Source organism: Petromyzon marinus, unplaced genomic scaffold (genome assembly GCF_048934315.1).
Source record: "Petromyzon marinus isolate PM22_M1 ecotype Great Lakes invasive population unplaced genomic scaffold, UKy_Petmar_22M1.pri1.0 PM_Scaffold_61, whole genome shotgun sequence".
In the NCBI taxonomy this organism is placed as follows: Eukaryota; Metazoa; Chordata; class Hyperoartia; order Petromyzontiformes; family Petromyzontidae; genus Petromyzon; species Petromyzon marinus.
The window spans coordinates 231,982-304,070 of record NW_027423624.1 but is presented as its reverse complement, the minus strand read 5'-3'; the positions used below and the strand labels follow the sequence as shown (position 1 = coordinate 304,070).

The 72,089-nt window shown below is 50.6% G+C and overlaps 2 protein-coding genes across 4 annotated transcripts in view; one reads left to right on the top strand and one right to left on the bottom strand.

Annotated features, from left to right (window-relative positions):
• Nucleotides 1-23,039, bottom strand: part of UFD1 (ubiquitin recognition factor in ER associated degradation 1) — a 55,467-nt gene extending 32,428 nt beyond the window's left edge. The window contains 6 exon segments of the mRNA XM_076064701.1: nt 318-421; nt 423-449; nt 12,829-12,950; nt 15,321-15,353; nt 20,482-20,605; nt 22,697-23,039. Of these exon segments, the coding sequence (XP_075920816.1) occupies nt 318-421; nt 423-449; nt 12,829-12,950; nt 15,321-15,353; nt 20,482-20,605; nt 22,697-22,699 (413 nt within the window). The 5' untranslated portion in view covers nt 22,700-23,039.
• Nucleotides 23,040-42,126: 19,087 nt separating this feature from the next.
• LOC142923723 (claudin-4-like) lies at nt 42,127-63,374 on the top strand. 3 transcript variants are annotated; one of them, XM_076064704.1, is made up of 2 exons: nt 42,127-42,309; nt 62,687-63,374. In XM_076064704.1, the coding sequence occupies exon 2, from the start codon at nt 62,690-62,692 to the stop codon at nt 63,347-63,349; it is 660 nt and encodes a 219-aa protein (XP_075920819.1). In that variant the 5' UTR covers nt 42,127-42,309; nt 62,687-62,689; the 3' UTR covers nt 63,350-63,374. The 3 variants fall into 3 exon arrangements, with proteins under 3 accessions (XP_075920819.1, XP_075920818.1, XP_075920817.1); XM_076064703.1 differs by having other exon boundaries at nt 42,130-42,292; nt 62,687-63,372; XM_076064702.1 differs by lacking the exon at nt 62,687-63,374 and adding an exon at nt 42,499-48,192 and having other exon boundaries at nt 42,176-42,309.
• The last annotated feature ends 8,715 nt before the right edge of the window (nt 63,375-72,089 follow it).

The following is a 72,089-nucleotide window of genomic DNA, read 5'->3' as shown; positions in this document are numbered from 1 at the left end:
GTGAGTGAGTGGGTGAGTGAGTAGGTCAGTGAGTGGGTGAGTGAGTGAGTGAGTGGGTGAGTGAGTAGGTGAGTGAGTAGGTGAGTGAGTGGGTGAGTGAGTGGGTGAGTGAGTGAGTGAGTAGGTGAGTGAGTAGGTGAGTGAGTGGGTGAGTGAGTAGGTCAGTGAGTGAGTGGGTGAGTGAGTGAGTGGGTGAGTGAGTGAGTGAGTGGATGAGTGAGTGAGTGAGTAGGTGAGTGAGTAGGTGAGTGAGTGGGTGAGTGAGTAGGTGAGTGAGTGAGTGAGTGTGTGAGTGAGTGAGTGAGCAGTAGGGATACACGGCCTTGGGGTTGGTGATGTCCAGGAAGTCGACGGACTGGGGCTGGAACTTGGAGTAGGTGGCTACGTGAAGGTTCACACTCTCCACCTGCAGCAGCTCACCCCTCGTCCACAAACAGATTACGCATCATCTACACACAGACACACACACAGTGACACACACACAGACACAGTGACACACACAGTGACACACACACAGTGACACACACACAGTGACACACACACAGTGACACACACACAGTGACACACACAGTGACACACACACACTGACACACACACAGTGACACACACACACAGTGACACACACACACAGTGACACACACACAGTGACACACACACAGACACACACAGACACACACACAGTGACACACACACAGTGACACACACACAGACACACACACACAGTGACACACACAGTGACACACACACAGTGACACACACACACAGTGACACACACACACAGTGACACACACAGTGACACACACACAGTGACACACACACACAGACACACATACACACAGTGACACACACACACAGACACACATACACAGACACACACACAGTGACACACACACAGTGACACACACACACAGACACACACACAGTGACACACACACAGTGACACACACACAGTGACACACACACACACAGACACACACACACAGTGACACACACACACAGACACACATACACACAGTGACACACACACAGACACACACACAGTGACACACACACACAGACACGCAGACACAGACACACCCAGTGACACACACAGACACACCCACACAACAACAACCGCCATTTGCCACTAAGTGGCGGTGACGTCACCACGACGCTTGTACCAGGCTATGTGCACCCTGAGGCCACGTGAAGTGTCGAACGCCCGCTGGCAGGAGGTCACGGGGCAGACCCAGCAGGTGCCACGGGTTGACTGACTGAGGTGACTGGCTGATGCACCACCTGTGCCCCCTACTGTGCCAACCTTGCTGTGCTTTAGCCACCCGGCGCTCCGCTCATTGTTGTGAGCGTCGCTCCTCCGCCCTCCGTTGTTGTTGGAGGGCGACTGCCTCCAACTGCCCAGTAGCGTCCTTCACGAGCCCTCCTCCACAGAGGCCGATCTTGACACCGCTGGTACCAGTCATCGGCAAGTCCACTCAGCTCCACGTCCTCCTGTACCACATCACTCCATCTCTTCTCTAGCCCGTGCCGCGCCCGCTTAGCCCCCTCGATCCGGCCGAACAAAAGCTGTTTCGGCATGCGGTGGCTGGGCATGCGGGCTACATGACCCAGCCAACGCAGCCTTGCCCGCCGGAGAAGCTCACCGATGGGACCTTGCCCAGATCTTTCAAGGATTTGTGAGCTCCTCACACAATCCAGTCTGGTTAAACCCAGGATGGATCGTAGGCAGGCCAGCCTAAATGTTTCTAACCGGCGAAGATGTTCCATTAGGGGGGTCCACGTTTCGCAAGCGTAGAGAAGGGAGGGAATGACCGTGGCCGAGAAGACCTGAAGCTTAGTGCGGAGCGACAGACCAGGTAGCTTCCACACAGCGTTACGCAACCGATGAAAAGATATTGCCGCTCGACTGATTCGGAGTGAAACCTCTGCTGTTAAACTGGAGCCGGCCATAAGCACACTGCCCAGGTATGGGAAACTCTCCACTCTCTCCACAACTGCCCCATCACCGATTGGGAGTTGTGGGGGTGGAGTGTCCGATGGTACAAAATACCCAGGCAGGTGCTTAGTTTTGGTGGGGCTGATGGTAAGGCCCCACCTCTTAGTGGCACGCTCCAGTCTCAGCAGCAGCGTCTCCAACTCCTCCTCTGACTGAGCAGCAATTACCAAATCATCAGCATACATAACGTGGTTGACCAATAGGGAGCCATCCCTTGACCGCACCCGGGCATCGATCAGCCTCCCATTGTATCTGTACCATATGGAGATTCCCCCGGTACAGCTGTTGAAGGCTTCACGAACTACGTGGTCAAAATAGATGTTAAATAATGTGGGAGCCAGAGGACATCCCTGTCGCACCCCAAGGTGTACAGGGAATGGCTCTGACTCCCGGCCACGTAGTTATACCCGGGCCCGCTCACCATCATGAAGGTCCTTAATGATTGTGAGCAGAGGGTCAGGTACTCCAAAAGCACGAAGAACAACCCAGAGCACAGGCCTACTGATGGTATCATAGGCCTTGACCAGGTCAATAAAGCAGAGATGTAGGTCTTGTTGGAATTCCCTACACCTCTGCTGTAGGAGACGGACAGAAAATATGGCATCTGTGCAGGACCGCCCTTTCCTGAAACCGCATTGGGGCTCCGCAAGCCTCTCACACACAGACACACACACACGCCGACACACACACACAGACACACACACACACACGCAGACACACACACACGCAGACACACACACACCCAAGCAGACACACACACACGCACGTAGCTGAGTGTGTAGGTGAGTGTGTAGGTGAGTGAGTAGGTGAGTGAGTAGGTGTGTAGGTGAGAGAGTAGGTGAGTGAGTAGGTGAGTAGGTGAGTGACTAGGTGAGTGAGTAGGTGAGTGAGTAGGTGTGTAGGTGAGTGAGTAGGTGAGTAGGTGAGTGACTAGGTGAGTGTGTAGGTGAGTGAGTAGGTGAATGAGTAAGTGTGTAGGTGAGTGAGTAGGTGAGTAAGTGAGTGACTAGGTGAGTGAGTAGGTGAGTGTGTAGGTGAGTGAGTAGGTGAGTGAGTAGGTGAGAGAGTAGGTGAGTAGGTGAGTGAGTAGGTGAGTAGGTGAGTAGGTGAGTGAGTAGGTGAGTGAGTAGGTGAGTAGGTGAGTGAGTAGGTGAGTGAGTAGGTGAGTGAGTAGGTGAGTAGGTGAGTGAGTAGGTGAGTGTGTAGGTGAGTAGGTGAGTGAGTAGGTGAGTGAGTAAGTGAGTGAGTAGGTGAGTGAGTAGGTGAGTGTGTGAGTGTGTAGGTGAGTGAGTAGGTGAGTAGGTGAGTGAGTAGGTGAGTGAGTAGGTGAGTAGGTGAGTGAGTAGGTGATTGAGTAGGTGAGTAGGTGAGTGACTAGGTGAGTGAGTAGGTGAGTGAGTAGGTGAGTGAGTAGGTGAGTGTGTAGGTGAGTGAGTAGGTGAGTGTGTAGGTGAGTGTGTAGGTGAGTGAGTAGGTGAGTGAGTAGGTGAGTGAGTAGGTGAGTAGATGAGTGTGTAGGTGAGTGTGTGAGTGTGTAGGTGAGTGAGTAGGTGAGTGAGTAGGTGAGTAAGTGAGTGAGTAGGTGAGTAGGTGAGTGTGTAGGCGAGTGTGTAGGTGAGTGAGTAGGTGAGTGAGTAGGTGAGTGAGTAGGTGAGTAGGTGAGTGAGTAGGTGAGTAGGTGAGTAGGTGAGTGAGTAGGTGAGTGAGTAGGTGAGTAGGTGAGTGAGTAGGTGAGTGAGTAGGTGAGTGAGTAGGTGAGTGAGTAGGTGAGTAGGTGAGTGAGTAGGTGAGTGTGTAGGTGAGTAGGTGAGTGAGTAGGTGAGTGAGTAAGTGAGTGAGTAGGTGAGTGAGTAGGTGAGTGTGTGAGTGTGTAGGTGAGTGAGTAGGTGAGTAGGTGAGTGAGTAGGTGAGTGAGTAGGTGAGTAGGTGAGTGAGTAGGTGATTGAGTAGGTGAGTAGGTGAGTGACTAGGTGAGTGAGTAGGTGAGTGAGTAGGTGAGTGAGTAGGTGAGTGTGTAGGTGAGTGAGTAGGTGAGTGTGTAGGTGAGTGTGTAGGTGTGTGAGTAGGTGAGTGAGTAGGTGAGTGAGTAGGTGAGTAGATGAGTGTGTAGGTGAGTGTGTGAGTGTGTAGGTGAGTGAGTAGGTGAGTGAGTAGGTGAGTAAGTGAGTGAGTAGGTGAGTAGGTGAGTGTGTAGGCGAGTGTGTGAGTGTGTAGGTGAGTAGGTGAGTGTGTGAGTGTGTAGGTGAGCAGGTGAGTGTGTAGGTGAGCGTGTAGGTGAGTAGGTGAGTGAGTAGGTGAGTGAGTAGGTGAGTAGGTGAGTGAGTAGGTGAGTGAGTAGGTGAGTGAGTAGGTGAGTAGGTGAGTGAGGTAGGTGAGTAGGTGAGTGAGTAGGTGAGTAGGTGAGTAGGTGAGTGAGTAGGTGAGTAGGTGAGTAGGTGAGTGTGTAGGTGAGTGAGTAGGTGAGTAGGTGAGTGAGTAGGTGAGTAGGTGATTGTGTAGGTGAGTAGGTGAGTAGGTGAGTGAGTAGGTGAGTGAGTAGGTGAGTAGGTGAGTGAGTAGGTGAGTAGGTGAGTGTGTAGGTGAGTGTGTAGGTGAGTGAGTAGGTGAGTGTGTAGGTGAGTGAGTAGGTGAGTGTGTAGGTGAGTGTGTAGGTGAGTAGGTGAGTAGGTGAGTGAGTAGGTGAGTGTGTAGGTGAGTAGGTGAGTGAGTGAGTAGGTGAGTAGGTGAGTGAGTGAGTAGGTGAGTGTGTAGGTGAGTAGGTGAGTGAGTAGGTGAGTAGGTGAGTAGGTGAGTGAGTAGGTGAGTAGGTGAGTGAGTAGGTGAGTGAGTGAGTAGGTGAGTAGGTGAGTGAGTAGGTGAGTGAGTAGGTGAGTGAGTAGGTGAGTAAGTGAGTGAGTAGGTGAGTAGGTGAGTGAGTAGGTGAGTGAGTTGAGTGTGTAGGTGAGTAGGTGAGTGAGTAGGTGGTGAGTGAGTAGGTGAGTGAGTAGGTGAGTGTGTAGGTGAGTGAGTAGGTGAGTGTGTAGGTGAGTGTGTAGGTGAGTAGGTGAGTAGGTGAGTGAGTAGGTGAGTGTGTAGGTGAGTAGGTGAGTGAGTGAGTAGGTGAGTGTGTAGGTGAGTAGGTGAGTGAGTAGGTGAGTAGGTGAGTAGGTGAGTGAGTAGGTGAGTGAGTAGGTGAGTGAGTAGGTGAGTGAGTAGGTGAGTAGGTGAGTGAGTAGGTGAGTGAGTAGGTGAGTAGGTGAGTGAGTAGGTGAGTAGGTGAGTAGGTGAGTGAGTAGGTGAGTGAGTAGGTGAGTAGGTGAGTGAGTAGGTGAGTGAGTAGGTGAGTGAGTGAGTAGGTGAGTAGGTGAGTGAGTAGGTGAGTGAGTAGGTGAGTAGGTGAGTGAGTAGGTGAGTAGGTGAGTAGGTGAGTGAGTAGGTGAGTGAGTAGGTGAGTAGGTGAGTGAGTAGGTGAGTGAGTAGGTGAGTGAGTGAGTAGGTGAGTAGGTGAGTGAGTAGGTGAGTGAGTAGGTGAGTAGGTGAGTGGGTAGGTGAGTAGGTGAGTAGGTGAGTGAGTAGGTGAGTGAGTAGGTGAGTAGGTGAGTGAGTAGGTGAGTGAGTAGGTGAGTGAGTGAGTAGGTGAGTAGGTGAGTGAGTAGGTGAGTGAGTAGGTGAGTAGGTGAGTGAGTAGGTGAGTAGGTGAGTAGGTGAGTGAGTAGGTGAGTGAGTAGGTGAGTAGGTGAGTGAGTAGGTGAGTGTGTAGGTGAGTGAGTAGGTGAGTGAGTAGGTGAGTGTGTAGGTGAGTGAGTAGGTGAGTGAGTAGGTGAGTGTGTAGGTGAGTAGGTGAGTAGGTGAGTGAGTAGGTGAGTGTGTAGGTGAGTAGGTGAGTGAGTGAGTAGGTGAGTAGGTGAGTGAGTAGGTGAGTGTGTAGGTGAGTAGGTGAGTGAGTAGGTGAGTAGGTGAGTAGGTGAGTGAGTAGGTGAGTGAGTAGGTGAGTGAGTAGGTGAGTGAGTGAGTAGGTGAGTAGGTGAGTGAGTAGGTGAGTGAGTAGGTGAGTAGGTGAGTGAGTAGGTGAGTAGGTGAGTGAGTAGGTGAGTGAGTAGGTGAGTAGGTGAGTGAGTAGGTGAGTGAGTAGGTGAGTGAGTGAGTAGGTGAGTAGGTGAGTGAGTAGGTGAGTGAGTAGGTGAGTAGGTGAGTGAGAAGGTGAGTAGGTGAGTAGGTGAGTGAGTAGGTGAGTGAGTAGGTGAGTAGGTGAGTGAGTAGGTGAGTGTGTAGGTGAGTGAGTAGGTGAGTGAGTAGGTGAGTGTGTAGGTGAGTAGGTGAGTAGGTGAATGTGTAGGTGAGTGTGTAGGTGAGTAGGTGAGTAGGTGAGTGAGTAGGTGAGTGTGTAGGTGAGTAGGTGAGTGAGTGAGTAGGTGAGTAGGTGAGTGAGTAGGTGAGTGTGTAGGTGAGTAGGTGAGTGAGTAGGTGAGTAGGTGAGTGAGTAGGTGAGTGAGTAGGTGAGTAGGTGAGTGAGTAGGTGAGTGAGTGAGTAGGTGAGTAGGTGAGTGAGTAGGTGAGTGAGTAGGTGAGTAGGTGAGTGAGTAGGTGAGTAGGTGAGTAGGTGAGTAGGTGAGTGAGTAGGTGAGCAGGTGACTAGGTGAGTAGGTGAGTGAGTAGGTGAGTGAGTAGTTGAGTGAGTAGGTGAGTGTGTAGGTGAGTGAGTAGGTGAGTGAGTAGGTGAGTGAGTAGGTGAGTGTGTAGGTGAGTGAGTAGGTGAGTGAGTAGGTGAGTGAGTAGGTGAGTGTGTAGGTGAGTGAGTAGGTGAGTGTGTAGGTGAGTGAGTAGGTGAGTGAGTAGGTGAGTGAGTAGGTGAGTGTGTAGGTGAGTGAGTAGGTGAGTGAGTAGGTGAGTGAGTAGGTGAGTGTGTAGGTGAGTGAGTAGGTGAGTGTGTAGGTGAGTGAGTAGGTGAGTGAGTAGGTGAGTAGGTGAGTGAGTAGGTGAGTGAGTAGGTGAGTGTGTAGGTGAGTGAGTAGGTGAGTGAGTAGGTGAGTGTGTAGGTGAGTGTGTAGGTGAGTGAGTAGGTGAGTGAGTAGGTGAGTGAGTAGGTGAGTGAGTAGGTGAGTAGGTGAGTGAGTGAGTAGGTGAGTAGGTGAGTGTGTAGGTGAGTGAGTAGGTGAGTGAGTAGGTGAGTGAGTAGGTGAGTAGGTGAGTGAGTAGGTGAGTGAGTAGGTGAGTAGGTGAGTGAGTAGGTGAGTGTGTAGGTGAGTGTGTAGGTGAGTGAGTAGGTGAGTGAGTAGGTGAGTAGGTGAGTGAGTAGGTGAGTGAGTAGGTGAGTGAGTAGGTGAGTAGGTGAGTGAGTGAGTAGGTGAGTAGGTGAGTGTGTAGGTGAGTGAGTAGGTGAGTGAGTAGGTGAGTAGGTGAGTGAGTAGGTGAGTAGGTGAGTGTGTAGGTGAGTGTGTAGGTGAGCGAGTAGGTGAGTGAGTAGGTGAGTGTGTAGGTGAGTGTGTAGGTGAGTAGGTGAGTGAGTAGGTGAGTGTGTAGGTGAGTGAGTAGGTGAGTGTGTAGGTGAGTGTGTAGGTGAGTGAGTAGGTGAGTGAGTAGGTGAGTGAGTAGGTGAGTAGGTGAGTGAGTAGGTGAGTAGGTGAGTGAGTAGGTGAGTGTGTAGGTGAGTGAGTAGGTGAGTGAGTAGGTGAGTGAGTAGGTGAGTAGGTGAGTGAGTAGGTGAGTGAGTAGGTGAGTGAGTAGGTGAGTGAGTAGGTGAGTGGGTGAGTGGGTGAGTGAGTAGGTGAGTAGGTGAGTAGGTGAGTGAGTAGGTGAGTGTGTAGGTGAGTGAGTAGGTGAGTGAGTAGGTGAGTGAGTAGGTGAGTAGGTGAGTGAGTAGGTGAGTGAGTAGGTGAGTGAGTAGGTGAGTGAGTAGATGAGTGAGTGAGTTGGTGAGTGTGTAGGTGAGTGAGTAGGTGAGTAGGTGAGTAGGTGAGTGAGTAGGTGAGTGAGTTGGTGAGTACACACCCAGTAAGGGAGGTAACATTTTCCCTCGTCGGCGATGAACTCCAGCACGCCGCTGTGAGTGAGTAGGTGAGTAGGTGAGTAGGTGAGTAGGTGAGTGAGTAGGTGAGTAGGTGAGTAGGTGAGTGAGTAGGTGAGTACACACCCAGTAAGGGAGGTAACATTTTCCCTCGTCGGCGATGAACTCCAGCACGCCGCTGTGAGTGAGTAGGTGAGTAGGTGAGTAGGTGAGTGAGTAGGTGAGTGAGTAGGTGAGTGTATAGGTGAGTAGGTGAGTAGGTGAGTAGGTGAGTGAGTAGGTGAGTGAGTAGGTGAGTAGGTGAGTAGGTGAGTGAGTAGGTGAGTGAGTAGGTGAGTGAGTAGGTGAGTGAGTAGGTGAGTGAGTAGGTGAGTGAGTTGGTGAGTGCCCACCCAGTAAGGGAGGTAACATTTTCCCTCGTCGGCGATGAACTCCAGCACGCCGCTGTGAGTGAGTAGGTGAGTGAGTAGGTGAGTAGGTGAGTAGGTGAGTGAGTAGGTGAGTGAGTAGGTGAGTAGGTGAGTGAGTAGGTGAGTGAGTAGGTGAGTGAGTAGGTGAGTGAGTAGGTGAGTGTGTAGGTGAGTGAGTAGGTGAGTGTGTAGGTGAGTGTGTAGGTGAGTAGGTGAGTGAGTAGGTGAGTGTGTAGGTGAGTGAGTAGGTGAGTGTGTAGGTGAGTGTGTAGGTGAGTGAGTAGGTGAGTGAGTAGGTGAGTGAGTAGGTGAGTAGGTGAGTGAGTAGGTGAGTAGGTGAGTGAGTAGGTGAGTGTGTAGGTGAGTGAGTAGGTGAGTGAGTAGGTGAGTGAGTAGGTGAGTAGGTGAGTGAGTAGGTGAGTGAGTAGGTGAGTGAGTAGGTGAGTGAGTAGGTGAGTGGGTGAGTGGGTGAGTGAGTAGGTGAGTAGGTGAGTAGGTGAGTGAGTAGGTGAGTGTGTAGGTGAGTGTGTAGGTGAGTAGGTGAGTAGGTGAGTGAGTAGGTGAGTGAGTAGGTGAGTGAGTAGGTGAGTGGGTGAGTGGGTGAGTGAGTAGGTGAGTAGGTGAGTAGGTGAGTGAGTAGGTGAGTGTGTAGGTGAGTGTGTAGGTGAGTAGGTGTGTAGGTGAGTGAGTAGGTGAGTAGGTGAGTGAGTAGGTGAGTAGGTGAGTAGGTGAGTGAGTAGGTGAGTGAGTAGGTGAGTGAGTAGGTGAGTGCCCACCCAGTAAGGGAGGTAACATTTTCCCTCGTCGGCGATGAACTCCAGCACGCCGCTGTGAGTGAGTAGGTGAGTAGGTGAGTAGGTGAGTAGGTGAGTGAGTAGATGAGTAGGTGAGTGAGTAGGTAGGTGAGTAGGTGAGTGAGTAGGTGAGTGAGTAGGTGAGTGAGTAGGTGAGTAGGTGAGTGAGTAGGTAGGTGAGTAGGTGAGTGAGTAGGTGAGTGAGTAGGTGAGTGAGTAGGTGAGTAGGTGAGTGAGTAGGTGAGTGTGTAGGTGAGTGAGTGAGTAGGTGAGTGAGTAGGTGAGTGAGTAGGTGAGTAGGTGAGTGAGTAGGTGAGTGTGTAGGTGAGTGAGTGAGTAGGTGAGTAGGTGAGTGAGTAGGTGAGTGAGTAGGTGAGTGAGTAGGTGAGTAGGTGAGTGAGTAGGTGTGTAGGTGAGTGAGTAGGTGAGTGAGTAGGTGAGTGAGTAGGTGAGTACACACCCAGTAAGGGAGGTAACATTTTCCCTCGTCGGCGATGAACTCCAGCACGCCGCTGTGAGTGAGTAGGTGAGTAGGTGAGTAGGTGAGTGTGTAGGTGAGTGAGTAGGTGAGTGAGTAGGTGAGTGAGTAGGTGAGTGAGTAGGTGAGTAGGTGAGTGAGTAGGTGAGTGAGTAGGTGAGTGAGTAGGTGAGTAGGTGAGTGAGTAGGTGAGTAGGTGAGTAGGTGAGTGAGTAGGTGAGTGAGTAGGTGAGTGCCCACCCAGTAAGGGAGGTAACATTTTCCCTCGTCGGCGATGAACTCCAGCACGCCGCTGTGAGTGAGTAGGTGAGTGAGTAGGTGAGTAGGTGAGTGAGTAGGTGAGTAGGTGAGTAGGTGAGTGAGTAGGTGAGTGTGTAGGTGAGTAGGTGAGTGAGTAGGTGAGTGTGTAGGTGAGTAGGTGAGTAGGTGAGTGAGTAGGTGAGTGAGTAGGTGAGTAGGTGAGTAGGTGAGTGAGTAGGTGAGTAGGTGAGTAGGTGAGTAGGTGAGTGAGTAGGTGAGTGAGTAGGTGAGTGAGTAGGTGAGTACACACCCAGTAAGGGAGGTAACATTTTCCCTCGTCGGCGATGAACTCCAGCACGCCGCTGTGAGTGAGTAGGTGAGTGAGTAGGTGAGTAGGTGAGTGAGTAGGTGAGTAGGTGAGTGAGTAGGTGAGTAGGTGAGTAGGTGAGTGAGTAGGTGAGTGAGTAGGTGAGTGTGTAGGTGAGTAGGTGAGTAGGTGAGTAGGTGAGTAGGTGAGTGAGTAGGTGAGTGAGTTGGTGAGTACACACCCAGTAGGGGAGGTAACATTTTCCCTCGTCGGCGATGAACTCCAGCACGCCGCTGTGAGTGAGTAGGTGAGTGAGTAGGTGAGTGAGTAGGTGAGTGAGTAGGTGAGTGAGTAGGTGAGTGAGTAGGTGAGTGAGTAGGTGAGTGAGTAGGTGAGTGAGTAGGTGAGTGAGTAGGTGAGTGAGTAGGTGAGTGAGTGAGTAGGTGAGTGAGTAGGTGAGTGAGTAGGTGAGTGAGTAGGTGAGTAGGTGAGTGCCCACCCAGTAAGGGAGGTAACATTTTCCCTCGTCGGCGATGAACTCCAGCACACCGCTGTGAGTGAGTAGGTGAGTGAGTAGGTGAGTGAGTAGGTGAGTAGGTGAGTGAGTAGGTGAGTAGGTGAGTAGGTGAGTGAGTAGGTGAGTGTGTAGGTGAGTAGGTGAGTGAGTAGGTGAGTGTGTAGGTGAGTAGGTGAGTAGGTGAGTGAGTAGGTGAGTGAGTAGGTGAGTAGGTGAGTAGGTGAGTGAGTAGGTGAGTAGGTGAGTAGGTGAGTAGGTGAGTGAGTAGGTGAGTACACACCCAGTAAGGGAGGTAACATTTTCCCTCGTCGGCGATGAACTCCAGCACGCCGCTGTGAGTGAGTAGGTGAGTGAGTAGGTGAGTAGGTGAGTGAGTAGGTGAGTAGGTGAGTGAGTAGGTGAGTAGGTGAGTAGGTGAGTGAGTAGGTGAGTGAGTAGGTGAGTGTGTAGGTGAGTAGGTGAGTAGGTGAGTAGGTGAGTAGGTGAGTGAGTAGGTGAGTACACACCCAGTAGGGGAGGTAACATTTTCCCTCGTCGGCGATGAACTCCAGCACGCCGCTGTGAGTGAGTAGGTGAGTGAGTAGGTGAGTGAGTAGGTGAGTGAGTAGGTGAGTGAGTAGGTGAGTGAGTAGGTGAGTGAGTAGGTGAGTGAGTAGGTGAGTGAGTAGGTGAGTGAGTAGGTGAGTGAGTAGGTGAGTGAGTAGGTGAGTGAGTGAGTAGGTGAGTGCCCACCCAGTAAGGGAGGTAACATTTTCCCTCGTCGGCGATGAACTCCAGCACACCGCTGTGAGTGAGTAGGTGAGTGAGTAGGTGAGTGAGTAGGTGAGTAGGTGAGTGAGTAGGTGAGTGAGTAGGTGAGTAGGTGAGTGAGTAGGTGAGTGAGTAGGTGAGTAGGTGAGTGAGTAGGTGAGTGAGTAGGTGAGTGAGTAGGTGAGTAGGTGAGTGAGTAGGTGAGTGAGTGAGTAGGTGAGTGAGTAGGTGAGTGAGTTGGTGAGTACCCACCCAGTAAGGGAGGTAACATTTTCCCTCGTCGGCGATGAACTCCAGCACGCCGCTGTGAGTGAGTAGGTGAGTGAGTAGGTGAGTGAGTAGGTGAGTGAGTAGGTGAGTGTGTAGGTGAGTAGGTGAGTAGGTGAGTGAGTAGGTGAGTGAGTAGGTGAGTAGGTGAGTAGGTGAGTGTGTAGGTGAGTGCCCACCCAGTAAGGGAGGTAACATTTTCCCTCGTCGGCGATGAACTCCAGCACACCGCTGTGAGTGAGTAGGTGAGTGAGTAGGTGAGTGAGTAGGTGAGTGAGTAGGTGAGTGTGTAGGTGAGTAGGTGAGTAGGTGAGTGTGTAGGTGAGTAGGTGAGTGAGTAGGTGAGTGAGTAGGTGAGTGAGTAGGTGAGTGAGTAGGTGAGTGAGTAGGTGAGTAGGTGAGTGAGTAGGTGAGTGAGTAGGTGAGTAGGTGAGTACCCACCCAGTAAGGGAGGTAACATTTTCCCTCGTCGGCGATGAACTCCAGCACGCCGCTGTGAGTGAGTAGGTGAGTGAGTAGGTGAGTAGGTGAGTGAGTAGGTGAGTGAGTAGGTGAGTAGGTGAGTGAGTAGGTGAGTAGGTGAGTACACACCCAGTAAGGGAGGTAACATTTTCCCTCGTCGGCGATGAACTCCAGCACGCCGCTGTGAGTGAGTAGGTGAGTGAGTAGGTGAGTGAGTAGGTGAGTGAGTAGGTGAGTGAGTGAGTAGGTGAGTGAGTAGGTGAGTAGGTGAGTGAGTAGGTGAGTAGGTGAGTACACACCCAGTAAGGGAGGTAACATTTTCCCTCGTCGGCGATGAACTCCAGCACGCCGCTGTGAGTGAGTAGGTGAGTAGGTGAGTGAGTAGGTGAGTGAGTAGGTGAGTAGGTGAGTGAGTAGGTGAGTACACACCCAGTAAGGGAGGTAACATTTTCCCTCGTCGGCGATGAACTCCAGCACACCGCTGTGAGTGAGTAGGTGAGTAGGTGAGTGAGTAGGTGAGTAGGTGAGTGAGTAGGTGAGTGAGTAGGTGAGTGAGTAGGTGAGTGAGTAGGTGAGTAGGTGAGTGAGTAGGTGAGTGAGTAGGTGAGTGAGTAGGTGAGTACACACCCAATAAGGGAGGTAACATTTTCCCTCGTCGGCGATGAACTCCAGCACGCCGCTGTGAGTGCTGCGATCAGCGCGAGCATTCGTCAGCTTAAACAGCATGGGGTAGGTGATGTTCAGACGGCCTAGAGACACGGGGAGACACGGGGAGATAAGGGGAGATAAGGGGAGATAAGGGGAGACAGGGAGAGACACGGGGAGACACGGGGAGACACGGGGAGACACGGGGAGACACGGGGAGACACGGGGAGACACGGGGAGATATGGGGATACACGGGGAGACTCGGGGAGACACGGGGAGACACGGGGAGACAGGGGGAGACAGTGGGAGACACGGGGAGACACGGGGAGACACGGGGAGACACGGGGAGACACGGGGAGACAGGGGGAGACAGTGGGAGACACGGGGAGACACGGGGAGACACGGGGAGACACGGGGAGACACGGGGAGACAGGGGGAGACAGTGGGAGACACGGGGAGACACGGGGAGATAAGGGGAGACACGGAGAGACAGTGGGAGACACGGGGAGACAGGGGGAGACAGGGAGAGACACGGGGAGACACGGGGAGACACGGGGAGACACGGGGAGACACGGGGAGACACGGGGGGTAGGGGATACACGGGGAGACTCGGGGAGATAAGGGGAGACACGGGGAGACAGTGGGAGACAGGGGGAGACGCGGGGAGACACGGGGAGACACGGGGGGGAGACACGGGGAGACAGGGAGAGACACGGGGAGATATGGGGAGACACGGGGAGACACGGGGAGACACGGGGAGACACGGGGAGACAGGGGGTGAGACACGGGGAGACACGGGGAGACACGGGGAGACACGGGGAGATAAGGGGAGACAGGGGGAGACGCGGGGAGAGACACGGGGAGATACGGGGGGGAGACACGGGGAGACACGGGGAGACACGGGGAGACACGGGGAGACACGGAGAGACACGGGGAGACACGGGGAGACACGGGGAGACACGGAGAGACACGGGGGGAGACACGGAGAGACACGGGGAGACACGGAGAGACACGGGGAGACACGGGGAGACACGGAGAGACACGGGGGGAGACACGGGGAGACACGGGGAGACACGGGGAGACACGGAGAGACACGGGGGGAGACACGGGGAGATACGGGGAGACACGGGGAGACACGGGGAGACACGGGGAGACAGGGGGAGACACGGGGAGACACGGGGAGACACGGGGAGACACGGGGAGATAAAGGGAGACAGGGGGAGACGCGGGGACAGACACGGGGAGATACGGGGGGGAGACACGGGGAGACACGGGGAGACAGGGGGAGACACGGAGAGACACGGGGGGAGACACGGGGAGACACGGGGAGACACGGGGAGACACGGAGAGACACGGGGGGAGACACGGGGAGACACGGGGAGACACGGGGAGACACGGGGAGACAGGGGGAGACACGGGAAGACATGGGGAGACACGGGGAGACAGGGGAGGGAGACACGGGGGTGAGACACGGGGAGACACGGGGAGACACGGGGTGAGACACGGGGAGAGACACGGGGAGACAGGGAGAGACACGGGGAGATACGGGGAGACACGGGGTAAGACACGGGGAGACAGGGGGAGACACGGGGAGACACGGGGAGACAGGGAGAGACATGGGGAGACACGGGGAGACACGGGGGGAGACACGGGGAGACACGGGGGGAGACACGGGGAGACACGGGGAGACAGGGGGAGACACGGAGAGACACGGGGGGAGACACGGGGAGACAGGGAGAGACATGGGGAGACACGGGGAGACACGGGGAGACACAGAGAGACACGGGGGGAGACACGGGGAGATACGGGGAGACACGGGGAGACACGGGGAGACACGGGGAGACAGGAGGAGACACGGGGAGACACGGAGAGACACGGGGGGACACACGGGAGACACGGGGTGAGACACGGGGAGACACGGGGAGACAAGGGGAGACACGGGGAGACACGGGGGGGGAGACACGGGGAGACACGGGGAGACACGGGGGGAGACACGGGGGGGGAGACACGGGGAGACGCGGGGGTGAGACACGGGGAGACACGGTGAGACATGGGGGGAGACACGGGGGGGAGACACGGGGAGACAGGGGGGTGAGAGAGCACTTGCCCCTACAGCCCTGCTAGAGGCTACCTGGGGGAGCTTTGTCTGTGTGTGGTGTGTGTAGTACATAGACACTGCTGCTGCTACTCGCTACTAACAGCACTTGCCCCTACAGCCCTGCTAGAGGCTACCTGGGGGAGCTTTGTCTGTGTGTGTGGTGTGTGTAGTACATAGACACTGCTGCTGCTACTCGCTACTAACAGCACTTGCCCCTACAGCCCTGCTAGAGGCTACCTGGGGGAGCTTTGTCTGTGGTGTGGTGTGTGTAGTACATAGACACTGCTGCTGCTACTCGCTAGCTAGCAGCACTTGCCCCTACAGCCCTGCTAGAGGCTACCTGGGGGAGCTTTGTCTGTGTGTGGGTCAACTCACTGAGTTGGTCCAGGGCTGATGGCGGCAGAATGACTGCAGGGAATGAAACAACAACAACAACATCATCATCATCAGCATCATAATCATCAACATCAACATCATCAGCATCATAATCATCATCATCAGCAGCAGCATCATCATCAACATCATCATCAACATCATCATCAACAGCAGCATCATCATCAACAACATCATCATCATTATCATCAGCATCATCATCATCAACATCATCATCAACAACAACACCATCATCAACATCATCATCATCAACATCATCATCAACATCAGCAACATCATCAGCATCAACATCATCATCATCAACAACATCATCATCATCAACTGCAGCATCATCATCAACATCATCATCAGCAACATCATCATCAGCATCATCATCATCAACATCATCATCAACATCATCATCAGCAACATCATCATCAGCATCATCATCATCAGCATCATAATCATCAGCATCAGCATCATCATCATCAACATCATCATCATCAACATCAGCAACATCATCAGCATCAACATCATCATCATCAACATCAACAACATCATCATCATCAACTGCAGTATCATCATCAACATCAACAACATCATCATCAGCAACATCATCATCAGCATCATCATCATCAACATCATCATCAACATCATCATCAGCAACATCATCATCAGCATCATCATCATCAGCAGCATCATCATCAGCAACATCATCATCAGCATCAGCATCATCATCATCAACATCATCATCAACATCAGCAACATCATCAGCATCAACATCATCATCATCAACAACATCATCATCATCAACTGCAGCATCATCATCAACATCAACAACATCATCATCAGCAACATCATCATCAGCATCATCATCATCAACATCATCATCAACATCATCATCAGCAACATCATCATCAGCATCATCATCATCAGCATCATCATCATCAGCAACATCATCATCAGCATCAGCATCATCAGCATCAACATCATCATCTTCATCAGCAACATCATCATCAGCATCATCATCATCAGTATCAACATCATGAGGAACATCATCAGCATCATCATCAGTGAGTGAGTGGGTGGGTGAGTGAGTGGGTGGGTGAGTGAGTGGGTGAGTGAGTGGGTGAGTGGGTGAGTGAGTGAGTGGGTGAGTGAGTGAGTGAGTGGGTGAGTGGGTGAGTGAGTGGGTGAGTAGCTGAGTGAGTGGGTGAGTGAGTGAGTGAGTGGGTGAGTGGGTGAGTGAGTGGGTGAGTGGGTGAGTGGGTGAGTGAGTGGGTGAGTGAGTGAGTAGGTGAGTGGGTGAGTGAGTAGGTGAGTGACTGGGTGAGTAGCTGAGTGAGTGGGTGAGTGGGTGAGTGAGTGAGTGAGTAGGTGAGTGAGTGAGTAGGTGAGTGACTGGGTGAGTAGCTGAGTGAGTGGTTGAGTGGGTGAGTGAGTGGGTGAGTGAGTGAGTGGGTGAGTGAGTGGGTGAGTGTGTGAGTGAGTAAGTAGCTGAGTGAGTAGCTGAGTGACTGGGTGAGTGACTGGGTGAGTAGCTGAGTGAGTGGGTGAGTGAGTAGGTGAGTGACTGAGTGAGTAGGTGAGTGACTGAGTGAGTAGGTGAGTGAGTAGGTGAGTGACTGGGTGAGTAGCTGAGTGAGTGGGTGAGTGGGTGAGTGAGTGAATGAGTGGGTGAGTGAATGAGTGGGTGAGTGAGTAGGTGAGTGGGTGAGTGAGTGGGTGAGTGAGTAGGTGAGTGAGTGAGTAGGTGAGTGAGTAGCTGAGTGAGTAGCTGAGTGACTGGGTGAGTGACTGGGTGAGTAGCTGAGTGAGTAGGTGAGTGGGTGAATGAGTGGGTGAGTGAGTGAGTGGGTGAGTGTGTGAGTGAGTGAGTAGCTGAGTGAGTAGCTGAGTGACTGGGTGAGTGACTGGGTGAGTAGCTGAGTGAGTGGGTGAGTGAGTGAGTGAGTAGGTGAGTGACTGAGTGAGTAGGTGAGTGGGTGAGTGAGTAGGTGAGTGACTGGGTGAGTAGCTGAGTGAGTGGGTGAGTGGGTGAGTGAGTGAGTGAGTAGGTGAGTGAGTGAGTAGGTGAGTGACTGGGTGAGTAGCTGAGTGAGTGGTTGAGTGGGTGAGTGAGTGAGTGGGTGAGTGAGTGAGTGGGTGAGTGAGTGGGTGAGTGTGTGAGTGAGTAAGTAGCTGAGTGAGTAGCTGAGTGACTGGGTGAGTGACTGGGTGAGTAGCTGAGTGAGTGGGTGAGTGAGTAGGTGAGTGACTGAGTGAGTAGGTGAGTGACTGAGTGAGTAGGTGAGTGAGTAGGTGAGTGACTGGGTGAGTAGCTGAGTGAGTGGGTGAGTGGGTGAGTGAGTGAATGAGTGGGTGAGTGAATGAGTGGGTGAGTGAGTAGGTGAGTGGGTGAGTGAGTGGGTGAGTGAGTAGGTGAGTGAGTGAGTAGGTGAGTGAGTAGCTGAGTGAGTAGCTGAGTGAGTAGCTGAGTGACTGGGTGAGTGACTGGGTGAGTAGCTGAGTGAGTAGGTGAGTGGGTGAATGAGTGGGTGAGTGAGTGAGTGGGTGAGTGTGTGAGTGAGTGAGTGAGTAGCTGAGTGAGTAGCTGAGTGACTGGGTGAGTGACTGGGTGAGTAGCTGAGTGAGTGGGTGAGTGAGTGAGTGAGTAGGTGAGTGACTGAGTGAGTAGGTGAGTGAGTGAGTAGGTGAGTGACTGAGTGAGTAGCTGAGTGACTGGGTGAGTGACTGGGTGAGTAGCTGAGTGAGTGGGTGAGTGAGTGAGTGACTGAGTGAGTAGGTGAGTGACTGAGTGACTGGGTGCGTGACTGGGTGAGTAGCTGAGTGAGTGGGTGAGTGGGTGAGTGAGTGAGTGGGTGAGTGAGTAGGTGAGTGGGTGAGTGAGTGGGTGAGTGAGTAGGTGAGTGAGTGAGTAGGTGAGTGAGTAGCTGAGTGAGTAGCTGAGTGACTGGGTGAGTGAGTAGGTGAGTGACTGAGTGAGTAGGTGAGTGACTGAGTGAGTGGGTGAGTGAGTGAGTAGGTGAGTGGGTGAGAGCGTGGGTGAGTGAGTGGGTGAGTGAGTGAGTGTATGAGTGGCTGGGTGAGTAGCTGAGTGAGTGGGTGAGGGAGTGAATGAGTAGCTGAGTGAGTAGCTGAGTGAGTGAGTAGGTGAGTGACTGGGTGAGTGACTGAGTGAGTAGCTGAGTGAGTAGCTGAGTGACTGGGTGAGTGAGTAGGTGAGTGACTGAGTGAGTAGGTGAGTGACTGAGTGAGTGGGTGAGTAAGTGAGTAGGTGAGTGGGTGAGTGAGTGGGTGAGTGAGTGGGTGAGTGAGTGAGTGAGTGTATGAGTGGCTGGGTGAGTATCTGAGTGATTGGGTGAGTGAGTGAGTGAGTAGCTGAGTGAGTAGCTGAGTGAGTGAGTAGCTGAGTGACTGGGTGAGTAGCTTAGTGAGTAGGTGAGTGGGTGAGTGAGTGAGTAGGTGAGTGGGTGAGTGAGTGAGTAGGTGAGTGACTGAGTGAGTAGGTGAGTGACTGGGTGAGTGACTGAGTGAGTAGGTGAGTGACTGGGTGAGTAGCTGAGTGAGTGGGTGAGTGAGTGAGTAGGTGAGTGAGTGAGTAGCTGAGTGAGTAGGTGAGTGACTGGGTGAGTGAGTGAGTGAGTGGGTGGGTGAGTGAGTAGCTGAGTGAGTAGCTGAGTGACTGGGTGAGTGACTGGGTGAGTAGCTGAGTGAGTGGGTGAGTGGGTGAGTGAGTGACTGAGTGAGTGAATGTGTGAGTGAGTGAGTGAGTAGCTGAGTGAGTGGGTGAGTGAGTGGGTGAGTGAGTGGGTGAGTGAGTGAGTGAGTGTATGAGTGGCTGGGTGAGTATCTGAGTGATTGGGTGAGTGAGTGAGTGAGTAGCTGAGTGAGTGAGTAGCTGAGTGACTGGGTGAGTAGCTTAGTGAGTAGGTGAGTGGGTGAGTGAGTGAGTAGGTGAGTGGGTGAGTGAGTAGGTGAGTAGGTGAGTGACTGAGTGAGTAGGTGAGTGACTGGGTGAGTGACTGAGTGAGTAGGTGAGTGACTGGGTGAGTAGCTGAGTGAGTGGGTGAGTGAGTGAGTAGGTGAGTGAGTGAGTAGCTGAGTGAGTAGGTGAGTGACTGCGTGAGTGAGTGAGTGAGTGGGTGAGTGAGTAGCTGAGTGAGTAGCTGAGTGACTGGGTGAGTGACTGGGTGAGTAGCTGAGTGAGTGGGTGAGTGACTGGGTGAGTAGCTGAGTGAGTAGCTGAGTGAGTGGGTGAGTGAGTGGGTGAGTGAGTAGGTGAGTGAGTGTATGAGTGACTAGGTGAGTAGCTGAGTGAGTAGCTGGGTGAGTAGCTGAGTGAGTAGGTGAGTGACTGGGTGAGTAGCTGAGTGAGTAGGTGAGTGACTAGGTGAGTAGCTGAGTGAGTAGCTGCGTGACTGGGTGAGTGACTGGGTGAGTAGCTGAGTGAGTGGGTGAGTGACTGGGTGAGTAGCTGGGTGAGTAGCTGAGTGAGTGACTGGGTGAGTAGCTGAGTGAGTGGGTGAGTGAGTGGGTGAGTGACTGAGTGAGTAGCTGAGTGAGTAGTTGAGTAAGTGAGTGACTGGGTGAGTGACTGAGTGAGTAGCTGAGTGACTAGGTGAGTGAGTGAGTGAGTAGGTGAGTGAGTGAGTGAGTGACTGAGTGAGTGAGTGGGTGAGTGGGTGAGTGAGTGAGTGATTGAGTGACTGGGTGAGTGAATGAGTGACTGAGTGAGTGAGTAGGTGAGTGACTAGGTGAGTAGCTGAGTGAGTAGCTGGGTGAGTAGCTGAGTGAGTGGGTGAGTCAGTGAGTGAGTAGCTGAGTGAGTAGGTGAGTGACTGGGTGAGTGACTGGGTGAGTAGCTGGGTGAGTAGCTGAGTGAGTGACTGAGTGAGTAGTTGAGTAAGTGAGTGACTGGGTGAGTGACTGAGTGAGTAGCTGAGTGAGTAGCTGGGTGAGTAGCTGAGTGAGTGGGTGAGTCAGTGAGTGAGTAGCTGGGTGAGTAGCTGAGTGGGTGGGTGAGTGACTGGGTGAGTAGCTGAGTGAGTGACTAGGTGAGTGACTAGGTGAGTGACTAGGTGAGTGACTAGGTGAGTAGGTGAGTGAGTAGCTGAGTGAGTGGGTGAGTGAGTAGCTGAGTGACTAGGTGAGTGGCCCTCACTCTTTCCACCACGCTCGACGTCCGAGCGCTCGTTGCCAGGGAACATGGAGACAGAGTAGCAGCGGAACTGTGTGGTGAAGCGGCTTGAGAGCGGCCTTAGGAAGGCGTGCTCCAGAACGTTGAACTAGAAACACGCAGTGACGTCACACAGTGACGCACAGTGACGTCACACAGTGACACACACACAGTGACACACACACAGTGACACACACACAGTGACACACACACAGTGACACACACACAGTGACACACACACAGTGACACACACAGTGACGTCACACACACAGTGACACACACACAGTGACACACACACAGAGTGACACACACACACAGTGACACACACAGTGACACACACAAGTGACACACACACAGAGTGACACACCCACACAGTGACACAGTGACACACAGTGACACACACACACAAGTGACACACACACACAGTGACACACAGTGACACACACAGTGACACACACACACACAGTGACACACAGTGACACACACAGTGACACACACAGTGACACACACACAGTGACACACAGTGACACACACAGTGACACACACACACAGTGACACACAGTGACACACACAGTGACACACACACACACACAGTGACACACACACATAGTAACACACACACAGTGACACACACAACACAGTGACACACACACAGTGACACACACACACAGTGACACACACACAGAGTGACACACACAGTGACACACACACACAGTGACACACACACACAAGTGACACACACACAGTGACACACACACAGTGACACACAGTGACACACACAGTGACACACACACACACAGTGACACACAGTGACACACACAGTGACACACACACACAGTGACACACACACATAGTAACACACACACAGTGACACACACAACACAGTGACACACACACAGTGACACACACACACAGTGACACACACACAGAGTGACACACACACACAGTGACACACACAGTGACACACACACAGTGACACACACACACAAGTGACACACACACACAGTGACACACACACAGTGACACACACACAGTGACACACACACACACAGTGACACACACACACACACAGTGACACACACACACAGTGACACACACACACAGTGACACACACACAGTGACACACACAGTGACACACACAGTGACACACACAAGTGACACACACACAGAGTGACACACCCACACAGTGACACAGTGACACACAGTGACACACACACAAGTGACACACACACACAGTGACACACAGTGACACACACAGTGACACACACACACAGTGACACACAGTGACACACACAGTGACACACACACACAGTGACACACACAGTGACACACACACACACAGTGACACACACACATAGTAACACACACAGTGACACACACAACACAGTGACACACACACAGTGACACACACACAGTGACACACACACACAGTGACACACACAGAGTGACACACACACAGTGACACACACACACAAGTGACACACAGTGACACACACACACACAGTGACACACACAGTGACACACACACAGTAACACACACACAGTGACACACACAACACAGTGACACACACACAGTGACACACACACAGTGACACACACACACAGTGACACACACACACAGACACACAGTGACACACACACAGACACACACACACAGACACACAGTGACACACACACAGAGTGACACACAGTGACACACACAGTGACACACACACAGTGACACACACACAGTGACACACACACACAGAGACACACACACAGTGACACACACACAGTGACACACACAGTGACACACACACACATTGACACACAGTGACACACACACAGTGACACACACACAGTGACACACACAGTGACACACACACATTGACACACACACACACACACACAGTGACACACACACACAGTGACACACACACACAGACACACACACACAGTGACACACACACACAGTGACACACACACACAGTGACACACACACACAGTGACACACACACACACAGTGACACACACACACAGTGACACACACACACAGTGACACACACACACACAGTGACACACACACAGTGACACACACACACAGTGACACACACACACAGTGACACACACAGTGACACACACACAGAGTGACACACATAGTGACACACACACACAGTGACACACACACAGAGTGACACACACACACAGTGACAGTGCTCACCATGGTGACGGCAACGTGGATCTCGAATTTAAAGCCTCGATTAAAGATTTATCGCCCAAAGACCGTGGCGGTGGTGATGATGGGTGGTGGTGGTGATGGTGACTACGCTGAATACCCGCTCCAAGATTTATCGCCCAAAGACCGTGGCGGTGGTGATGATGATGGGTGGTGATGGTGGTGGTGAGGCTGGCGATTCCTTCCTGAAGGTTTATCGACCAGAGGCCGACGTGGTGATGATGGCTCGTGATTTTTGGTGATTCCCCGCTCTCACTGTACGGCTCCTCGCTACTGTACACACGGAGCGGAAGTGAAGCGCGCAGCCAGAACTACTTCCGGTGAGGTGGCTGCTGTACGTGGTGACGTCACGACGCACGGGGCCGGCTCGTTGCGTGGCGACGTCACCGCGCGCGGTGGGTGGGCGGTTCTTACGCGGCGACGTCACGACGCAACGGGCGGCTCGTGCGCAATGACGTCACGGCGCACGGTGGTGCGGGGGTGGGGGCACTTACGCGGTGACGTCACATCGCACGAACGACAGCCGACTGTTCCCGAGGTGACGTCATGACGCACGATGAGTCTCGTGCGTGTCGATGTCACGACGGCGCACGGGGGAGTGGGGTGGGGCTTGTACGCGGTGACGTCACACCACAAACGGTGAGGCCGACGGTGTACGCGGTGACGTCACTACGCACGGGGAGGCACGTGATCGATGACGTTACCAGCAATTAACACTGAATTCTAGAATTAACACTGAGCCTCAGTCTGGCTCTGTGAGTCTCAGTGATTAACACTGAACCCTGTGGGAGCCTTAGTCTGGCTCTGTGAGTCTCAGTGATTAACACTGAACCCTGTGGGAGCCTTAGTCTGGCTCTGTGAGTCTCAGTGATTAACACTGAACCCTGTGGGAGCCTTAGTCTGGCTCTGTGAGTCTCAGTGATTAACACTGAACCCTGTGGGAGCCTTAGTCTGGCTCTGTGAGTCTCAGTGATTAACACTGAACCCTGTGGGAGCCTCATTCTGGCTCTGTGAGTCTCAGTGATTAACACTGAACCCTGTGGGAGCCTTAGTCTGACTCTGTGAGTCTCAGTGATTAACACTGAACCCTGTGGGAGCCTCAGTCTGGCTCTGTGAGTCTCAGTGATTAACACTGAACCCTTTGGGAGTCTTAGCCTGGCTCTGTGAGCCTCAGTGATTAACACTGAACCCTGTGGGAGCCTCAGCCTGGCTCTGAGTCTCAGTAATTAACACTGAACCCTGTGGGAGCCTCAGTCTGGCTCTGAGCCTCAGTGATTAACACTGAACCCTGTGGGAGCCTCAGTCTGGCTCTGTGAGCCTCAGTGATTAACACTGAACCCTGTGGGAGCCTCAACCTGGCTCTGAGTCTCAGTAATTAACACTGAACCCTGTGGGAGCCTCAGTCTGGCTCTGAGCCTCAGTGATTAACACTGAACCCTGTGGGAGCCTCTGTCTGGCTCTGTGAGCCTCAGTGATTAACACTGAACCCTGTGGGAGCCTCAGTCTGGCTCTGTGAGCCTCAGTGATTAACACTGAACCCTGTGGGAGGGAGCCTTAGTCTGGCTCTGTGAGTCTCAGTGATTAACACTGAACCCTGTGGGAGCCTCAGTCTGGCTCTATGAGCCTCAGTGATTAACACTGAACCCTGTGGGAGCCTCAGTCTGGCTCTATGAGCCTCAGTGATTAACACTGAACCCTGTGGGAGCCTCAGTCTGGCTCTGAGTCTCAGTGATTAACACTGAACCCTGTGGGAGCCTCAGCCTGGCTCTGAGTCTCAGTGATTAACACTGAACCCTGTGGGAGCCTCAGTCTGGCTCTGAGTCTCAGTGATTAACACTCAACCCTGTGGGAGCCTCAGTCTGGCTCTGTGAGTCTCAGTGATTAACACTGAACCCTGTGGGAGCCTCAGTCTGGCTCTGTGAGCCTCAGTGATTAACACTGAACCCTGTGGGAGCCTTAGTCTGGCTCTGTGAGTCTCAGTGATTAACACTGAACCCTGTGGGAGCCTCAGTCTGGCTCTGTGAGTCTCAGTGATTGACACTGAACCCTGTGGGAGCCTCAGTCTGGCTCTGTGAGCCTCAGTGATTAACACTGAACCCTGTGGGAGCCTCAGTCTGGCTCTGTGAGTCTCAGTGATTAACACTGAACCCTGTGGGAGCCTCAGTCTGGCTCTGTGAGTCTCAGTGATTAACACTGAACCCTGTGGGAGCCTCATTCTGGCTCTGTGAGTCTCAGTGATTAACACTGAACCCTGTGGGAGCCTCAGTCTGGCTCTGTGAGTCTCAGTGATTAACACTGAACCCTGTGGGAGCCTCAGCCTGGCTCTGAGTCCCAGTGATTAACACTGAACCCTGTGGGAGCCTCAGCCTGGCTCTGAGTCTCAGTGATTAACACTGAACCCTGTGGGAGCCTCAGTCTGGCTCTGTGAGTCTCAGTGATTAACACTGAAACCTGTGGGAGCCTCAGCCTGGCTCTGAGTCTCAGTAATTAACACTGAACCCTGTGGGAGCCTCAGTCTGGCTCTGTGAGTGTCAGTGATTAACACTGAACCCTGTGGGAGCCTCAGCCTGGCTCTGAGTCTCAGTAATTAACACTGAACCCTGTGGGAGCCTTAGTCTGGCTCTGTGAGTCTCAGTGATTAACACTATACCCTGTGGGAGCCTCAGTCTGGCTCTGTGAGTCTCAGTGATTAACACTGAACCCTGTGGGAGCCTTAGTCTGGCTCTGTGAGTCTCAGTGATTAACACTGAACCCTGTGGGAGCCTCAGTCTGGCTCTGTGAGTCTCAGTGATTAACACTGAACCCTTTGGGAGTCTTAGTCTGGCTCTGTGAGCCTCAGTGATTAACACTGAACCCTGTGGGAGCCTCAGCCTGGCTCTGAGTCTCAGTAATTAACACTGAACCCTGTGGGAGCCTCAGTCTGGCTCTGAGCCTCAGTGATTAACACTGAACCCTGTGGGAGCCTCAGTCTGGCTCTGTGAGCCTCAGTGATTAACACTGAACCCTGTGGGAGCCTCAACCTGGCTCTGAGTCTCAGTAATTAACACTGAACCCTGTGGGAGCCTCAGTCTGGCTCTGAGCCTCAGTGATTAACACTGAACCCTGTGGGAGCCTCAGTCTGGCTCTGTGAGCCTCAGTGATTAACACTGAACCCTGTGGGAGCCTCAGTCTGGCTCTGTGAGCCTCAGTGATTAACACTGAACCCTGTGGGAGGGAGCCTTAGTCTGGCTCTGTGAGTCTCAGTGATTAACACTGAACCCTGTGGGAGCCTCAGTCTGGCTCTATGAGCCTCAGTGATTAACACTGAACCCTGTGGGAGCCTCAGTCTGGCTCTATGAGCCTCAGTGATTAACACTGAACCCTGTGGGAGCCTCAGTCTGGCTCTGAGTCTCAGTGATTAACACTGAACCCTGTGGGAGCCTCAGCCTGGCTCTGAGTCTCAGTGATTAACACTGAACCCTGTGGGAGCCTCAGTCTGGCTCTGAGTCTCAGTGATTAACACTGAACCCTGTGGGAGCCTCAGTCTGGCTCTGTGAGTCTCAGTGATTAACACTGAACCCTGTGGGAGCCTCAGTCTGGCTCTGTGAGCCTCAGTGATTAACACTGAACCCTGTGGGAGCCTTAGTCTGGCTCTGTGAGTCTCAGTGATTAACACTGAACCCTGTGGGAGCCTCAGTCTGGCTCTGTGAGTCTCAGTGATTGACACTGAACCCTGTGGGAGCCTCAGTCTGGCTCTGTGAGCCTCAGTGATTAACACTGAACCCTGTGGGAGCCTCAGTCTGGCTCTGTGAGTCTCAGTGATTAACACTGAACCCTGTGGGAGCCTCAGTCTGGCTCTGTGAGTCTCAGTGATTAACACTGAACCCTGTGGGAGCCTCATTCTGGCTCTGTGAGTCTCAGTGATTAACACTGAACCCTGTGGGAGCCTCAGTCTGGCTCTGTGAGTCTCAGTGATTAACACTGAACCCTGTGGGAGCCTCAGCCTGGCTCTGAGTCCCAGTGATTAACACTGAACCCTGTGGGAGCCTCAGCCTGGCTCTGAGTCTCAGTGATTAACACTGAACCCTGTGGGAGCCTCAGTCTGGCTCTGTGAGTCTCAGTGATTAACACTGAACCCTGTGGGAGCCTCAGCCTGGCTCTGAGTCTCAGTAATTAACACTGAACCCTGTGGGAGCCTCAGTCTGGCTCTGTGAGTGTCAGTGATTAACACTGAACCCTGTGGGAGCCTCAGCCTGGCTCTGAGTCTCAGTAATTAACACTGAACCCTGTGGGAGCCTTAGTCTGGCTCTGTGAGCCTCAGTGATTAACACTGAACCCTGTGGGAGCCTCAGTCTGGCTCTGTGAGTCTCAGTGATTAACACTGAACCCTGTGGGAGCCTTAGTCTGGCTCTGTGAGTCTCAGTGATTAACACTGAACCCTGTGGGAGCCTCAGTCTGGCTCTGTGAGTCTCAGTGATTAACACTGAACCCTGTGGGAGCCTCAGTCTGGCTCTGTGAGCCTCAGTGATTAACACTGAACCCTGTGGGAGGGAGCCTTAGTCTGGCTCTGTGAGTCTCAGTGATTAACACTGAACCCTGTGGGAGCCTCAGTCTGGCTCTATGAGCCTCAGTGATTAACACTGAACCCTGTGGGAGCCTCAGTCTGGCTCTATGAGCCTCAGTGATTAACACTGAACCCTGTGGGAGCCTCAGTCTGGCTCTGAGTCTCAGTGATTAACACTGAACCCTGTGGGAGCCTCAGCCTGGCTCTGAGTCTCAGTGATTAACACTGAACCCTGTGGGAGCCTCAGTCTGGCTCTGAGTCTCAGTGATTAACACTGAACCCTGTGGGAGCCTCAGTCTGGCTCTGTGAGTCTCAGTGATTAACACTGAACCCTGTGGGAGCCTCAGTCTGGCTCTGTGAGTCTCAGTGATTGACACTGAACCCTGTGGGAGCCTCAGTCTGGCTCTGTGAGTCTCAGTGATTAACACTGAACCCTGTGGGAGCCTCAGCCTGGCTCTGAGTCTCAGTGATTAACACTGAACACTGTGGGAGCCTCAGTCTGGCTCTGTGAGCCTCAGTGATTAACACTGAACCCTGTGGGAGCCTCAGTCTGGCTCTGTGAGTCTCAGGCTCTGGTTGCGTGCTCACTTAGGGGGTGACGCAGCCCTTACGAGTCTCGACTTGCAAGAGGATTCCTACAACCACGAACAGCAACAACAGCAGCAGCAACAACAACACTCAGTCACTCACTCGCTCGGCCACTCACTCACTCGGCCAGTCACTCAGCCACTCACTCACTCAACCAGTCACTCAGCCACTCACTCACTCGGTGACTCACTCACTCAGCCACTCACTCACTCAGCCACTCACTCACTCGGTGACTCACTCACTCAGCCACTCACTCACTCAGCCACTCACTCACTCGGTGACTCACTCACTCAGCCACTCACTCAGCTACTCACTCACTCAGCTACTCATACACTCAACCACTCACTCACTCAGCCACTCACTCACTCAGCCAGTCACTCACTCGGCCACTCACTCACTCAGCCACTCACTCACTCAGCCACTCACTCACTCGGTGACTCACTCACTCAGCCACTCACTCACTCAGCTACTCACTCAGATACTCATACACTCAACCACTAACTCACTCAGCCACTCACTCACTCGGTGACTCACTCACTCAGCCACTCACTCACTCAGCTACTCACTCAGCTACTCATACACTCAGCCACTCACTCAGTCACTCACTCACTCAGCTACTCACTCGCTCAGCCACTCACTCACTCAGCCACTCACTCACTCGGTGACTCACTCACTCAGCCACTCACTCAGCTACTCACTCACTCACTCAGCTACTCACTCACTCAGCTACTCATACACTCAGCCACTCACTCAGTCACTCACTCAGTCACTCACTCACTCAGCTACTCACTCGCTCAGCCACTCACTCACTCAGTTACTCACTTGCTCAGCTAATCACTCAGCCACTCACTCACTCATCTACTCACTCACTCAGCCACTCACTCACTCAGCTACTCATACACTCAGCCACTCACTCAGCCACTCACTCACTCAGCTACTCACTCACTCAGCTACTCACTCACTCAGCTACTCACTCGGCGACTCACTCACTCAGCCACTCACTCACTCAGCTACTCACTCACTCACTCAGCCACTCACTCACTTAGCCACTCACTCACTCAGCCCCTCAATCACTCACCCCCTCACCCATCCACTCACCCACCCACCCACCCACTCACTCACCCACTCACCCACTCACCCACCCACTCACCCACCCACTCACTCACTCACCCACCCACTCACCCCCTCACCCACCCACCCACTCACTCATCCACTCACTCACTCACTCACCCACTCACTCACTCACCCACCCACTCACTCACCCACCCACTCACCCACTCACCCACCCACTCACCCACCCACCCACTCACTCACTCACCCACCCACTCACTCACTCACTCACCCACCCACTCACCCCCTCACCCACCCACTCACCCACCCACTCACCCACTCACCCACCCACTCACCCACCCACCCCCTCACCCACCCACTCACCCACCCACCCACTCACCCACCCCCTCACTCACCCACCCACTCACTCACCCACCCACTCACCCACCCACTCACTCAATCACCCACCCACTCACCCACCCACTCACTCACCCACTCACCCACCCACTCACTCACCCACCCACTCACCCACTCACCCACCCACCCACTCACCCACCCACTCACTCAATCACCCACCCACTCACCCACCCACTCACTCACCCACTCACCCACCCACTCACTCACCCACCCACCCACTCACTCACCCACTCACCCACTCACTCAATCACCCACCCACTCACCCACCCACTCACACACTCACTCACCCACTCACCCACTCACTCACCCACTCACCCACCCACTCACCCACTCACCCACCCACCCACTCACTCAATCACCCACCCACTCACCCACCCACTCACTCACCCACTCACCCACCCACTCACTCACCCACCCACTCACTCACCCACCCACCCACCCACTCACCCACTCACTCACCCACTCACCCACTCACTCACCCACCCACTCACTCACCCACCCACTCACCCACTCACCCACTCACTCACCCACCCACTCACTCACCCACCCACTCACTCACCCACTTACTCACTCACTCACCCACCCACCAACTCACTCACCCACCCACTCACACACTCACTCACACACTCATCCACTCACTCACCCACTCACGCACCCACTCACTCACTCACCCACTCACTCACTCACCCACCTACTCACTCACTCACCCACTCACTCAATCACCCACCCACTCACCCACTCACTCAATCACCCACCCACTCACTCACTCACCCATCCACTCACTCACAAACCCACTCACTCACACACTCACCCACTCACCCACTCACTCACTCACCCACTCACTCACCCACTCACCCACCCACCCCCTCACCCACTCACTCACTCACCCACCAACCCACCCACTCACCCACCCACCCACTCACCACACAACAAATCACTCACCGCCTGTCCGCTCTATCGATGTTATCAGCATCTCAGCAATGTGCTGCCGTCCAACCGAGGCGAAAGTGATAAAGCGAAAACGTTGATGCCCAGAGCCGCTAGACGCTTCAAGGAGCGGTTTCCACTATCAGTGTCTCATCAGCAGCGTCACAGCCAATGGGGGGCCTTGAACCATTAGTTCAGTACAAGCCAGAACTCTGGACAGGTTCCCACTATCAGTGTCTCATCAGCAGCGTCACAGCCAATGGGGGGCCTTGAACCATTAGTTCAGTACAAGCAAGAACCTTGGACATGTTTCCACTATCAGTGTCTCATCAGCAGCGTCACAGCCAGAGATGCACTTGAACCATTAGTTCAGGACAAGCAAGCACTCTGGACAAGCTTCCACTATCAGTGTCTCATCAGCAGCGTCACAGCCAGTGTGGGTGCTTCAACCATTAGTTCAGTACAAGCCAGAACTCTGGACAGGTTCCCACTATCAGTGTCTCATCAGCAGCGTCACAGCCAATGGGGGGCCTTGAACCATTAGTTCAGTACAAGCCAGAACTCTGGACAGGTTCCCACTATCAGTGTCTCATCAGCAGCGTCACAGCCAGAGAGGGGCTTGAACCATTAGTTCAGTACAAGCGAGAACCTTGGACAGGTTCCCACTATCAGTGTCTCATCAGCAGCGTCACAGCCAGAGAGGGGCTTGAACCATTAGTTCAGTACAAGCAAGAACCTTGGACGGGTTCCCACTATCAGTGTCTCATCAGCAGCGTCACAGCCAGTGTGGGTGCTTGAACCATTAGTTCAGTACAAGCAAGGACTCTGGACAGGTTCCCACTATCAGTGTCTCATCAGCAGCGTCACAGCCAATGTGGGGCCTTGAACCATTAGTTCAATACAAGCAAGGACTCTGGACAGGTTCCCACTATCAGTGTCTCATCAGCAGCGTCACAGCCAATGTTGGGCTTGAACCATTAGTTCAGTACAAGCAAGAACCTTGGACGGGTTCCCACTATCAGTGTCTCATCAGCAGCGTCACAGCCAGAGATGCACTTGAACCATTAGTTCAGGACAAGCAAGCACTCTGGACAAGCTTCCACTATCAGTGTCTCATCAGCAGCGTCACAGCCAATGGGGGGCCTTGAACCATTAGTTCAGTACAAGCAAGAACCTTGGACATGTTTCCACTATCAGTGTCTCATCAGCAGCGTCACAGCCAGAGATGCACTTGAACCATTAGTTCAGGACAAGCAAGCACTCTGGACAAGCTTCCACTATCAGTGTCTCATCAGCAGCGTCACAGCCAATGGGGGGCTTGAACCATTAGTTCAGTACAAGCAAGATCTCTGTACGGGTTCCCACTATCAGTGTCTCATCAGCAGCGTCACAGCCAATGAGGAGCCTTGAACCATTAGTTCAGTACAAGCAATTATCTGGACAGGTTCCCACTATCAGTGTCTCATCAGCAGCGTCACAGCCAATGAGGAGCCTTGAACCATTAGTTCAGTACAAGCAAGCACTCTGGACAGGTTCCCACTATCAGTGTCTCATCAGCAGCGTCACAGCCAGAATGCTTGAACCATTAGTTCAGTACAAGCAATTATCTGGACAGGTTCCCACTATCAGTGTCTCATCAGCAGCGTCACAGCCAGAGGAGCTTGAACCATTAGTTCAGTACAAGCAATTATCTGGACAGGTTCCCACTATCAGTGTCTCATCAGCAGCGTCACAGCCAGAATGCTTGAACCATTAGTTCAGTACAAGCAATTATCTGGACAGGTTCCCACTATCAGTGTCTCATCAGCAGCGTCACAGCCAATGGGGGGCCTTGAACCATTAGTTCAGTACAAGCAAGATCTCTGGACAGGTTCCCACTATCAGTGTCTCATCAGCAGCGTCACAGCCAATGTTGGGCTTGAACGATTAGTTCAGTACAAGCAATTATCTGTACAGGTTCCCACTATCAGTGTCTCATCAGCAGCGTCACAGCCAGTGTGGGTGCTTGAACCATTAGTTCAGTACAAGCAAGGACTCTGGACAGGTTCCCACTATCAGTGTCTCATCAGCAGCGTCACAGCCAGTGTGGGTGCTTGAACCATTAGTTCAGTACAAGCAAGAACCTTGGACAGGTTCCCACTATCAGTGTCTCATCAGCAGCGTCACAGCCAGTGTGGGTGCTTGAACCATTAGTTCAGTACAAGCAAGGACTCTGGACAGGTTCCCACTATCAGTGTCTCATCAGCAGCGTCACAGCCAGTGTGGGTGCTTGAACCATTAGTTCAGTACAAGCAAGAACCTTGGACAGGTTCCCACTATCAGTGTCTCATCAGCAGCGTCACAGCCAATGGGGGGCCTTGAACCATTAGTTCAGTACAAGCAAGGACTCTGGACAGGTTCCCACTATCAGTGTCTCATCAGCAGCGTCACAGCCAGAGAGGGGCTTGACCATTAGTTCAGTACAAGCGAGAACTCTGGACGGGTTCCCACTATCAGTGTCTCATCAGCAGCGTCACAGCCAATGGTGGGGCTTGAACCATTAGTTCAGTACAAGCAATTATCTGGACAGGTTCCCACTATCAGTGTCTCATCAGCAGCGTCACAGCCAATGGTGGGGCTTGAACCATTAGTTCAGTACAAGCAAGAACCTTGGACAGGTTCCCACTATCAGTGTCTCATCAGCAGCGTCACAGCCAGTGTGGGTGCTTGAACCATTAGTTCAGTACAAGCAATTATCTGGACAGGTTTTCACTATCAGTGTCTCATCAGCAGCGTCACAGCCAATGTTGGGCTTGAACCATTAGTTCAGTACAAGCAAGAACTCTGGACAGGTTTTCACTATCAGTGTCTCATCAGCAGCGTCACAGCCAGTGTGGGAGCTTGAACCATTAGTTCAGTACAAGCAATTATCTGGACAGGTTCCCACTCTCATGTGCTCATCAGCAGGGCCGTGGTTTCACTTGTACCGACCTCACCAGCTGTCTCAGTGCCCCCAATGAGCTGCTGCTGACATCACAACACAACAATGCAGCTCAGCCACGTGGGCTGATGTCATCATCACGTGGGCTGATGTCATCATCACGTGGGCTGATGTCATCATCACGTGGGCTGATGTCATCATCATCACCATCATCATCATCAACACCACGTGGACATTCATAGCAACAGCGACACACACAGACACATAGAGACACATAGAGACCCATAGAGATACATAGAGACCAATAGAGATACATAGAGACCCATAGAGGCACATAGAGACACATAGAGATACATAGAGACCCATAGAGATACATAGACACCCATAGAGATACACAGAGACACATAGCGACCCATACAGATAGATAGAGACCCATAGAGACACATAGCGACCCATAGAGACACATAGAGACCCACAGAGACACATAGACACCCATAGAGATACACAGACACATAGAGACACATATAGACACATAGAGACCCATAGAGATACATAGAGACACATAGAGACCCATAGAGATACATAGAGACACATAGAGACACATAGAGATACATAGAGACACATAGAGACACATAGAGATACATAGAGACCCATAGAGATACATAGAGACCCATAGAGACCCATAGAGACACATAGAGACCCATAGAGATACACAGAGACACATAGAGACACATAGAGACCCACAAACACATAGAGACCCATAGAGACATATAGAGACACATAGAGACCCACAGAGACACATAGACACCCATAGAGACACATAGAGACACATAGAGACCCACAAACACATAGAGACCCACAGAGATACATAGAGACCCACAGAGACACATAGAGACCCCGAGAGATACACAGAGACCCATAGAGATACATAGAGACCCACAGAGACACACAGAGACCCACAGAGATACACAGAGACCCACAGAGACACATAGAGACCCATAGAGATACACAGAGACCCACAGAGACACACAGAGACCCACAGAGATACACAGAGACCCACAGAGACACATAGAGACCCATAGAGATACATAGAGATACATAGAGACACGTAGAGACCCACAGAGATACACAGAGACCCACCCACAGAGACACATAGAGACCCATAGAGATACACAGAGACCCACAGAGACACATAGAGACCCATAGAGATACATAGAGATACATAGAGACCCATAGAGATACACAGAGACACACAGAGACACATAGAGACCCATAGAGATACATAGAGACCCACAGAGACCCACAGAGATACACAGAGACCCACCCACAGAGACACATAGAGACACATAGAGATATGTAGAGACCCACAGAGACACATAGAGACCCATAGAGATACACAGAGACCCATAGAGACACATTGAGACCCATAGAGATACATAGAGACACATAGAGACCCATAGAGAACCACAGAGACACAAAGAGACACACAGAGACACATAGAGATACATAGAGACCCACAGACATAGAGATACATAGAGACACATAGAGACCCATAGAGATACATAGAGACACATAGAGACACATAGAGATACATAGAGACACATAGAGACACATAGAGATACATAGAGACCCATAGAGATACATAGAGACCCATAGAGACCCATAGAGACACATAGAGACCCATAGAGATACACAGAGACACATAGAGACACATAGAGACCCACAAACACATAGAGACCCATAGAGACATATAGAGACACATAGAGACCCACAGAGACACATAGACACCCATAGAGACACATAGAGACACATAGAGACCCACAAACACATAGAGACCCACAGAGATACATAGAGACCCACAGAGACACATAGAGACCCCGAGAGATACACAGAGACCCATAGAGATACATAGAGACCCACAGAGACACACAGAGACCCACAGAGATACACAGAGACCCACAGAGACACATAGAGACCCATAGAGATACACAGAGACCCACAGAGACACACAGAGACCCACAGAGATACACAGAGACCCACAGAGACACATAGAGACCCATAGAGATACATAGAGATACATAGAGACACGTAGAGACCCACAGAGATACACAGAGACCCACCCACAGAGACACATAGAGACCCATAGAGATACACAGAGACCCACAGAGACACATAGAGACCCATAGAGATACATAGAGATACATAGAGACCCATAGAGATACACAGAGACACACAGAGACACATAGAGACCCATAGAGATACATAGAGACCCACAGAGACCCACAGAGATACACAGAGACCCACCCACAGAGACACATAGAGACACATAGAGATATGTAGAGACCCACAGAGACACATAGAGACCCATAGAGATACACAGAGACCCATAGAGACACATTGAGACCCATAGAGATACATAGAGACACATAGAGACCCATAGAGAACCACAGAGACACAAAGAGACACACAGAGACACATAGAGATACATAGAGACCCACAGACACATAGTAACACATAGAGACACATAGAGACCCACAGAGACACACAGAGACACATAGAGACACATAGAGATACATAGAGATACATAGAGACACATAGAGACCCACAGAGATACATAGAGACACATAGAGACACATAGAGACGTACAGAGATACATAGAGAGACATAGAGATACATAGAGATACTTAGAGACACATAGAGACCCAAAGAGATACATAGAGACCCATACAGACACATAGAGACCCATAGAGACACATAGAGACCCATAGAGACCCATAGATACCCACAGAGACATATAGAGATACATATAAATAGATAGACACCCATAGAGACACATAGAGACACATAGAGACCCACAGAGACACAGAGACACATAGAGATACATAGAGATACAGAGACCCATAGAGATGCATAGAGACGCATAGAGACCCACAGAGACCCACAGAGACCCACAGAGATACATAGAGACACATAGAGATACATAGACACTCACTAAGATACACGGAGACCCATAGAGGTACAAAGAGACACATAAAGATACATAGAGATACTTAGACACAAATAGAGATACATAGATATACATAGAGACCCACAGAGACCCATAGAGATACATAGAGACCCATACAGACACATAGAGACCCACAGAGACACACAGAGACCCACAGAGACACTCATAGACCCACAGAGACCCACAGACACTCACAGAAACCCACAGAGACACACAGAGACACACAGAGACCCACAGAGACACACAGAGACCCACAGAGACACACAGAGACCCACAGAGACACACAGAGACCCACAGAGACACACAGAGACCCACAGAGACACACAGAGACCCACAGAGACACACAGAGACACATAGAGACACACAGAAACCCACAGAGACACACAGAGACACACAGAGACCCACAGAGACCCATAGAGACACACAGAGACACACAGAAACCCACAGAGACCCACAGAGACATATAGAGACACACAGAGACACACAGAGACCCACAGAGACCCACAGAGACCCACAGAGACACACAGAGACACTCATAGACACACAGAGACACATAGAGACACACAGAAACACACAGAGACCCACAGAGACCCACAGAGACACACAGAGACCCACAGAGACCCACAGAGACACACAGAGACCCACAGAGACACTCATAGACCCACAGAGACCCACAGAGACCCACAGAGACACACAGAGACACACAGAGACCCACAGAGACATATAGAGACACACAGAGACACACAGAAACCCACAGAGACCCACAAAGACACACAGAGACCCACAGAGACCCACAGAGACCCACAGAGACACACAGAGACCCACAGAGACACTCATAGACCCACAGAGACCCACAGAGACACACAGAGACACTCATAGACACATAGAGACCCACAGAGACACACAGAGACCCACAGAGACACACAGAGACCCACAGACACTCGTAGAGACCCACAGCTACCCACAGCGACCCACAGAGACACACAGAGACACTCAGAGACCCACAGAGACACACAGAGACCCACAGAGACACACAGAGACCCACAGACACTCGTAAAGACCCACAGCTACCCACAGCGACCCACAGAGACACGCAGAGACCCACAAGGACACACAGAGACCCACAGAAACCCACAGAGACCCACAGAGACAAATAGAGACCCACAGAGATACACAGAGACCCACCCACAGAGACACATAGAGACACATAGAGATATATAGAGACCCACAGAGACACATAGAGACCCATAGCGACCCATAGAGATACATAGAGATACATAGAGACACATAGTGATACATAGAGACCCACAGACACATAGAGATACATAGAGACCCATAGAGACACATAGAGACCCACGGAGATATATAGAGATACATAGAGATACATAGAGATACTTAGAGACACATAGAGACCCACAGAGACACATAGAGATACATAGAGACCCACAGAGATACATAGAGACCCACAGAGATACATAGAGACCCATATAGATACACAGAGACACATAGAGACACATAGAGACCCGTAGAGACACATAGAGACACATAGAGACCCACAGAGACACATAGAGACCCACAGAGACACATAGAGACACATAGAGACCCATAGAGATAGACAGAGACACCTAGAGATACATAGAGACACATAGAGACACATAGAGATACATAGAGATACATAGAGACACATAGAGACCCACAGAGATACATAGAGACACATAGACACACATAGAGATACATAGAGATACATAGAGACCCATAGAGACACATAGAGACCCACAGAGATACATAGAGACACATAGACACACATAGAGGTACATAGAGATACATAGAGACCCATAGAGACACATAGAGACACATAGAGACCCACAGAGATACATAGATACATATAGAGACACATAGAGACACATAGAGACCCACAGAGATACATAGAGAGACATAGAGATACATAGAGATACTTAGAGACACATAGAGACCCATAGAGACCCATAGAGATACATAGAGACCCACAGAGATACATAGAGACCCATAGAGATACATAGAGACCCACAGAGATACATAGAGACACATAGAGACACATAGAGACCCATAGAGACCCATAGAGACACATAGAGATCCACAGAGACCCTTAGAGACCCACAGAGACACATAGAGATACATAGAGATAGATAGACACCCATAGAGACCCACAGAAACCCACAGAGACCCACAGAGACACACAGAGACCCACAGAGACCCACAGAGACACATAGAGACACTCATAGACACACAGATACACACAGAGACACTCATAGACACTCATAGACACACAGAGACCTACAGAAACCCACAGAGACACACAGAGACCCACAGAGACCCACAGAGACCCACAGAAACCCACAGAGACACACAGAGACACACAGAGACCCACAGAGACACACAGAGACACTCAGAGACACACAGAGACACACAGAGACCCACAGAGACACACAGAGACACACAGAGACCCACAGAGACACACATAGACACACAGAGACACACAGAAACCCACAGAGACACTCATAGACACACAGAGACCCACAGAAACCCACAGAGACACACAGAGACACACAGAGGCACAGTGAGACACACTGAAACACAGAGACACACAGAGACCCACAGAAACCCACAGAGACACACAGAGACACACAGACACTCGTAGAGACCCACAGAGACACACAGAGACACACAGAGGCACAGTGAGACACACTGAAACACACTGAAACACACTGAAACACACAGAAACACACTGAGACACACAGAAACCCACAGAGACCCACAGAAACCCACAGAGACACACAGAGACACTCATAGACACACAGAGACCCACAGAAACCCACAGAGACACACAGAGACACTCATAGACACTCATAGACACACAGAGACACACAGAAACCCACAGAGACACACAGAGACACACAGAAACCCACAGAAACCCACAGAGACACACAGAGACACTCATAGACACACACTAAAACTAAACTCTGTTTATGTTACCAGCTGTGTCAGGGCCCCCACTGAGCTTCTGTTGTGTTTGATCTTTATCAGACGAGCGGTACAGCCTGGACATCACAACACAACATGGCAGCTCAGCCACGTGGTTGGATTGGTGACTGAGTGGGTGAGCGAGCGAATGTGTGGGTGGGTGAGTGAGTGGATGAATGAGTGGGTGAGTGAGTAGGTGAGTGAGTGGGTGGGTGAGTGGATGAGTATTTGAGTTGATGAGTGGGTGAGTGGGTGGGTGATTGGGTGAGTGTGTGAGATTACGAGTGGGTGGGTGAGTGGGTGAGTGAGTAAATGAGTGGGTGGGTGGGTGAGTGAGTGGGTGGCTGGGTGAGTGAGTGGGTGAGTGGGTGAGTGAGTAATTGGCTGGGTGAGTGAATGGCTGGGTGAGTGGGTGATTGAGTGAGTGGGTGATTGAGTGAGTGGGTGATTGAGTGAGTGGGTGAGTGAGTGGGTGATTGAGTGAGTGGGTGGGTGAGTGAGTGAGTGGGTGAGTGAGTGGGTGAGTGAGTGGGTGAGTTGATGAGTGGGTGGGTGAGTGAGTGGGTGAGTGTGTGGATGGGTGGGTGAGTGAGTAGATGAGTGGGTGAGTGGATGAGTATTTGAGTTGATGAGTGGGTGGGTGATTGGGTGAGTGTGTGAGATTACGAGTGGGTGGGTGAGTGGGTGAGTGAGTAAATGAGTGGGTGGGTGGGTGAGTGAGTGGGTGGGTGAGTGACTGGGTGAGTGAGTAAGTGGCTGGGTGAGTGAATGGCTGGGTGAGTGGGTGATTGAGTGAATGGCTGGGTGAGTGGGTGATTGAGTGAGTGGGTGATTGAGTGAGTGGGTGATTGAGTGAGTGGGTGAGTGAGTGAGTGGGTGATTGAGTGAGTGGGTGGGTGAGTGAGTGAGTGGGTGAGTGAGTGGGTGAGTGAGTGGGTGAGTTGATGAGTGGGTGGGTGAGTGAGTGGGTGAGTGTGTGGATGGGTGGGTGAGTGAGTAGATGAGTGGGTGAGTGGATGAGTATTTGAGTTGATGAGTGGGTGGGTGATTGGGTGAGTGTGTGAGATTACGAGTGGGTGGGTGAGTGAGTAAATGAGTGGGTGGGTGGGTGAGTGAGTGAGTGGGTGGGTGAGTGACTGGGTGAGTGAGTGGGTGGCTGGGTGAGTGAGTGGGTGAGTGGGTGAGTGAGTAAGTGGCTGGGTGAGTGAATGGCTGGGTGAGTGGGTGATTGAGTGAGTGGGTGATTGAGTGAGTGGGTGATTGAGTGAGTGGGTGATTGAGTGAGTGGGTGATTGAGTGAGTGGGTGAGTGAGTGGGTGATTGAGTGAGTGGGTGGGTGAGTGAGTGAGTGGGTGAGTGAGTAGATGAGTGGGTGAGTGGGTGAGTTGATGATTGGGTAGATGAGTGGGTGAGTGGGTGAGTTGATGATTGGGTAGGTGAGTGAGTGAGTGGGTGAGTTGATGAGTGGGTGGGTGAGTGAGTGGGTGAGTGTGTGGATGGGTGGGTGAGTGAGTAGATGAGTGGGTGAGTGGGTGAGTTGATGATTGGGTAGGTGAGTGGGTGGGTGGGTGAGTGGATGGGTGAGTGGGTGGGTGCGTGGATGGGTGAGTGGGTGGGTGCGTGAGTGGGTGGGTGGGTGAGTGGGTGGGTGGGTGAGTGGGTGAGTAGGTGGGTGAGTGGGTGAGTGGGTGGGTGAGTGGGTGGGTGAGTGGGTGGTTCAGTGGGTGAGTGGGTCAGTGGGTGAGTGGGTCAGTGGGTGGGTGGGTGAGTGGGTGGGTGGGTGGGTCAGTGGGTGGATGGTTTACATCTACAGTATCCAATATACATTTATACATAAGTGTCGTTCTAGAAACATCACCATCAACACCACCATCACCACCACCATCACCACCATCACCACCACCACCATCACCACCATCACCACCATCACCATCACCACCATCATCACCATCATCACCACCATCACCATCACCACCATTACCACCATCACCATCATCACCACCACCACCACCGTCACCACCACCACCATCACCACCACCACCACCATCACCACCATCACCACCACCACCATCACCACCATCACCACCACCACCATCACCACCATCACCACCACCATCACCACCACTACCATCACCACCATCACCACCACCATCACCACCATCACCACCACCATCACCACCACCATCACCACCACCACCACCACCATCACCACCACCATCACCACCACCATCACCACCATCACCATCACCACCATCACCACCATCACCACCACCACCACCTCCACCCCTCACTGCGTCTCTTCTGACCTCATTCCCCTGCGGCTTTTCCCATCGATTCCACCCAGTTGAGCCGGCAGAACCGGTCCACCCCCCCCCACTCACCCCCCCACTCACCCCCCCCCACTCACCCACCCACTCACCCCCCCACTCACCCCCCACTCACACTCACCCCCCACTCACCCCCCCACTCACCCCCCACTCACCCACCCACTCACCCCCCCCCCTTACTCACCACTCACACTCACCCCCCACTCACCCCCCACTCACCCCCCCACTCACCCCCCCACTCACCCCCCCACTCACCCCCCCACTCACCCACCCACTCACCCCCCCCCCTTACTCACCACTCACACTCACCCCCCACTCACCCCCCACTCACCCCCCCACTCACCCCCCCACTCACCCCCCCACTCACCCCTCCCCTCACCCCCCCACTCATCCCTCCAAATCACCCCCCACCCATCCCCCCTACTCACTCCCCACTCACCCCCCAACTCACCCCCACCCTCCCCTACTCACCACTCCCTCCTCCCACTCACCCCCCCACTCACCCCTCCCCTCACCACCCCACTCACCCCCACCCCACTCACCCCCCCCCCCCACTCACCCCCCCCACTCACCCCTCCCTTACCCCCCCACTCACCCCTCCCTTACCACACCCCCCTCTACCTCCTCCCCCCTCCCCACACACCACAGAGCCCTTCCCATTGGCTCACCCCTGTCCACGTGACACCTCCAGGCTCTCTCCGCTGCTGTATCCCTGGCTCGGGGTGTGGCTCCTAAGCGACGATCGCCTCCTGCCGTGATCCTTCAGCCTCGCAGCGTGCACGGAACCCGCCAGCATCTACAGGTACACACACTATACAGGTACACATACACAGGTACACACACTATACAGGTACACACACACAGCATCTACAGGTACACACACTATACAGGTACACACACAGGTACACACAGGTACACACAGGTACACACACACATACAGGTACACACACACACAGGTACACACACATACAGGTACACACACACATACAGGTACACACACACATACAGGTACACACACACATACAGGTACACACACACATACATACACACTATACAGGTACACACACACAGGTACACACTATACAGGTACACACACACAGGTACACACATACATACAGGTACACACACACATACATACACACAGGTACACACACACACACAGGTACACACACACATACATACACACTATACAGGTACACACACACAGGTACACACTATACAGGTACACACACACAGGTACACACATACATACAGGTACACACACACATACATACACACAGGTACACACACACACACAGGTACACACACACATACATACACACTATACAGGTACACACACACAGGTACACACATACAGGTACACACACACAGGTACACACACACATACAGGTACACACACATACACACAGGTACACACACACACACACAGGTACACACACACACATACACACAGGTACACACACACACAGCATCTACAGGTAGAGACTATACAGGTACACATACACATACACAGGTACACACACAGGTACACACACACACACAGGTACACATACACACAGCATCTACAGGTAGAGACTATACAGGTACACACACACACACATACAGGTACACACACAGGTACACACACACACAGGTACACACACACACCGCATCTACAGGTACACACTATACAGGTACATACACAGGTACACACTATACAGGTACACACACACACAGGTACACACTATACAGGTACATGCACACACATATAGGTACACACACACATACACACAGGTACACACACACACACACAGGTACACACACAGGTACACACACAGGTACACACACACATACACACACACATACACACACACATACACACAGGTACACACACACACACAGGTACACACACACATACATACACACTATACAGGTACACACACAGGTACACACATACATACAGGTACACACACACAGCATCTACAGGTACACACTATACAGGTACACACACAGGTACACACTATACAGGTACACACACACAGCATCTACAGGTACACACTATACAGGTACATACACAGGTACACACACACAGCATCTACAGGTACACACTATACAGGTACATACACAGGTACACACACACAGCATCTACAGGTACACACTATACAGGTACATACACAGGTACACACATACATACATACAGGTACACACACACAGGTACACACATAGGTACAGACACAGGTACACACACAGGTACACACACAGGTACACACACACACAGGTACACACACACATACAGGTACACACACACATACATACAGGTACACACACACATACATACAGGTACACACACACACAGGTACACACACAGGTACACACACACACACAGGTACACACACAGGTACACACACACACAGGTACACACACACACACAGGTACACACACACACAGGTACACACACACACAGGTACACACATACAGGTACACACACACGTACACACATACACACACACACATACAGGTACAGACTATACAGGTACACACACAGACACACACAGGTACACACACAGACATACACAGGTACACACACACACATACACAGGTACATACACACAGGTATACACACACAGCATATACAGGTACAGACTATACAGGTACACACACACACATACAGGTACACACACACACACACAGGTACACACACACACACAGCATCTACAGGTACAGACTATACAGGTACACACACAGGTACACACACACACATACAGGTACACACACACAGCATCTACAGGTACAGACTATACAGGTACACACACACACAGGTACACACACACACAGGTACACACACACAGGTACACACTATACAGGTACACATACATACAGGTACACACACACAGCATCTACAGGTACAGACTATACAGGTACACACACACACATACAGGTATACACACACACATACAGGTATACACACACACACATACAGGTACACACACACAAAGATCAAAGATCCCCCGTATAGCCTTAACAGACTGTAGGGGCAAGTGCTGTTAGCGAGCACCTATGAAGGCCCGAACGGTACACGAGGGGGTGGGTGGCCAGCACCACGCCCGACCGCCTTTGTCTCCCTAGTGGCGATGTTTACACACCGCACCAGGTACTCATTTGAGGCTGAGTCGACCTAGGGGAGGCCCGGGACCGGTTCAGGTAATCGTCACTGGTGTTGGCCGTGAGCGGGAATCGAACCCGGGTCGCCAGGTTCGTAGCGCAGCGCGCTAACCACTACACTACCGCTCCCCACACACACACATACAGGTACACACACACAGGTACACACACATACAGGTACACACTATACAGGTACACACACACATACAGGTACACACACAGCATCTACAGGTAGAGACTATACAGGTACACACACACAGGTACACACACACAGCATCTACAGGTAGAGACTATACAGGTACACACACATACAGGTGTAGTTACACACACAGTATCTACAGGTAGAGACTATACAGGTACACACACACACATACAGGTACACACACACAGGTACACACACACACAGGTGTAGTTACACACACACAAGACAAAGATCCCCCATATAGCCTTAACAGACTGTAGGGGCAAGTGCTGTTAGCGAGCACCTATGAAGGCCGGAACGGTACACGAGGGGGTGGGTGGCCAGCACCACGCCCGACCGCCTTTGTCTCCCCAGTGGCAATGTTTACACAACGCACCAGGTACTCATTTGAGTCTGAGTCGACCTAGGGGAGGCCCGGGACCGGTTCAGATAATCGTCACTGGTGTTGGCCGTGAGCGGGAATCAAACCCGGGTCGCCAGGTTCATAGCGCAGCGTAGCGCTAACCGCTACACTATCGCTCGACACACACAGGTACACACACACATACAGGTGTACTTACACACATACATACAGGTACACACATACACACAGGTATACACACATACAGGTATACACACAAACAGGTATACACACAGGTGTCGTTACACACACACACAGGTACACACACACACAGGTACACACACAGGCACACACACACACACAGGTACACACACAGCATCTACAGGTAGGGACTATACAGGTGTAGTTACACATATACAGGTGTACTTACACACACATACAGGTATACACACACATATACAGGTACACACACAGGTATACACACACAGGTACACACACAGCATCTACAGGTAGGGACTATATAGGTACACACACACAGGTATAGTTACACACACACAGGCACACACACACAGGTACACACACACAGGTACACACACACACAGGTGTAGTTACACACACATACACATACAGGTACACACATACTGGTGTACTTACACACAGCATCTACAGGTAGGGACTATACAGGTGTAGTTACACATATACAGGTATAGTGACACACACATACAGGTACACACACAGGTACACACACACAGGTGTAGTTACACACACACAGGTACACACACAGCATCTACAGGTAGAGACTATACAGGTGTAGTTACACACATACACACATACAGGTATAGTTACACACATACAGGTACACACACAGGTATACACACACAGCATCTACAGGTAGGGACTATACAGGTACACACACATACATACAGGTGTACTTACACACATACAGGTATAGTTACACACACACACAGGTACACACACACAGATACACACACACAGGTATACACACACAGGTTCTACAGGTAGGGACTATACAGCTGTAGTTCCACACACAGGTGCACACACACACACAAGTACACACACACAGTCTATACAGGTACACACACAGTCTATACAGGTACACACAGTCTATACAGGTACACACACGGTCTATACAGGTACACACCGAGTCTATACAGGTACACACACAGTCTATACAGGTACACACAGTCTATATAGGTACACACAGTCTATACAGGTATACAAGTCTATACAGGTACACACAGTCTATGCAGGTACACACACAGTCCATACAGGTACACACACAGTCTATACATGTACACACACAGTTTACACAGGTGCACACACAATCTATACATGTACACACACAGTCTATACAGGTACACACAGTCTACACAGGTACACACAGTCTATACAGGTACACACACAGTCTATACAGGTACACAGTCTACACAGGTACACAGTCTGTACAGGTACACACACAGTCTATACAGGTACACACACAGTCTGTACAGGTACACACACAGTCTATACAGGTACACACAGTCTATACAGGTACACACAGTCTATACAGGTATACACAGTCTGTACAGGTATACACAGTCTATACAGGTATACACAGTCTATACAGGTACACACAGTCTATACAGGTACACACAGTCTATACAGGTACACACAGTCTATACATGTACACACAGTCTATACAGGTACACACACAGTCTATACAGGTACACACACTCTATACAGGTACACACACAGTCTATACAGGTACACACAGTCTACACAGGTACACACACAGTCTACACAGGTACACACACAGTCTATACAGGTACACACACAATCTATACAGGTACACACACAATCGATACATGTACACACAGTCTATACAGGTACACACAGTCTATACAGGTACACACAGTCTATACAGGTACACACAGTCTATACAGGTACACACAGTCTACACAGGTACACAGACAGTCTGTACAGGTACACAGTCTACACAGGTACACACAGTCTATACAGGTATACACAGTCTATACAGGTACACACAGTCTATACAGGTACACACACAGTCTATACAGGTACACACAGTCTATACAGGTACACACAGTCTACACAGGTACACAGACAGTCTGTACAGGTACACAGTCTACACAGGTACACACACAGTCTATACAGGTACACAGTCTATACAGGTACACACAGTCTATACAGGTATACACACAGTCTATACATGTACACACAGTCTATACAGGTAGACACACAGTCTATACAGGTATACACAGTCTATACAGGTACACACAGTCTATACAGGTACACACACAGTCTATACAGGTACACACAGTCTATACAGGTACACAGTCTGTACAGGTACACACAGTCTGTACAGGTACACACAGTCTATATAGGTACACACACAGTCTATACAGGTACACGCACAGTCTATACATGTACACACACAGTCTATACAGCTACACACAGTCTATACAGGTATACACAGTCTATACAGGTACACACACAGTCTGTACAGGTATACACAGTCTATACAGGTACACACAGTCTATACAGGTACACACACAGTCTATACAGGTACACACAGTCTATACAGGTACACAGTCTGTACAGGTACACACAGTCTGTACAGGTACACACAGTCTATATAGGTACACACACAGTCTATACAGGTACACGCACAGTCTATACATGTACACACACAGTCTATACAGCTACACACAGTCTATACAGGTATACACAGTCTATACAGGTACACACACAGTCTGTACAGGTATACACAGTCTATACAGGTACACACAGCCTATACAGGTACACACAGTCTATACAGGTACACACAGTCTATACAGGTACACACAGTCTATACAGGTACACAGTCTATACAGGTACACACACACAGTCTATACATGTACACACACAGCCTATACAGGTACACACAGTCTATACAGGTACACACAGTCTATACAGGTACACACACAGTCTGTACATGTGTAATCTAGAGAGCCATATTAATATTCTATAGCATGTGCAGCCATATAGTATTTGTGTGTGTTATAGTATCTGTGTGTGTATTAGTGTGTATGTGTTATAGTATCTCTGTGTGTATGTTATAGTATCTGTGTGTGTATTAGTGTGTGTATATGTGTTATAGTATCTGTGTGTGTGTTATAGTATCTGTGTGTGTATTCGTTATTGTATCTGTGTGTGTATGTTATAGTATCTGTGTGTGTATGTTATAGTATCTGTGTGTGTATCAGTGTGTATGTGTTATAGTATCTGTGTGTGTTATAGTATCTGTGTGTGTATTCGAGTGTGTGTATGTGTTATTGTATCTGTGTGTGTATGTTATAGTATCTGTGTGTGTATTAGTGTGTGTGTGTTATAGTATCTGTGTGTGTATGTTATAGTATCTGTGTGTGTATTAGTGTGTGTATGTGTTATAGTATCTGTGTGTGTATGTTATAGTATCTGTGTGTGTATTAGTGTGTGTGTTATAGTATTTGTGTGTGTATGTTATAGTATCTGTGTGTGTTATAGTATCTGTGTGTGTATGTTATAGTATCTGTGTGTGTATTAGAGTGTGTGTATGTGTTATAGTATGTATGTGTGTATGTTATAGTATCTGTGTGTGTATTAGAGTGTGTGTATGTGTTATAGTATATGTGTGTGTATGTTATAGTATCTGTGTGTGTATTAGAGTGTGTGTATGTGTTATAGTATCTGTGTGTGTGTGTGTATGTTATAGTACCTGTGTGTGTATTAGTGTGTGTTATAGTATTTGTGTGTGTATGTTATAGTATCTGTGTGTGTTATAGTATCTGTGTGTATGTTATAGTATCTGTGTGTGTATTAGAGTGTGTGTATGTGTTGTAGTATATGTGTGTGTATGTTATAGTATCTGTGTGTGTATTAGAGTGCGTATGTGTTATAGTATCTGTGTGTGTGTTATAGTATCTGTGTGTTAGAGTGTGTGTATGTGTTATAGTATCTGTGTGTATGTTATAGTATCTGTGTGTGTATTAGTGTGTATGTGTTATAGTATCTGTGTGTGTATGTTATAGTATCTGTGTGTATGTTATAGTATCTGTGTGTGTATTAGAGTGTGTGTTATAGTATCTGTGTGTATGTTATAGTATCTGTGTGTATTAGAGTGTGTATGTGTTATAGTATCTGTGTGTGTGTTATAGTATCTGTGTATGTATTAGAGTGTGTGTATGTGTTATAGTATCTGTGTGTGTATGTTATAGTATCTGTGTGTGTATTAGTGTGTGTGTATGTTATAGTATCTGTGTGTGTAAATTATAGTATCTGTGTGTGTATTCGTGTGTGTATGTGTTATAGTATCTGTGTGTGTGTTATAGTATCTGTGTGTGTATTAGTGTGTGTATGTGTTATAGTATCTGTGTGTGTTATAGTAGCTGTGTGTGTATTAGTGTGTGTATGTGTTATAGTATTGTGTGTTATAGTATCTGTGTGTGTATTAGAGTGTGTGTATGTGTTATAGTATCTGTGTGTGGTATAGTATCTGTGTGTGTATTAGAGTGTATCTGTGTGTTATAGTATCTGTGTGTGTATGTTATAGTATCTGTGTGTGTATTAGTGTGTGTGTATGTGTTATAGTATCTGTGTGTATGTTATAGTATCTGTGTGTATTAGTGTGTGTGGTATAGTATCTGTGTGTGTATGTTATAGTATCTGTGTGTGTATTAGTGTGTGTATGTGTTATAGTATTTGTGTGTGTATGTTATAGTATCTGTGTGTGTATTAGAGTGTGTATGTGTTATAGTATCTGTGTGTGTATGTTATAGTATCTGTGTGTGTATTAGAGTGTGTGTGTGTTATAGTATCTGTGTGTGTATGTTATAGTATCTGTGTGTGTTATAGTATCTGTGTGTGTATGTTATAGTATCTGTGTGTGTATGTTATAGTATCTGTGTGTGTATGTTATAGTATCTGTGTGTGTATTAGTGTGTGTATGTGTTATAGTATTTGTGTGTGTATGTTATAGTATCTGTGTGTGTATTAGAGTGTGTATGTGTTATAGTATCTGTGTGTGTATGTTATAGTATCTGTGTGTGTATTAGAGTGTGTGTGTTATAGTATCTGTGTGTGTATGTTATAGTATCTGTGTGTGTTATAGTATCTGTGTGTGTATGTTATAGTATCTGTGTGTGTATGTTATAGTATCTGTGTGTGTATGTTATAGTATCTGTGTGTGTATTAGTGTGTGTGTATGTGTTGTAGTATCTGTGTGTATGTTATAGTATCTGTGTGTGTATTAGAGTGTGTATGTGTTATAGTATGTGTGTGTTATGGTATCTGTGTGTGTATTAGAGTGTGTTTTTGTTTTATACTATCTGTGTGTGTTATAGTATCTGTGTGTATGTTATAGTATCTGTGTGTGTATTAGAGTGTGTGTGTGTGTGTTATGGTATCTGTGTGTGTATTAGTGTGTGTTATAGTATCTGTGTGTATGTTATAGTATCTGTGTGTGTATTAGAGTGTGTGTGTTATGGTATCTGTGTGTGTTATGGTATCTGTGTGTGTGTTATAGTATCTGTGTGTATTAGAGTATCTGTGTGTGTGTTATAGTATCTGTGTGTGTATTAGAGTATCTGTGTGTGTATTAGAGTATCTGTGTGTGTTATAGTATGTGTGTGTGTCTTAGAGTGTGTGTAAGCCCCAGGCTACTTTGGGCTCGCCTTCACATCAACTAGAGCTTGATGGGAAGACGAACATCCGTGGAGGGATGCAGGCAAGGCCGATGAGTCAGATGGCTTCTATGACCTCCTGTCACAGGTGCTGGCTAAAGTGGCCCCTCGGGATAGAGTCATCATGTTGGGTAACTTCAATGCCCGAGTTGGTCATTATGCTGGCACCTGGTCTGGAGTGATTGGAGGGCATGGGCCAGATCAGCTCAATAACAACGGTAGGAGGCTGCTAGATTTCTGTGCAGCCCATGGGCTTGTAATTACCAACACGCTGTTCCGGCATCGGCGCATCCACACAACATCACGGATGCATGCCGGGTCCAAGCAAGAACATCTGCTGGACTACGCAGTGATGGAACAGCGGATGCGGGCCCATGTCCTTGACACCAGGACCTAACGTGGAGCTGATCTGCCCACTGACCATCGACTTGTCATCTGTAAGATTCGCCTGCCATTCTTCCACTCCGGTGGTGGGTGTACACCCAGGACCTCATTCAAACCCATAGTGGCATGGTCTCAGCTAGCTGATGAAAGTTGCAAGCGAGAATTTAATCATCGCTTGCGGCTGGGGTTGGCATCGTCCCCCACTCCTGATGTCGAGGGTAAATGGGCGAGGTTTAGGACTGTGGCTCATGCAGCTTCAATGGCTGCTTTGGGTACACGGTCCAGACCTCCCGCAGAGACCCTGGCTGACAGAGGAGGTTTTCAAGCTGGCTGAGAAAAAGCGACAGGCCCACTGTCATCGGCTACAGAATCCCACGTCAGAGAATGAGACTTACCGCAGCCTTAGCTTGGAGGTTCGGAGAGCCGTGAGGCGCTGCAAGGATGGGTGGTGGTTGCGGGTTGCTGAGGAGATGGAGTCTGCCTCAGTGGCCCACGATCACAAATCACTCTTTTATTCCATCAAAAAAGTAGCCTGCAGTGCCACACCTATTACCATCATTAGGGGAAAAAATGGTGATCCAATCTCCGACCCCCAGGAACAGGTTTGCAGATTTGTTGAGCATTTCTGTGAGGTCCTGGGGGAGGGGAAATCCCCCAGCCAGGAAAACATCGTGGCACAAAGTGAGGATGACCCTGCTGAGGCTGCAGTGCCTCAAATATTGGAAGAAGTCACCCCCTGTGAGTGGCTGGCTGAAGTGCCATCTGTTGAGGAAGTACTGAAAGCGATCCAGAGCCTGAGACCAGGAAAGGCACCGGGCAGAGATGATCTCCCAAGCAAAATACTGAGGGAGGGTGGCGTTTGTGCACAGACTGCCCTACATGACATCATAGCAATAGTCTGGACCACTGGACAGGTTCCGCAGGACTGGAAGGATGCCCTGGTGGTCTCCCTCTTTAAGAAGGGGGACTGCACAGACTGTAACAAGTACAGGGGCATCTCACTCCTCAGTGTGCCGGGAAAGGTCTTGGCAAGGATTATTCAAGATCGCCTTGCCAGGCACACTGAGGAGAGGCTTGCGGAGCCCCAATGCGGTTTCAGGAAAGGGCGGTCCTGCACAGATGCCATATTTTCTGTCCGTCTGCTACAGCAGAGGTGTAGGGCATTCCAACAAGACCTACATCTCTGCTTTATTGACCTGGTCAAGGCCTATGATACCATCAGTAGGCCTGGGCTCTGGGTCGTTCTTCGTGCTTTTGGAGTCCCTGACCCTCTGCTCACGATCATTAAGGACCTTCATGATGGTGAGCAGGCCCGGGTAAAACTACGTGGCCGGGAGTCAGAGCCATTCGCTGTACACCTTGGGGTGCGACAGGGATGTCCTCTGGCTCCCACAAAATTTAACATCTATTTTGACCACGTAGTTCGTGAAGCCTTCAATAGCTGTACCGGGGGAATCTCCATATGGTACAGATATAATGGGAGGCTGATCGATGCCCGGGTGCGGTCAAGGGATGGCTCCCTATTGCTCAACCATATTATGTATGCCGATGATCTGGTAATAGCGGCTCACTCAGAGGAGGAGTTGGAGACGCTGCTGCTAAACCTGGAGCCTGCAACTAAGAGGTGGAGCCTTACTATCAGCCCCACGAAAACTACCAACGTACACTCCACCCCCACAAATCCCAATTGATGTTGGGGTAGTTGTGGAGAGTTTCCCATACCTGGGCAGTGTGCTTATGACCGGCTCCGGTTTAACAGAAGAGGTCTCACTCTGAATCAGTTGAGCGGCAATATCTTTTCATCGATTGCGTAACGCTGTGTGGAAGCTACCTGGTCTGTCGCTCCACACTAAGCTTCAGGTCTTCTCTGCCACAGTCATTCCCTCCCTTCTCTACGATTGCAAAACGTGGACCCCCTTAATGGAGCATCTTCGCCGGTTAGAAACATTTAGGCTGGCCTGCCTACGATCCATCCTGGGTTTAACCAGGCTGGGTTGTGTGAGGAGCTCAGAAATCCTCGAAAGATCTGGACAAAGTCCCATCGGTGAGCTCCAGGCAAGGCTGCGTCGGCTGGGTCATGTAGCCCGCATGCCCAGTCACCGCATGCCGAAACAGCTTTTGTTCGGCCGGATTGAGGGGGCTAAACGGGCGCGGCACGGGCTAGAGAAGAGATGGAGTGATGTGGTACAGGAGGACGTGGAGCTGAGTGGACTTGCCGATGACTGGTACCAGCGGTGTCAAGATCGGCCTCTGTGGAGGAGGCTCGTGAAGGATGCTACTGGGCAGTTGGAGGCAGTCGCCCTCCAACAACAACGGAGGGCGGAGGAGCGACGCTCACAACAACGAGCGGAGCGCCGGGTGGCTAAAGCACAGCAGGTTGGCACAGTAAGGGGCACAGGTGGTGCACCAGCCAGTCATCTCAGTCGACCCGTGGCACCTGCTGGGTCTGCCCCGTGACCTCCTGCCAGCGGGCGTTCGACACTTCACGTGGCCTCAAGGTGCACATGGCCTGGCACAAGCGTTGTGGTGACGTCACCGCCACTTAGTGGCGAATGGCGGTTGTTGTTGTTGTGTAAGTTAGTGGGTGGGTGGTTGAGTGAGTGGGTGAGTTCATGGGTGAGTGCGTGGGTTAGTGGGTGTGTTCGTGGATTAGTGGGTGAGTTCGTGAGTGGGTGGGTTAGTGTGTGGGTGAGTGAGTGTGTGTGTGGGTGAGTTAGTGGGTGGGTGGGTGAGTGGGTGAGTGAGTGGGTGAGTTAGTGAGTGGGTGAGTGGGTGAGTTAGTGAGTGGGTGAGTTAGTTAGTTAGTGAGTGGGTGAGTTAGTGAGTGTGTAAGTTAGTGGGTGGTGGGTGGTTGAGTTTGTGGGTGAGTTCATGGGTGGGTGAGTTCATGGGTGGGTGAGTGGGGTGAGTTAGTGGTGAGTCTCTGAGAATGTAAACCGGTCCAGAGCTTTGCTTGGCCTGAACTAATGCTTCAAGCCCCCTGGCTTTGATGCTGCTGCTGCTGCTGTGAAACTGAGAATGGAAACCCCCCTTCGCAGAGATGTCCTTGCGTGTGTGTTTTAAGTATTGCGTGGGGAAGGGACAGGAAGTGACGTTCGTGAAACAGGAAGTGGGGCTCGTGAAACAGGAAGCGGCCGTATAAATTGCGGATTGTGAAACGGGAACGCGCCTTGAACGCCCACGTGGTCGAGCTGCTGCTGCTGCCTTGCCTTGTGACGGCGTCAAGGTTTACCGCTTGGTCGTCACGGGGAAGTCAAACGGCAGTAGCTTAGTGATGCTCAAAGGCCCATAGAGATACATAGAGATGCATAGAGACCCATAGAGACCCATAGAGATGCACAGAGACCCACAGAGACCCACAGAGATACATAGAGATACACAGAGATACACAGAGATACATAGAGACCCATAGAGATACATAGAGACTCATAGAGATACATAGAGATACATAGAGACCCATAGAGATACATAGAGATACATATAGATACACAGAGACCCATAGAGATACATAGAGACCCATAGAGATACATAGAGATACATAGAGACCCATAGAGATACATAGAGATACATAGAGACCCATAGAGATAATAGAGATACATAGAGACCCATAGAGATACATAGAGACACACAGAGATACATAGAGACACACAGAGATACACAGATATACATAGAGACCCACAGAGATACATATAGACACTCAGAGATACATAGAGACACTCAGAGATACATAGAGACCCATGGAGATACATAGAGACACTCAGAGATACATAGAGACACACAGAGATACATAGAGACACATAGAGATACATAGAGATACAGAGACACATAGAGATACATAGAGATACATAGAGACCCATAGAGATACATAGAGACCAATAGAGATACATAGACACATAGAGATACATAGCGACCCACAGAGATACATATAGACCCACAGAGATACATAGAGACCCACAGAGATACATAGAGACCCATAGAGATACACAGAGACCAATAGAGATACATAGAGACCCATAGAGACCCATAGAGATACACAGAGATACACAGAGATAAATAGAGACCGATAGAGATACACAGAGACCCATAGAGATACATAGAGACCCATGGAGATACATAGAGACCCACAGAGATACATAGAGACACACAGAGATACATAGAGACACACAGAGATACATAGAGACACACAGAAATACATAGAGACACACAGATACACAGAGATACATAGAGACACATAGAGACACATAGAGACCCATAGAGATACATAGAGACCCATAGAGATACATAGAGACCCACAGCGATACATAGAGACCCACAGAGATACATAAAGACCCACAGAGATACATAGAGATACATAGACCCATAGAGACCCATAGAGATGTATAGACCCATAGAGATACATATAGACCCATAGAGATACATAGAGACCCATAGAGATATATAGAGACCCACAGAGATACATAGAGATACACAGAGATACACAGATACATAGAGACCCACAGAGATACATAGAGATACATAGAGACACACAGAGACACACAGAGATACATAGAGACACACAGAGATACATAGAGACCCATAGAGATACATAGAGACCCACAGAGATACATAGAGACCCACAGAGATACATAGAGACACACAGAGATACATAGAGACCCACAGAGATACATAGAGATACATAGAGACACACAGAGACACACAGAGATACATAGAGATACTCAGAGATACAGAGACCCATAGAGATACATAGAGACCCATAGAGATACATAGAGATACATAGAGATACATAGAGACCCACAGAGATACATAGAGACCCACAGAGATACATAGAGACCCATAGAGACCCATAGAGACCCATAGAGATACATAGAGATACATAGATACCCATAGAGATACATAGAGATACTCAGAGATACTCAGAGATACACAGAGACCCATAGAGATACATAGAGATACATAGAGACCCATAGAGATACATAGAGATACATAGAGATACATAGAGACCCATAGAGATACATAGAGACCCATAGAAATACATAGAGACCCATAGAGATACATAGAGATACACAGAGATACATAGAGATACATAGAGACCCACAGAGATACATAGAGACCCACGGAGATACATAGAGACCCACAGAGATACATAGAGACCCACAGAGATACATAGAGACCCATAGAGATACATAGAGATACATAGAGACCCATAGAGATACATAGAGATACATAGAGACCCATAGAGATACATAGAGATACATAGAGACACACAGAGATACATAGAGACACACAGATATACATAGAGACACACAGAGATACACAGAGATACATAGAGACCCACAGAGATACATAGAGACACTCAGAGATACATAGATACCCATGGAGATACATAGAGACCCACAGAGATACATAGAGACACACAGAGATACATAGACCCATAGAGATACATAGAGACACATAGAGATACATAGAGATACATAGAGACCCACAGAGATACATAGAGACCCACGGAGATACATAGAGACCCACAGAGATACATAGAGACCCACAGAGATACATAGAGACCCACAGAGATACATAGAGACACACAGAGATACATAGAGACCCACAGAGATACATAGAGACACATAGAGATACATAGAGATACATAGAGACCAATAGAGATACATAGACACATAGAGATACATAGAGACCCTCAGAGATACATATAGACCCTCAGAGATACATAGAGACCCACAGAGATACATAGAGACCCACAGAGATACATAGAGACCCATAGAGATACATAGAGACACATAGAGATACATAGAGATACATAGAGACCAATAGAGATACATAGACACATAGAGATACATAGAGACCCACAGAGATACACAGAGACCCACAGATATACCCAGAGACCCACAGATATACCCAGAGACCCACAGAGATACATAGAGACCCACAGAGATACATAGACCCACAGAGATACATAGAGACCCACAGAGATACATAGAGACCCATAGAGATACATAGAGACCCATAGAGATACATAGAGACCCATAGAGATACATAGAGACCCACAGAGATACATAGAGACCAATAGAGATACATAGACACATAGAGATACATAGAGACCCACAGAGATACATAGAGACCCATAGATATACATAGAGACCCGTAGAGATACATAGAGACCCACACAGATACATAGAGACCCATAGAGATACATAAAGACACTCAGAGATACATAGAGACACACAGAGATACATAGAGACCCACAGAGATACACAGAGATACACAGAGACCCATAGAGATACACAGAGATACATAGAGACCCAAGGGATAGGAAGGGAGGGTTGGGAGTAGTAAGTAAGGAGTTGTTAGTGAGGAGTTGTTAGTAAGGAGTTGTTAGCGAGTAAGGAGTTGTTAGCAAGGAGTTGTTAGTGAGTAAGGAGTTGTTAGTAAGGAGTTGTTAGTAAGGAGTTGTTAGTGAGGAGTTGTTAGTGAGGAGTTGTTAGTGAGGAGTTGTTAGTAAGGAGTTGTTAGTAAGGAGTTGTTAGTGAGGAGTTGTTAGTAAGGAGTTGTTAGTGAGGAGTTGTTAGTGAGGAGTTGTTAGTGAGTAAGGAGTTGTTAGTGAGTTGTTAGTAAGGAGTTGTTAGTGAGGAGTTGTTAGTAAAGAGTTGTTAGTAAGGAGTTGTTAGTGAGGAGTGGTTAGTAAGGGGTTGTTAGTAAGGAGTTGTTAGTGAGTAAGGAGTTGTTAGTGAGTAAGGAGTTGTTAGTGAGGAGTTGTTAATAAAGAGTTGTTAGTAAGGAGTTGTTAGTGAGGAGTGGTTAGTAAGGAGTTGTTAGTAAGGAGTTGTTAGTGAGCAAGGAGTTGTTAGTGAGTAAGGAGTTGTTAGTAAGGAGTTGTTAGTAAGGAGTAGTAAGTAAGGAGTTGTCAGTGAAGAGTTGTTAGTGAGTAAGTAGTTGTTAGTGAGTGAGGAGTTGTTAGTAAGGAGTTGTTAGTGAGTAGTTGTTAGTAAGGAGTTGTTAGTAAGGAGTTGTTAGTAAGGAGTTGTTAGTGAGTAAGGAGTTGTTAGTGAGTAAGGAGTTGTTAGTGAGTAAGGAGTTGTTAGTGAGTAAGGAGTTGTTAGTGAGTAAGGAGTTGTTAGTAAGGAGTTGTTAGTAAGGAGTTGTTAGTAAGGAGTTGTTAGTGAGTAAGGAGTTGTTAGTGAGTAAGGAGTTGTTAGTGAGTAAGGAGTTGTTAGTAAGGAGTTGGTAGTGAGTAGTTGTTAGTGAGGAGTTGTTAGTAAGGAGTTGTTAGTAAGGAGTTGTTAGTAAGGAGTTGTTAGTGAGTAAGGAGTTGTTAGTGAGTAAGGAGTTGTTAGTGAAGAGTTGTTAGTGAGGAGTTGTTAGTGAGGAGTTGTTAGTGAGGAGTTGTTAGTGAGTAAGGAGTTGTTAGTGAGTAAGGAGTTGTTAGTGAGGAGTTGTTAGTGAGTAAGGAGTTGTTAGTGAGGTGTTGTTAGTGAGGTGTTGTTAGTGAGGAGTTGTTAGTAAGGAGTTGTTAGTGAGGAGTTGTTAGTGAGGAGTTATTAGTGAGTAAGGAGTTGTTAGTGAGTAAGGAGTTGTTAGTGAGGTGTTGTTAGTGAGGAGTTATTAGTAAGGAGTTGTTAGTGAGGAGTTGTTAGTGAGGAGTTCTTAGTGAGGAGTTGTTAGTGAGGAGTTCTTAGTGAGTAAGGAGTTGTTAGTGAGTAAGGAGTTGTTAGTGAGGAGTTGTTAGTGAGTAAGGAGTTGTTAGTGAGGAGTTGTTAGTGAGGAGTTGTTACTAAGGAGTTGTTAGTGAGTAAGGAGTTGTTAGTGATGAGTTGTTAGTGAGGAGTTGTTAGTGAGTAAGGAGTTGTTAGTAAGGAGTTGTTAGTAAGGAGTTGTTAGTAAGGAGTTGTTAGTGAGGAGTTGTTAGTAAGGAGTTGTTAGTGAGGAGTTGTTAGTGAGGAGTTGTTAGTAAGGAGTTGTTAGTGAGTAAGGAGTTGTTAGTGAGGAGTTGTTAGTGAGGAGTTGTTAGCGAGGAGTTGTTAGCAAGGAGTTGTTAGTAAGGAGTTGTTAGGGAGGAGTTGTTATGGAGGAGTTATTAGTAAGGAATTGTTAGTGAGTAAGGAGTTGTTAGTAAGGAGTTGTTAGTGAGTAAGGAGTTGTTAGTGAGTAAGTAGTTGTTAGTAAGGTGTTGTTAGTGAGGAGTTGTTAGTAAGGAGTTGTTAGTGAGTAAGGAGTTGTTAGTAAGGCGTTGTTGGTAAGGAGTTGTTAGTAAGCACGGAGTTGTTAGTGAGTAAGTAGTTGTTAGTAAGCAAGGAGTTGTTAGTGAGTAAGGAGTTGTTAGTGAGGAGTTGTTAGTGAGGAGTTGTTAGTAAGGAGTTGTTAGTGAGTAAGGAGATGTTAGTAAGGCGTTGTTGGTAAGGAGTTGTTAGTAAGCAAGGAGTTGTTAGTGAGTAAGTAGTTGTTAGTAAGAGTTGTTAGTAAGTAAGGACTTACTCACTAACAACTCCTCACTAACAAGTCCTTACTCACTAACAACTCCTTACCCCTTACTCACTAACAACTCTTTACTCACTAACAACTCCTTGCTAACAACTCCTTGCTAACAACTCCTTACTTACAACTCACTTACTAACAAGTCCTTACTAACAACTCCTTACTAACAACTCCTTACTCACTAACAACTCCTTACCAACAACTCACTAACAACTCCTTGCTAACAACGCCTTACTAACTACTTACTAACATCTCCTTACCAACAACTCCTTACCAACTACTTGCTAACAACTCCTTACTAACTACTTACTAACAACTCCTTACCAACGCCTTACTAACAACGCCTTACTAACAACGCCCTACTAACAACGCCTTACCAACAACGCCTTACTAACTACTCACCGGCAACTCCTTACTAACTGCTTACCAACAACCCCTTACTAACTCCTTACTAACAAGTCCTTACTAACAATTATTTACTAACAACTCCTTACTAACTACTTACCAACAACGCCTGACTAACTACTTACCAACAACTCCTTACTAACTCCTTACCAACAACTCCTTACTAACACGTCCTTACTAACAATTCTTTACTAACAACTCCTTACTAACTACTTACTAACAACTCCTTACTAACTACTTACTGACAACTCCTTACTAACTAACAAGTCCTTACTAGCAACTCCTTACTAGCTACTCCCAACCCTCCCTTCCTATCCCTTGATTTAGATTCCGATTTTGGATTTGGATTCTGATTTTTAATTCTGGATTTGGATTCTGGATTCTGATTTTGATTATTATACTTCACATGACGGTTCTGACGATGATTCTCCCACACACCACCCCACCCAACTCCACCCACACCACCCACAACACCACTCACACCACCCACAACACCACTCACACCACCTACAACACCACTCACAACACCTACAAACACCACTCACCACTCACAACACCACTCACCCACACCACTCACACCACTCACACCACTCACACCACTCACCCCACTCACACCACTCACCCCACTCACCCCACTCACACCACTCACCCCACTCACACCACTCACCTCACTCACCCCACTCACCCCACTCACCCCACTCACACCACTCACACCACTCACCCCACCCACACCACTCACACCACCACTCACAACACCACTCACACCACTCACACCACTCACCCCACTCACCCCACTCACACCACTCACCCCACTCCCCCACTCACACCACTCACCCACACCACTCACCCCACTCACACCACTCACCCCACTCACCCCACTCACCCCACCCACACCACTCACCCCACTCACACCACTCACACCACTCACCCCACCTACACCACTCACTCCACCCACACCACTCACCCCACCCACTCCACCCACAACACTCACTCCACCACTCATCCCACCCACAACACCACCTACAACACCACCCACAACACCACCCATAACACCACCCACAACACCACCCACAACACCACCCACAACACCACTCACAACACCACCCACAACACCACTCACAACACCACCCACAACACCACCCACAACACCACCCATAACACCACCCACAACACCACCCACAACACCACCCACAACACCACCCACAACACCACCCACAACACCACTCACAACACCACTCACAACACCTACAAACACCACTCACCACTCACAACACCACTCACCCACACCACTCACCCACACCACTCACACCACTCACCCCACTCACCCCACTCACACCACTCACCCCACTCACACCACTCACCCCACTCACCCCACTCACCCCACTCACACTACTCAACCCACTCACCCCACTCACCCCACTCACACTACTCAACCCACTCACCCCACTCACCCCACTCACACTACTCACACCACTCACACCACTCACACCACTCACACCACTCACCCCACTCACACCACTCAACCCACTCACCCCACCCACACCACTCACCCCACTCACACCACTCACACCACTCACCCCACTCACACTACTCAACCCACTCACCCCACTCACCCCACTCACACCACTCACCCCACTCATACCACTCACCCCACTCACCCCACTCACACCACTCAACCCACTCACCCCACTCACCCCACTCACACCACTCACCCCACTCATACCACTCACCCCACTCACCCCACTCACACCACTCACCCACACCACTCACCCCACTCACCCCACTCACACCACTCACCCCACTCACACCACTCACCACCACTCACCCCACTCACACCACTCACCACCACCACCACCCCCCCCACCACCACACCCACACCACACCCCACACACCACCCCACCACTCACCCCCCACCACTCAACCGACACACACCACCCACTCCACCCACACCACCCACAACACCTACAACACCACCCACAACACCACCCACAACACCACCCACAACACCACCCACAACACCACCCACTCCACCCACACCACCCACAACACTTACAACACCACCCACAACACCACCCACAACACCACCCACAACACCACTCACCCCACCCACACCCCACACCCCCCACTCACACCACCCCACTCACCACTCACCCCACCCACACCTCACACCACTCACCCCACACCCCACCAACACCACCGCCACTCACACCACCACCACCACCACCACCCACACCACCCACACCACCCACACACCACCACCACCACCACCACTCACACCACCACCACCACCACCACCGCCACTCACACCACCACCAACACCACCACCACCACCCACACCACTCACCCCACTCACCCCACCCACACCACTCACCCCACTCACACCACCACCACCCACACCACCACCACCACCCACACCACCACCGCCACTCACACCACCACCACCCCCCCCCCACACCCCCCCCCCCACCACCCCACCCACCCCCCACCCACCCCACCCACCCACCCCCCCACCCACCAACCCAGACAATGGCCAGCACCGGCCTCCAGCTCCTCGGCGTCTCCATGGGCGTCATCGGCCTCCTGGGCGCTGTCGTTTGCTGCGCCCTGCCCATGTGGCGGGTGTCCGCCTTCATCGGCAACAACATCGTGGTGGCTCAGACCGTCTGGGAGGGCCTCTGGATGAACTGCGTGGTCCAGAGCACGGGCCAGATGCAGTGCAAGGTCTACGACTCGATGCTGGCCCTGGGGCAGGACCTGCAGGCCGCGAGAGCCCTGACGGTGGTGGCCGTGGTCTCGGCCGCGGCGGCCCTCCTCGTGGCCATCGCGGGGGCCAAGTGCACCACGTGCATCGAGGAGGAGGAGACCAAGGCGCGCGTGTCGATAGCGGCGGGCGCGGGATTCGTGCTGGCGGGCCTCCTGGAGCTCGTGCCCGTGTCCTGGTCGGCCAACTCGGTCGTCCGCGACTTCTACAACCCGCTGGTGCCCGACTCGACCAAGCGCGAGATCGGCGCCGCCATGTTCATCGGCTGGGCCGCGGCCACGCTGCTTGTGCTCGGCGGGGCGCTGCTCTGCTGCTCGTGCCCGCCCAAGCAGAGGAAATACGCGGCGCCGCCGAAAGGGGGCGGTGGAGGAGGAGGCGGTGGTGGAGGTGGAGGCGGTGGTGCACCGCGGAGTAATTATGTTTAGTTGTGGGGTGGTGGTGAAGGTTGGTGGTGAGGGTGGAGGTGGTGGTGGTGGTGGTGGTGGTGAAGGTTGAGGTGGTGGAGGTGGTGGTGGAGGTGGCGGCGCCGCCGAAAGGGGGCGGAGGAGGCAGTGGTGGAGGCGGTGGTGCACCGCGGAGTAATTATGTTTAGTTGTGGGGGTGGTGAAGGTGGAGGTGGTGGTGAGGGTGGAGGTGGTGGTGGTGGTGGTAGTGAAGGTGGTGGTGGAGGTGGTGAAGGTGGTGGTGGAGGTGGTGGCGCCGCCGAAAGGGGGCGGTGGCGGAGGAGGCAGTGGTGGAGGCGGTGGTGCGCCGCGGAGTAATTATGTTTAGTTGTGGGGTGGTTGGTGGTGAGGGTGGTGGTGGTGAAGGTTGAGGTGGTGGAGGTGGTGGTGGTGGTGGTGAGGGTGGTGAAGGTTGAGGTGGTGGAGGTGGTGGTGGAGGTGGTGGCGCCGCCGAAAGGGGGCGGTGGCGGAGGAGGCAGTGGTGGAGGCGGTGGTGCACCGCGGAGTAATTATGTTTAGTTGTGGGGGGGGTGTTGTTGGTTGGTGGTGGTGAAGGTGGTGGTGGTGGAGGTGGTGGTGGTGGTGAGGGTGGTGAAGGTTGAGGTGGTGGAGGTGGTGGTGGAGGTGGTGGCGCCGCCGAAAGGGGGCGGAGGAGGCAGTGGTGGAGGTGGAGGCGGTGGTGCACCGCGGAGTAATTATGTTTAGTTGTGGGGTGGTTGTGGTGAAGGTGGTGGTGAAGGTGGTGGTGGTGGTGGTGAAGGTGGTGGTGGTGGTGGTGGAGGTGGTGAAGGTGGTGGAGGTGGTGGTGGAGGTGGTGGCGCCGCCGAAAGGGGGCGGAGGAGGCAGTGGTGGAGGTGGAGGCGGTGGTGCACCGCGGAGTAATTATGTTTAGTTGTGGGAGGGTGGTGAAGGTTGGTGGTGAGGGTGGAGGTGGTGGTGGTGAAGGTGGTGAAGGTGGTGGAGGTGGTGGTGGAGGTGGTGGCGCCGCCGAAAGGGGGCGGCGGCGGAGGAGGAGGAGGCGGTGGTGGAGGCGGTGGTGCACCGCGGAGTAATTATGTTTAGTTGTGGGGTGGTGAAGGTGGAGGTGGTGGTGAAGGTGGTGGTGGAGGTGGTGGTGGTGGTGGTGAGGGTGGTGGTGGTGGTGGAGGTGGTGGTGAAGGTTGAGGTGGTGGTGGTGGAGGTGGTGGTGGTAAAGGTGGTGGTGGTGAAGGTGGTGGTGGTGACGATGGTGGTGGTGGTGACGATGGTGGTGGTGGTGAAGGTGGTGGTGGTGACGATGGTGGTGGTGGTGACGATGGTGGTGGTGGTGAAGGTGGTGGTGGTGAAGGTGGTGGTGGAGGTGGTGGAGGTGGTGGAGGTGGTGGTGGAGGTGATGGCGCCGCCAAAAGGGGGCGGCGGCGGAGGCGGAGGAGGCAGTGGAGGCGGTGGTGCACCGCGGAGTAATTATGTTTAGTTGTGGGGTGGGTGAAGGTTGGTGGTGGAGGTGGTGGAGGTTGAGGTGGAGGAGGTGGTGGTGGTGATGGTGGTGGTGGAGGTGGTGGTGATGGTGGTGGTGGTGAAGGTGGTGGTGGTGGAGGCAGTGGTGGTGGTGGTGGCGGTGGAGAAGGTGAAGGTGGAGGTGGTGGTGATGGTGGAGGTGGTGGTGGAGATGGTGATGGTGGTGGTGATGGTGGTGGTGGTGGTAACAACGCGATATTGTAATTCACGGTATTTAGGTGGTGGTGACGGTGGTGTAAGTGTGATATTGTTACACATAGTAGCTGGAATTGTAGTGGTGGTGATGGTGGTGGTGAAGGTGGTGGTGGTGGTAACAACGCGATATTGTAATGCATAGTACTTAGAATTGTAGTGGTGGTGGCAATTGTTGTAATGCAAAGTGCATCGTTATAATCATTTAAGTGTTTGTGATGGAGATGGTGGTGGTGGTGGTGGTTGATTGAGATGGTGGTGGTGGTGGTGGTTGATTGAGATGGTGGTGGTGGTAACTCATGGTGAACTATGATCTTATAATCACCACCACCACCACACCACCATCATCACCATCAACACGAAACTCACCATCACCACCAGAAGCTGCAGGTGGATACTAGTCATTTCAGTGAGTCTGTGGGTCTCTGTGTGGTGAGTCTGTGGGTCTCTGTGTGGTGAGTCTGTGGGTCTCTGTGTGGTGAGTCTGTGGGTCTCTGTGTGAGTGAATCTGTGGGTCTCTGTGTGGTGAGTCTGTGGGTCTCTGTGTGGTGAGTCTGTGGGTCTCTGTGTGAGTGAGTCTATGGGTCTCTGTGTGATGAGTCTGTGGGTCTCTGTGTGGTGAATCTGTGAGTCTCTGTGTGTGGTGAGTGTGTGGGTCTCTGTGTGGTGAGTCTGTGTGTCTCTGTGTGATGAGTCTGTGGGTCTCTGTGTGGTGAGTCTAGGTGTCTCTGTGTGGTGAGTGTGTGGGTCTCTGTGTGAGTGAGTCTGTGGGTCTCTGTGTGGTGAGTCTGTGGGTCTCTGTGTGAGTGAGTCTGTGGGTCTCTGTGTGGTGAGTCTGTGGGTCTCTGTGTGGTGAGTCTGTGGGTCTCGGTGTGGTGAGTCTGTGGGTCTCTGTGTGGTGAGTCTGTGGGTCTCTGTGTGAGTGAGTCTGTGGGTCTCTGTGTGGTGAGTGTGTGGGTCTCTGTGTGGTGAGTCTGTGGGTCTCTGTGTGGTGAGTCTGTGGGTCTCTGTGTGAGTGAGTCTGTGGGTCTCTGTGTGAGTGAGTCTGTGGGTCTCTGTGTGGTGAGTCTGTGGGTCTCTGTGTGGTGAGTCTGTGGGTCTCTGTGTGAGTGAGTCTGTGGGTCTCTGTGTGGTGAGTGTGTGGGTCTCTGTGTGGTGAGTCTGTGGGTCTCTGTGTGGTGAGTCTGTGGGTCTCTGTGTGAGTGAGTCTGTGGGTCTCGGTGTGGTGAGTCTGTGGGTCTCTGTGTGGTGAGTCTGTGGGTCTCTGTGTGGTGAGTCTGTGGGTCTCTGTGTGGTGAGTCTGTGGGTATCTGTGTGGTGAGTCTGTGGGTATCTGTGTGGTGAGTCTGTGTGTCTCTGTGTGAGTCTCTGTGTGAGTCTGTGTGTCTCTGTGTGAGTCTGTGGGTCTCTGTATGAGTCTGTGGGTATCTGTGTGAGTCTGGGTCTCTGTGTGGGTCTCTGTGTGAGTCTGTGGGTCTCTGTGTGAGTCTGTGTGAGTCTGTGGGTCTGTGTGTGAGTCTCTGTGTGAGTCTATGTGAGTCTGTGGGTCTCTTGTGTGAGTCTCTGTGTGAGTCTGTGTGAGTCTGTGGGTGTCTCTGTGTGAGTCTATGTGTGAGTCTGTGGGTCTCTGTGTGAGTCTGTGTGAGTCTGTGAGTCTCTGTGTGAGTCTGTGGGTCTCTGTGTGAGTCTGTGTGAGTCTGTGGGTCTGTGTGTGAGTCTCTTTGTGAGTCTATGGGTCTCTGTGTGAGTCTCTGTGTGAGTCTGTGGGTCTCTGTGTGAGTCTGTGTGAGTCTGTGGGTCTGTGTGTGAGTCTTTGTGTGAGTCTGTGTGGTGAGTCTGTGTGTCTCTTGTGTGAGTCTGTGTGAGTCTGTGTGAGTCTGTGGGTCTCTGTGTGAGTCTGTGTGAGTCTGTGTGTGAGTCTCTGTGTGAGTGCGAGGGGGAGAGAGGGGGAGGAGGGAGAGTGGGGGAGGAGGGAGAGTTTGTAGGGCGTGGTGAGGCGAATCGCTTGGCTACATTCCACACTCTCCTCGCCCATAGAAACACACAGATATACATAGAGATACATAGATATACACAGAGACCCACAGAGATACATAGAGACCCACAGAGATACATAGAGACCCATAGATATACACACAGACCCACAGATATACATAGAGACCCATAGAGATACACAGAGACTCACAGAGATACATAGAGACACAGAGATACATAGAGATACATAGAGACCCACAGAAATACATAGAGACCCACAGAGATACACAGATATACATAGAGACCCACAGAAATACATAGAGACCCACAGAGATACATATAGACCCACAGAGATACATAGAGACCCACAGAGATACATAGAAACACACAGAGATACATAGAGACCCACAGAGATACATAGAGACCCACAGAGATACATAGAGACCCACAGAGATACATAGAGACCCACAGATATACATAGAGACCCACAGAGATACATAGAGACCCACAGAGATACATAGAGACCCATAGAGATACATAGAGACACATAGAGATACATAGAGACACATAGAGATACATAGAAACCCACAGAGATACATAGAGACACATAGAGACACATAGAGATACATAGAGACCCCCAGAGATACATAGAGACCCACAGAGATACATAGAGACCCACAGAGATACATAGAGACCCACAGATATACACAGAGACCCACAGAGATACATAGAGACACAGATACACACAGAGACCCACAGAGATACATAGAGACCCACAGAGATACATAGAGACCCACAGAGATACATAGAAACACACAGAGATACACAGAGACCCACAGAGATACATAGAGACCCACAGAGATACATAGAGACCCACAGAGATACATAGAAACCCACAGAGATACATAGAGACCCATAGAGATACACAGAGATTCGCCCATAGAGATTTTTAGAGACACATGGAGATTCATTGATACAATACTCATAGTACCTCTAGAAATCCATAGACACCCATAGATAAACATAGAGACCCCTAGATTCATAGACACCCCTAGATTCATAGACACCCCTAGACCCATAGAGACCCATAGACACCCATAGATTCATAGATACCCCTAGATTCATAGATACCCCTAGATTCATAGATACCCATAGACACCCATAGAGACCCATAGACACCCCTAGATTCATAGATACCCATAGACACCCATAGATACCCATAGACACCCCTAGATTCATAGACACCCATAGAGATCTATAGAGACCCATAGATACCCCTAGATTCATAGAGACCCTTAGATACCCCTAGAGATTAATAGATACCCCTAGATACCTCTAGATACCCCTAGAGATTCATGGAGACCCTTAGATACCCCTAGATACCCCTAGAGATTCATGGAGACCCCTAGATACCTCTAGATACCCCTAGAGATTCATGGAGACCCCTAGATACCTCTAGATACCCCTAGAGATTCATGGAGACCCCTAGATACCCCTAGATACCCCTAGAGATTCATGGAGACCCCTAGATACCTCTAGATACCCCTAGAGATTCATGGAGACCCCTAGATACCCCTAGATACCCCTAGAGATTCATGGAGACCCCTAGAGATTCATGGAGACCCCTAGATACCTCTAGATACCCCTAGAGATTCATGGAGACCCCTAGGTACTCCGTGATAACCATATACATGCTTAGTGTGTGCAGTCGCGGGTTTTGATGTTATCACTCAGTGACTGAGGTCACTGAGTGATAACGAGACTCACAATCCTCTTGAACTCACCCACTCACTCACCCACCCACTCACTCACCCACTCACACACACCCACTCACTCACTCATTCACCCACACACTCACCCACTCACTCACCCACACACCCACCCACTCACCCACTCACTCACCCACACACTCACATACTCACACACTCACTCACCCACACACTCACACACTCACTCACTCACCCACTCACCCACTCACTCACCCACACACTCACTCACTCACCCACACACTCACTCACTCACTCACATACTCACACACTCACTCAGTCACTCACTCACACTCACCCACTCACCCACTCACACACTCACCCACACACTCACTCACCCACTCACCCACCCACTCACTCACACACCCACTCACTCACCCACACACTCACACTCACTCACACACTCACTCACTCACACACTCACTCACCCACCCACTCACTCACATACTCACCTACACACTCACCCACACACTCACCCACTCACCCACTCACTCACTCACCCATTCACTCACCCACTCACCCACACACACACCCACTCACTCATTCACCCACACACTCACCCACTCACCCACACACCCACCCACTCACCCACTCACTCACCCACACACTCACATACTCACACACTCACTCACCCACACACTCACACACTCATTCACTCACCCACTCACTCACCCACACTCACTCACCCACTCACTCACCCACACTCACCCACTCACCCACTCACTCACTCACCCACACACTCACCCACACACCCACTCACCCACACACCCACTCACCCACTCACCCACTCACTCACCCACTCACTCACCCACACACTCACTCACCCACACACTCACATACTCACACACTCACTCACCTACTTACTCACTCACCTATTCACTGACCAATTTAATCAGCCACTCACTCACCTAATCACTCACTTGCTCAGCCATTCACCCACTCACTCACCCACTCACTCATTCACGCATTCACTCACTCACACACTCACTCACCTACTTACTCACTCACCTACTCACTGACCAATTTAATCACCCACTCACTCACCTAATCACTCACTCGCTCAGCCATTCACCCACTCACTCACCCACTCACACACTCACCCACACACTCACCCACCCACCCACTCACACTCACTGACACTCACTGACACACTTGCTCACCTACTCACGCACCTACTCACCCATTTATTGTCTAGTACATAGACACTGCTACTGCTGCTGATGCTACTCACAGCACTTGCCCCTACAGCCCTGCTAGAGGCTACCTGGGGCAGCTTTGTCTGTGTGTGGTGTGTGTAGTACATAGACACTGCTGCTGCTACTCGCTACTCACAGCACTTGCCCCTACAGCCCTGCTAGAGGCTACCTGGGGTAGCTTTGTCTGTGTGTGGTGTGTGTAGTACATAGACACTGCTGCTGATGATACTCACAGCACTTGCCCCTACAGCCCTGCTAGAGTCTACCTGGGGGAGCTTTGTCTGTGTGTGGTGTGTGTAGTACATAGACACTGCTGCTGCTACTCGCTAGCTAACAGCACTTGCCCCTACAGCCCTGCTAGAGGCTACCTGGGGTAGCTTTGTCTGTGTGTGTGGTGTGTGTAGTACATAGACACTGCTGCTGCTACTCGCTACTCACAGCACTTGCCCCTACAGCCCTGCTAGAGGCTACCTGGTGGAGCTTTGTCTGTGCGTGGTGTGTGTAGTACATAGACACTGCTGCTGCTACTCGCTACCAACAGCACTTGCCCCTACAGCCTTGCTAGAGGCTACCTGGGGGAGCTTTGTCTGTGTGTGGTGTGTGTAGTACATAGACACTGCTGCTGCTACTCGCTACCAACAGCACTTGCCCCTACAGCCTTGCTAGAGGCTACCTGGGGGAGCTTTGTCTCTTTGCGGAGGGGGCTGCGGATGAGGAATGATCTCGTGACGATTGAGGCCACTGCCACCACCCCCCCTGTAGCGCCGTCTTTGTATCCCCCCCGTGTCGTTGGCAGTAGCCCATTGCAACAACAAAAACAACAACTCCCACAACAACAACTCCCACAACAACAACAACTCCCACAACAACAACAACTCCCACAACAACAACAACAACTCCCACAACTCCCACAACAACTCCCACAACAACAACTCCCACAACAACTCCCACAACAACAACAACAACTCCCACAACAACAACTCCCACAACTCCCACAACAACAACTCCCACAACAACAACAACTCCCACAAAAACTCCCACAACAACAACAACTCCCACAACAACAACAACTCCCACAACAACAACAACTCCCACAACAACTCCCACAACAACAACAACAACTCCCACAACAACAACTCCCACAACTCCCACAACAACAACTCCCACAACAACAACTCCCACAAAAACTCCCACAACAACAACAACTCCCACAACAACAACAACAACTCCCACAACAACTCCCACAACAACAACAACTCCCACAACAACTCCCACAACAACAACAACTCCCACAACAACAACAACTCCCACAACAACAACAACTCCCACAACAACAACAACTCCCACAACAACAACAACAACTCCCACAACTCCCACAACAACAACAACTCCCACAACAACAACAACTCCCACAACTCCCACAACAACAACTCCCACAACAACAACAACTCCCACAACTCCCACAACAACAACAACTCCCACACACACTCCCACAACAACAACAACTCCCACAACTCCCACACACACTCCAACAACTCCACACACACCCCAACATGGCCGTTGCTGTTTGTCAAATAAAATTTGCCCGAGTCTTTTTTTAAAAACGACCACACTTCGTCAGATTGTCTCTGTGTGTGTGTACACGTGTGTGTGTGTACACGTGTGTGTGTGTGTACACGTGTGTGTGTGTGTACACGTGTGTGTGTACACGTGTGTGTGTACACACGTACGTGTGTGTGTGTACACGTGTGTGTGTGTGTACACGTGTGTGTGTGTACACGTGTGTGTACGTACACACGTGTGTGTGTGTACACGTGTGTGTGTGTACACACGTGTGTGTACACGTACACACGTGTGTGTGTGTACACACGTGTGTGTGTACACGTGTGTGTGTACACGTGTGTGTGTGTGTACACACGTGTGTGTACACACGTGTGTGCGTGTGTGTGTACACACGTGTGTGTGTGCGTGTGTGTGTACACACGTGTGTGTGTGCGTGTGTGTGTACACACGTGTGTGTACACACGTGTGTGTGTGTGTACACACGTGTGTGTGTGTACACACGTGTGTGTGTGTACACGTGTGTGTCTGTGTACA

Excerpts from the sequence above, each read along its gene's own strand:
- LOC142923723 (XM_076064702.1), top strand. The coding sequence starts at position 43,226 with ATGCACACACATATAGGTACACACACACATACACACAGGTACACACAC.